Genomic DNA, 62098 nt, shown 5'->3' with positions numbered 1-62098 from the left:
TGTCTGCTTTCTGTGTGACAAAGCTTACAGCCTCTCCAGAGCTGTGCAGGCAGTCACATGACATTATCAAGCCCCTTTGTTGTTTAATGAGGTCTTTCTGGAATCTTCTGAGATTCAGGGTGCTATATCTCAAGCTGTCCAGTCACACTTGGAGGGGGTTGGCTCTTTCAAAGTCAAGGAGTGTAGATGGCCCCTGATAACCGTGCTGATAAGGCTATTCCAGGTAACTTAATCACCGAGAGCACCCCATTGTCCTGGTTAGGTTGAGTCAGACGGGTTGTCTCCAGTCTGGTTATTTACTGTTTCAGATGTACATTGCAGTGGGCATCTTGGCTGCCAGTTTACTTTAAAAAAAAGTTACTTGTAAGAATTTCCATAAAAGTCGAATGCAAGGTTTCAACTGATTAAATTAATATTTCCCATATGGGGTTTGCATGACAATATAGGTAACAAAAAACTGCACATGCTGGAAATTCTAAAACAAAAATACATAATTGTTAGAAATATTTGGGTCAGCCAGCTTTTTTCACCACTCATACTCCCTCTCCTTATACCATGTAATAAAAATAGAATTTGATGTATTCAGTCATTGTAATTAAATAACCCTGATTGTATTATAGATTATAAAGGATAAAACAATGTCTCCTCCGAGTAAACATGAGAAACACCAAGGGGATCAACTAAAATGCAAAATATTTCCTAAAAACAGAGGGACATGCCTTATAGTGTGACAGCAGACATAAAGCCCATCTCAGATAAGAAACTGCTTTGGAATACATAGGATATACAATGCAGAAACAGGCCATTCTGCCCAACCAGTCCATTCCGGTGTTTATGCACCACTCGCGCCTCCTCCCATCTTTCCTCGTCTATATACTCCCCAAAGCCTGTCCACCATCTACAAGGCACACGTCAGGAGTGTGATGGAATACTCTCCATTTGCCTGGATGGGTGCAGTTCCAATAACACTTAAGAAGCTCAACACCATTCAGGACAAAGCAGCCCGCTTTCACTCCCTCCACCATTGACGCACAGTGGCAGCAGTGTGTCCCATCTACAAGATGCACTGCAGCAACTCACCAAAGCTCCTTAGACAGCACCTTCCAAACCTGTGACCTCTACCAACTAGAAGGACAAGGGCAGCAGCTGTATGGGAAAATCACCACCTGCAAGTTCCCCTCCAAGTCACACACCATCCTGACTTGGAACTATATCGCTGTTCCTTCAGTCGCTGGGTCAAAATCCTGGAACTCCCTTCCTAACAGCACTGTGGTTGTACCTACCTCACATGGACTGTAGCGGTTCAAGAAAGCATCTCACCACTACCGTCTCATGGGCAATTAGGGATGGGAAATAAATACCAGCCTGGCCAGCGATGCCCACATCCCCATAAACGAATAAAAAAAAACTATCATCATAACTCTCTATTCCCTTCTTCCTCACATGCTTATCTGGCTTCCCCTGAAATGCATCCATACTATTCACTTCACTCATTCCCTGCAGTAGCCAGTTCCACATTCTCACCACTCTCTAGGTAAAGAAGTTCCTTCTTAATTCCCTGTTGGACTTCTTGGTGACTGACTTATATTGATGGCCTCTAGTTATGCTCTTCCCCACAAGAGGAAACATTCTGTAAATCGATTAAAAGAGTCGTCTCTAAACGTGAGGCTTTCTTGCAAAGTGGACAAACAAATAATTTACTGCAACTGAACATGTTTTGGAACAGGAACGTGAAGGCGGCACGCCAGGCATCAACAATCGACAGCCGCTGTGATCGGTCCATGTGCCACTAGTTTCGTCTGGTGATCATGGCGGCGGCAGTGGTGGTCGTGGCCGAGACTGCGAGAGAATTCCAGGAAGTGCTGGAAAGAGCCAAGAAGTAGGTTGGGGAGAAGGTTCGGGTAGTGGGGGGTTGGTGAATGACCCCTTTCCGAAAAGTCCTGACGTGTGCACGCATTTTGGCGGGTTGATAGAGGCGGCAGAGGGGCCGGGGGAAGGCCGCAGTGCGGGACTGATTCAGCAGTGTACCAGGCAGAAACAGCGAGGAGCAATTCCGCTGCCCTCAGCACATCGCTGCTGGGAGGGGGAATTGAAAAGAGCAGCGCTGAAAGAACCGCCTCGGAATATTTAAAGAGAGTTTAATTTTTCAAAAGAGTGAGTCGAAGAGAAACTAGCTGTAACTTTCAATCTAAAATAACGACTCTTCCTCTTGCGCCTTCACCCAAACAGATTGAACCGGCTTAGTCACTTGAATTGTGTATATGGTTATAATTTTGAGTCACTAAAGATAGAAAGGAATATTGTGGTCATTACAGCGAGGAAACAGGCCGTTCGGTCATTCAGTCTGTTTTGGTATTTTATCCTCCGCACAAGTAGCAGTAACCCCCAAATAAAAACAAAAAATTGCTGGAAATACTCAGCGGGTCTGGCAGCATCTGTGGAGAGAGAAGCAGTTAACGTTTCAGGTCAGTGACCCTTCATCAGAACTGCTGATGCTGCCAGACCTGCTGAGTATTTCCAGCATTATTTTGTTTTTATTTCAGAGTTCCAGCATCTGCAGTCTTTTGCTTTTATTATAGCAGTACTCCAATGTCATTTGCTCGTCCTGTTCCCAAGTAGGAAAGGATGTGGGAAATCATGAACTGTAATTAGGTGTTGTTGAGCTTGTATTTAAAAACCTGCAAAATATAGGGGAGGAAAGATTATTAGAGGCAAACAGTGTTACAGTCTTAAGGCCCTGGAAAAGAAAGAGTTCAAACAGTAGATTTGGCATGACAAAATTACTCAAAACATGAGGGCAGTTGTGGGTAATTTGCTAAAATCATGGACACCTATGGGGATATTTTTCTTGTAATCTCTTTGGCTTTAGACTTTAATTTCAGTCACTAGCATGCTTTAGAGAGTTGGTAGATCATATTCTTCCCTTTGCCACCAAACCAAGAATAAAGTTTTTAGCTGTTTACTGTACAGTCAGCATGTTCTCCGCTCACTGGTACTATTCAAAATTAGTTTGATTTACCAAGTTAAATACAGACTATTTGAGCAACCTTTATAATAACCAACTGGAAGCTTTCTTCACTCTTTGGCAGTACTTTAAATACGTTGATGAGTCCAGAATTGACATGGTTGTAGGGTGAAAATCATGGAAATGATTTGTCTTTGTCCTAATTCTTGATGTCAACACAGTGAAGATGCAGAGAGGAGGAAGAACATGTTGGATTGTATGTTTACAATTTAGGAGAGAGTGATTGAAAGTTCTGAGGAGCACTGTCTACAATATTGATGAAATGAAGTGAGCATGATTGAAGACTAAAGGTGAAGGGTTGCCCTTTTCAGCTCTTGTTGTGGAATGAAAGAAATGTTAAAACATTCTCTCCAAATAGGAAGTTGGATGAGCTGCAATTTCCTCCAGTTAAAGGTTGAGAAGACTGAAGTTATTGCCTTCAGACCCTGCCACAAACTCTGTACCTATGCCACCAATTCTCTCCCCTCCCAGTCATTGCCTCAGGCTGAACTAGATTATTTACAACCTCAGCATCCTATTTCTTCCTGAGCTGAGCTGCTGACCCCACATCCTTTCCATTGCAAAGACCACCTACTTCCACCTCTGTAATATCTCACACCCTGCCTCTACCCCAGCCCACCTGCTGCTGAAACCCTTATCAATGCCTTTGTCACCTCCAGGCTCAATTATTCCGAAACTCTTGTCAGTCTCCCATTCTTTACCTGCTAAAATCTAGCTTATCCAAAACTCTTACCTCTTCAATCCAATCCTGCACCAAGTCCTGCTCACCCCAGTCCTTGCTGACATTGGCACCTGAACTCTTCAATACTCTCAATTTAAAATTTTCATCCTTGATTTTATACCTCTTTGCAGTCTTGTCTTTCCCCATCTCTGTAACAATCCTTGCAGATTTCTCCATCCTTCTGACTAGCTTCTTGTGCATCCCCTCTTCCCTTTCCCCTCCATTGGTGGCTGTGCCTTCAACTGTCTAGGCTCCACACACTGCAATTCCCTCCCTAAACTCCCTCTTCTCCTTTCAGACCCTCCTAAAGCCCTATCTTTGTGAATACGCTTTTGGTAATCCCTTGTAATATTCCCTCTGGCTCAGCAGTGGTTTTATTTTCATTATGCCTCTGAGACATTTTTCTATATTGAAGGTACTATGTTTATCTAACTTTTTGGAAGTTACATTCTGAACCTTGCCCCAACATCCTCTATTTATGTAAATAGAGTAACATTATACACAAGTAGACTAAGTGTTCCGTGACCCAAAACATGCACCTTTATCCTAAGTATCCGAAGTCTAATTATTAATCCCAAATTATGGTCGTTGATCACTGCTGGTGACCATTATGTTCTCCTATTACCCTAGATGATGGAAAATACAATATGGCTAGACAAATGTACAAGTTGCAACTACTGTTGAGATTTATTTCCAAGTAAAATAATGCATTGAATTAAAAGGACTTTGGCAAGGATCAATGTATAATGTGTTACACACAGACTGAATTAATTGCTTAAAGAGTCCAGTTCATCCAGCTTCTCTTGGTAAGTGCTTACAAAGACACAGTATTTGGTCATGACAGTAGAATTCTGTTTTATGGTGGAAAGACCTCTACATTTCTGAGGCTAAACTCCAACTATACTATACCTCCTATTTGGTATCATATACAAGTTTCAACACCATTCCCTCTAGGTCTGTAACCAAATCACTGATATACACAGTGAACAGAAGTGGCCTCAGAACTGAACCTGTGCCCACCCACTTTCAACTTGGATTCTATTTTTATCCTTCTAACAAATTTTTAATTCTGTTTGCTATCCTCCCCCATTTGATACCCCTTAATCTTCACTATTAATGTGGTACCTAGTTAAGGCTTTCCTAAAGTTCATGTATATTACATCCACTGCAATTCCCCAGCAACCATGTCTGTTAACTTCAAAGAATTTTGAAGTTTGGCGAGCACAATTGTTGGGCCTCTTTCCTCAGCTAAGGACACACATTCACCCTGGTAAGCAGTACTCTTGATCGAGTCCATCTCATTTCCCTTGCTGCTGTCTTCACCCCTTACCCTGAACCATGATAAGTTCCCCCTTGTCCTCACCCTCCCCCCACCAGCCTCCATGTTCGACAGATCATCTTCCACCATTTTGTTAACTCCAGTATCATTCCGTCACTAAACACATCTTCTCTTGCCTCTCAACTTTCCAAAGGGCCATTCCCTTTGTGACACCTTGATTCACTCTTTCACCGTGCTTAACACCTCTGCTGTCCTCTTCCATCTTCCCACACAAGCGCAGGGGATGCAACACCTGCCCATTCCTCTACTTTCACGCCACTGTCCAGGTTTCCAAACAATTCTTGCAGACAAGCACAAGTTACTTGTTCTTCCTCCAGCCTAGTGTACTGCATTGGCCTCTCGTTGTATGGTCTCCTGTATGTTGGGGAGCCGAATGCAGGTTAGGTGCTCACTATGCCGAGCACTATTGTTCCCTCCCTAAATGTGATCCCATAACTCTCTCTCGCTTATCAGTTCAGCTCTATGGCCTACTACCATTCTGTCTTTGGTCTCTTGCAGTGTTCTAATGAAGCTCAACATTTTTCTACTTGGCATTTTATAGTCCTCTGGCTTCAATATTGACTTTAACAACTTGACCTTAACGAGAGCTTCCATTTTTTCTGGCAGAAGGTGTTTGTTTCCCCTTCTGTTCTAAGTTAATCCCTCTCCCAATACCTCTTCCTTATCCTCCTACAGCCCTGTGTGCAATTATCCACTGTCTAGCCCACTGACTTGAATACTACACAGGAATCACTAAAAACTAGCGGACAGGTAGGAAGCATTGCTGCATACAAAGAGTAATGGCAGTCTGGAACTCTCTTCTCCCAAAAGAATGAGAGTGATAGATTTTTGTTAGGCAAGATAATTCAGAGATATGTAACCAATGTGGATAAATGTAGTTAAGGTACAGATCAACCATAATCTAGATGAAGAGTGGAATAGGCTCAAGGGGCTGAATGGCCTACTTTTGCTCCTATGGTCTTTGGTTCCTGTTTGCATCGACACAGCAGGTCAACTGGTATAAAATAAATGGTTGGGAATGCAATACAAAAATTCTGTAGTCCTGAGGGTAAACTTAGAAAAACACAACCATCAATAGACTGCACATGACTTGGGTATTAATCTTGATCATCTATTACATAATTTTAACTGCTTGTTATATTGAGATTTAATGTAACATTGGATTTTCATGAGTTAGATGGCCAAGGTAAATTAGTGACAATAAAGTTTGTCATTAAAGGTCAGCTAAAATGTTTAGTATTGTTCTGTAGAGAGTTGTAACAAAGCTTGGTTTATTCGCTAAAGTCAGACTTCAACCTCTGCACACATTTATGTGGCCTAGTTGTGAATTTCAGAATATCAAAAGATGAACAAATCTTCAAGATCTGACTTTCTAATATCAAGACATTAAGTTTATAAAAATATATTTTTTTTCTCCCTCTTTAGGTCACTGGTGGTGGTCCATTTTTGGGCACCATGGGCTCCACAGTGTTTGCAAATGAACGACGTCATGACTGAACTGTCCAAAGAATATCCACATGTTATATTTGTAAAGGTAATTTTCCTAATCTGCCTAGTTGTCTGCAATGTATATATCAAGATGCATACAGTGAGTGACTAACAGGTGGAAAAATAATTGTTTTTATCCTTTTCTACTATAGAGTTCTCCCTAGGAAAATGGAGTCTTTTGGTATAAAACATTCATCTCTCTAGTTTCTATAGACAGTAAAGAAAGCAGCATACAACTGCTTCAACAATGAAGCCTTTAGAATTCTGAATGTGGTATGCTTACATAATCAAAGAAATTTATGGCACAGAAAGTAGCCATTTGGTCCAGCGTGTCTGTGTGAGCTGAAAAACAGCTATCCGGCCTAATCCCAATTTCCAAGTCCCGATCTCTAGACCTGTAGGCTACGGCACTTTGAAAAGTGCATATCCAAGCGCTTTTTAAATGGGATGAGGGTTTCTTTCCCTACCATTCTTTCAGGCAGTGAGTTCCAGATCTCCATTTCCCTCCTCATCTCCCCTCTAATTCTTCTCTCAATTACTTTAAATCTATGCCCCCTGGTTATTGACCTCTCTGCTAAGGGAAATAGGTCCTTCCTATCCACTCTGAGAATTTTGTAAACGTCAATTAAATCTCCACACAGCCTCTACTGTTCCAAAGAAAACAACTCTAGCCTATTCTGTCTTACATTATAGCTAAAATTCTCCAGTCCTAGCAACATCCTTGTAAATCACTCTGTACTTTCTCTTGCTCCCCTTTTTTTCCCTCTCTTTTTTTGTAATGTACAATGTGGACCATAGCCACGGGAATCCAGAATGGTATGTTTCCTTCCTAGGACTAGGGCGATGGACATCAATGATCTTTGAGAAGGTTGCATGAGCAACCAGTGTTTGTAGTCCATTTTAAAAAAAGAATGACATTGATAGGATTGAGGAAGGGGTGCATGAAAGGAATTTGAAGAGGTACTTAGAAAGTTGAAACAGAAAGATGTCGAGTCTGCTGTTTTCAGAAATACGAGCTGTCATGAACTAAATCTGTCAGTCGGCAAAAGAAAGTAAGCTGAGCCCGTGGCTAGAAGAGTTTTGTAGAGCTTGAAGTTTTTGGGACATAGGGAACAGTTTTGGAACAGCAAGTGATTGTACAGAAGGAATGAAGGCTACTTGAACTGGTCCCTATATCCTGGCATGAAGAAATTACATCTGTGGTTGTGAATTTAAAATAAACTCAAAGCATTGGGATGGAGAGACTTAAATGATGTGGGAAAGTGGTTAAGAATAATACATTAGAAACTCAAATGAGTGAGGAGACAACACTTTGGGCAGACATAACCAATGTGAGAGAGATAGTGAAGGACAGAATAGCAGTGTGAATGGGTTAGAGTTGGAATGTTTATATGCAAATGTGCAAAGCTTTAAAAAAAATAAAGTCAGGGAACTAGTGACACACTAATTAGAATGAAGAGATATCATGTTGTAGCCTTGACTGAAACAATGCTTTAGTTGGGGAAAGAATGGGAATTCATATTTCTGAACTATAATATTTTCAGGAGCTAGAGGAAAAAAAGGGAGGAGCAATTGCCTTGGTAATTAAGACTCTGATTGCAATCATAGGATAGTTTTTATGGATGGTGATGGAGTCTGTGTGGGTTCAGTTGATGATGTGTAATAGTGGATGGAACTATGTTGAGAGTGCACGGTAGACCACCGAATAATGGGAAGAAAATCATAGCTGGGATTTGTTGGGAATGTAGAGAAATTTGCAGTACTGACAGCAGATGACTTTAATCCTGCGATATCACATGGTCACATTCAAATCCTCCTTTCAACGTTCTCTATCACTATATCTAACTAGAACCTTGGTGGTTCCACCTGTTTTGCTCTCTTGGATCTGCTGCTCTGCATACCTTATTTATGTCAGATTCAGATGGGGTTGTGGTGGAGTGCTGAGTGTGCTTCTTCATCACTTTCTGCTTTCATTTCCTCCTTAGTGATGTGAGAGTACTGTCCTTAGCAGATGTACCCCTCAGCATCTGGACACTAACAAATCTCTGTTTGGCTTTACAACAAACAAGAGTTTACTGTATGCACACTGAATTTAGCTACATCGTGTGTAATAACAACTGCAACAGGAGCAGCCTTAACATCATTTACCAACTTCACCAAATTTCAAACTATTTCCATCAATGTAACCAGTTGCTGTACTTCTTGCAAATAAATTCCTTGTAGTGTCTCCTTTGGACTCCATGCTTCCTCAGGATCACCTAAAATGTGTACCTCCCACAGTTGTTCAGAGGTATGACCATGCCTGATTGTTGGAAGGACTAGTAACCATATTATGTAACCATAGAACCATACATGTCCCAAATCTCTCTCGTGTCCTCTCTCGTATCCTTCTCTATTTTATTCAATGAAAATTGCATTGTTGTCTTTCATACTGTGGTCTGGGTACTTCGTGGTTATGGAACTGCACTAACAATGCAGAGGTTAAAGGGAAAAAAAAAACTTGCATTTATATAATGCTTTTCATGACCTCAGGATGTCCCAAAGTGCTTTACAGCCAATGAGGTATTGTTGAAGTGTAGCCACTGTTATAATATAGGAAGCTCAGTAGCCAATTTGCACTTAGCAAGCTCCCACAAACAGCAATATGATAATGAATAGGTAATCTATTTTTGTGATGTTGATTAATTTTTTAAATTTTAATTTAGAGATACAGCACTGAAACAGGCCCTTCGGCCCACCGAGTCTGTGCCGACCAACAACCACCCATTTATACTAACCCTACAGTAATCCTATATGCCCTACCACCTACCTACACTAGGGGCAATTTATAACAGCCAATTTACCTATCACCTGCAAGTCTTTTGGCGGTGGGAGGAAACCGGAGCACCCGGAGGAAACCCACGCAGACACAGGGAGAACTTGCGAACTCCACACAGGCAGTGCCCAGAATTGAACCCTGGTCCCTGGAGCTGTGAGACTGCGGTGCTAACCACTGTGCCGCCCCGAGGTATAAACATTGGCTAGAACATTGTGGATAACTCCCCTGTTCTTCAAAATAGTACCATGGGATCTTCTACGTCCACCTGAAAGGGTTTAATGTCTAATCTGAAAGATGACAGTGCAGTACTCCCTTGGTACTACACTGGAGTGTCAGCCTTGATCTCTGTGCGCAAGTCCTGGAGTGGAACTAGAACCCACAACCTTTTGACTTAGAGGGAAGAGTACACACAGAGAGTTCAAATCCACCGCGACAAATTGTGAAACTAAATTCAATAAATCTGGCAACTTGTGGGCTGGCGTAAGATTGTTGCAGAAACATAACTGTTTCACTGACATCCTTCGGTGAAGAGAATCTGCCACCTCTGTCTGGTCAGGGCTACATTTGACACCAGTCCCACTTGTGTTTGATTTTTAATGCATTTAAGAATGCGCAATAAATATTACCTTGCCAGTGTCATCCACATCCCAAGAACAAAAGAAATATATATTAAAAAAAATCAATCCCTTAATCAAGCGAGTCTTTTTCTCGTTGTGAAAGCCTCACTCTGCCCTAAGGGCCAGCAGAGCATGAAATGTATAACTACAAATAACTATTGAGGCAGACACTTATAAAATTTGAAAGGGAATTGGAGAAAATTTTGAAAAAGAACCATGTGAAAGGATACAGAAAAAAGGCAGGGGAATTTGATTAGAGCAGATAGTGCAAGTTGAAGAGCAGCACAGACACATGGAATGATCAACTGTAGTCAATGCTTCTGTGAAACCTACTATTGCCCATCCTCTGGAATTGTAGTTAATGTTCTAGATACAATTTTTTATATCCATATTTCACATGCACAAGAGGTTAGGCAAAAGGGAGAGTTGTTCCTGAAATCTTTTTGTTCTCCATTTGAGTGTTATTCCCTTATAAAATAAAACATTATATAACTAGAGTGTAGTACCTTAGTAAGATAACACTGGAACTTGATACTGGAATAATTAATTAGGCTAATACTGTCTCAGTTGTCACAAGTATCTGTAAGCCTTTACAGCTCCTATTATTAAAGAAGTAAAGGAAATGATAAAAGTAGTAAAACAAAGAATTTTAAGTCTGATTTTATTACTACATTTTTAATTTTATGAAATAAGTAAGTATTGATTACTTGACTAGATCAAGAAACAAAGTAGTGTTTAAATCTGCAAATAAACTGATAGAATTTATCTAAAAGTTGCAGGTGAGTGATCTGTGCACCTAAAAGTAATGTTTTGAGACTTTTAAGAAAAAACGTCTGCAATGAATAACTATAAGTGAGTTAAAAGTTAGACAAATAAAATTTGAATGTTTAAGCTTGATTTTTCCAATTTCTCTTGGCCATTCTCCCATCCTGCGCCCTCCATAAACTCTTAACTATTTACAAAATGGTTCATAATGCCATAACTGCTTAGTGTGCAGATTTGTTTCCAACTCAGAAGTATGTTTTCAGAATGATTTTGCTATATAACAAAAGATGTTAGGTTCCAAAAATGCTGATTAAAATAGATATTTGCTTATTAAAAGAATTGTAGTTTCATTTAACACATTATCTTGCCAATACTTCTGACAGAGAGGAGAACCAATCATACCTGTATAATTGATCAGGCAGTTTATCTTTAAAATGTTGAGCTCACTGACTAAACTACAATTTATTATGCTGCTTGTTTCCATTATGGTGTAGGCTATGGAATTTGGAATTTTGGAATTTTGAAATCCCTTTGGAATTTTTCAGGAGAACAAAACTTATTGATAAAGGCAAAAAAGTAGTCTGCCGCATCCAGTAGTCAAGAATTTATAAGTCTTCAAGTGCTGTACCAGAGTGACAATTAATAGAATTGAAAGTGTTTTTCACCCGAATTTCCATTAGTGGCCTGAAGATACTTCTTGAAATGTATAAGAAAGTGAAACACCCTGGCCTGTTCCAGCATCATATAAAATTTGTCTAAATCTTGGAGCTTCTAGGAGTTTTGTGACCATCATCTACTTTCTGTTTGAGTAAATATTCTGTTTTGAAGTTTTTTTTTGAAGATATTGTAATTTTTTTTGTCTGGAAAAATATTTAGCTTTTGCAGATATAATATTGCCATTGATATATGAAGACCATTAGTTGTTTTAAGTCCAAATTTGAAATAAACCTTTAGTTATTGATTTTTTTTTTTATAGCTTGAAGCCGAATCTGTTCCGGAGGTATCAGAAAAATACGAGATTAGTTCTGTGCCTATTTTCTTATTTTTTAAGGTAAGATTTTATTGTGGTATGCAATGTAAAACGTCAGACCCTTACGAAGAAGCAGAACACTAGTTGGATTGTTTCTATTTTTAAGATTGCCATAGAAACCAGATTGCAAGCTGTCTGAATTTTACAGTGACAAGAACTTTGACAGGGCTGAAAGTGCCTGTATAAATAATTTATTGTGCTTTCTGTCTTTGGAAATTTTTCTTGAAATCTAGTTTTACGACTTAACCCATTATAGTGGAGAGATATTTCTATGCTAACTTTAAATTGTTACAGATTACATTTAGACAAATAAAATTTGAATGTTTATGCTTGATTTCTCCAATTTTTCCTGGCCATTCTCTCATCCTGCACCCTCCATATACTCTTAACTATTTACAAAATGTATCACAATGCCTTAAACTGCTTAGTGTGCAGATTTGTTTCCAACTCAGAAATATTTTTTCAGAAAGATTCTGCTGTATAACAAAAGATGTTAGGTTTCAAAAATGCTGTTTGAAATAGATGTTTACTTATTGAAGGAATTGCAGTTTCATGTAACACATTACCGTGCCAATATTTCTGACAGAGAGGAGAATCAATCATACCTGTATAATTGATCAGGCAGTTTATCTTTAAAATGTTGAGCTCACTAGCTAAACTACAATTTACTATGCATTACTATGCTGCATGTTTCCATTATAGTGTATGGCCCCTTTGGAATCTTTCAGGAGAACAAAACATATTGCTAAAGGCAAAAAAGTTTTATGTAAGAATGCAATGAATTGAGCAATTTCTATCCTAAACATTTGGTTTTTTTTATAGCATTCATTTTAAAAAGCTGCAGAATTTACTGATGCGATGGTATCTTGTATGTTTTTGAAATGAGCAACCAAGTTGTGAGTTTGATTAGTTTGTGCCTGTTGCTAACACAAGGATTTCTGTGTGTTGTAGGATTCATAAATGCTGGGAATTTAAAAAAAGATTTCATTGTCAATCGACATATAAATCATACTGTTACAGACAGATGGTAAGGGGTGTGGGTGGATCCCACTGTTGCCTCACAACTGACCGCAATCATGTTCTGTTTAAAATGATGAGTTAGCCCCTGAGTGTTTTACTTACCCAGTAAACAGACAGTGGCAGGTTTTCTTGTAGGTTTAAAATGGAAGATTAACTATTTATTAAACATTATTTATTTCCCGAAATATTCACAACACCACTCACTCACACACTCATTCACTTTCACATGCACTCTCAAGAGAAAATAGATAGAAGGTAAAGGGTAAGAGTTCAAGGTGTGGAACGTGTTCATGGTTTACCGTAAGCCTGTTGAATCTTCTAAGTAGGACAGTATCTTTAAAGATGCAGGCCTGAGTGTTTGTAGTTTTGAACTTGTTGAGGTGTTGTATATTTCTGGTGGTTAAGATTTCAGACAGGAGGTGACAGTCGCTTCCATTTCTCTGATGTACTAAGTTGAACTGTAGAATTATCAGCAGGGTTTCTTCTCCTTGTTTAGGTTAGGTCTTTTCCACAGCCCCTGGCTGGACTACTTCTGTGATGTTGCTGTGATCTTTTTTTTCTTGCCAGAGGGTTACCTTTTAAGGTCACAGTTCTTCATAGTAGCATTTCTGGTACATGACACATGGTCTTTTCCCCTGATGTGACCACACAGTGGACCAGGATATGGAATCCATGGTCATCCATTAATGTCTGGATGATTATCACTCTGTTATGATGTGTCTACTTCACACCTTCTTTGTCTCAGAAGAAATCCGTTCAATTTAGGAATGTCTCTTGATGGTTTCAGGATGGATATAGTCGACATCTCTTAGTCTGGAATGTATCCTTTTGTCCTTTCGAGACAGTGAGGCAATTTTTGAAAACATAGGCCAGGACATCTGACCGTCAGCGGCTATTTTGCAGCGCATTGCCCACTTCTTAAAAGGAAAAGTCAACTTTAAAAATTCCATATTGAATGAAGTTTGTATCTTAAAAGTAAGAATATGATATGTCTTTACTGGGCATGACAATACATTCCGTAAGATGTTTTCAGTAGATTAAAAGGATAATTCTAAGGTTTTCCGATTTCCACTTTTTTTTCTTCCACACGCAATCATGATTGCTTGATCTGATTTAAGATGATAGTTACAGCTTTGTTATTAATGGAGAATTCATTTAAAAGAGATATTCTTTTTCCTACTACTGCATGGCTAGCCTTTGATCTGGCTCCTAAAGATGTAATGGAAAGTGGAGACATTACATATGAGTGTACGAAAATGACGAACAGCAAAAGACCTACTGGTCCATTTAGCCAGTCCCATACAGACATGGTGCAATTGAGCATCATGATCCTCTATGCTCCTCATATGGTAGAAGCCATGGAATTGCTGCATGCAATACCGATTTAATTTGGAGGTTTGATACTACCAGGTTTTCAAGTCTTGAGAAAATTAAATAGCAAATTAATATTTGAGATAAAAATGCTCAGGTCTGATGATGAGTCTACTATCGGTGCCTCAAACTTGATTTCTCTTGGGTGTTGATGGATCGACAGTAAATTTCCATCTTTTTATGTACAGAATTTTCATATCAATGACCAGAACCAGATTGTAGCAATTACATTTTTATTACTATTCTACTTTTCCTTATAGACTCATAGAGTTTTACAGCACAGAAACAGGCCCTTCGGCCCAACTTGCCTGTGCCGATCATCAAGCACCCGTCCTAACTAATCCCATTTCCCTCCACTTGGCCAATTGCCTTGGATGTTATGGTGTTTCAAGTGCTCATCTAAATACTTCTTGAATGTCGTGAGTGTTCTTGCCTCTACCACCCCTTCAGACAGTGTGTTCCAGATTCCAACCACCCTCTGGGTGAAAAAGTCTTCCTCAACTCCCCTCTAAACCTCCTGCCCCTTACCTTAAATCTATGCCCCCTATTTATTGACCTCTCCGCTAAGGGAAAAAATTTCTTCTTATCTATCCTATCAATGCCCCTCATAATTTTGTATACCTCAATGAGGTATCCCCTCAGCCTTCTCCGCTCCAAGGAAAACAACCCCAGCCTATCCAGTCTCTGTTCATAACTGAAATGCTCCAGCCCAGGCAATATCCTGGTGAATCTCCTCTGCACCCTCTCCATTGCAATCACATCCTTCCTATAGTGTGGTGACCAGAACTGTACACAGTACTCCAGCTGTGGCCTAACCAGCGTTTTATACAGCTCCATCATAACCTCCCTGCTCTTATATTCTATGCCTCAGCTAATAAAGGCAAGTATCCCGTATACCTCCCTAACCACCTTATCTACCTGTGCTGCTGCCTTTAGTGATCTATGGACAAGCACCCCAAGGTCCCTCTGATCCTCTGTACTTCCTAGGGTCCTACCATCCATTATATATTCCATTGCCTTGTTAGACCTCCCAAAGTGCATCACCTCACAGTTCTCAGGATTAAACTCCATTTGCCACTGCTCCGCCCATCTTACCAGCCCATCTATATCGTCCTGTAGTCTAAGGCTTTCCTCCTCACTATTTACAACACCACCAATTTTCGTGTCGTCTGCGAAATTAATGATCATACCTCCTATATTCACATCTAAATCATTAATGTATACTACAAACAGTAAGGGTCCCAGCATCGATCCCTGCGGTACCCCACTGCAAATCATTCAAAATGGTGACCAGAGTCTTTTATATACTGGTGACCAAGTTAACTGTTACAGCTGTGATCATTTTAATATATGCTTGGAATAATTTCTTTTGCTTGAAGTATTGTTCTAACTATTCATGTTTCAGTGTCACTGATATTGCCTTACTCCATTTGTGTTTTTGATTTAATCAAAATGCTTATGTTTACTTCAGAGCTGTCAGCAGATTGACCGTCTAGATGGAGCCAATGCTCCTGAATTATCTAAGAAAGTTCAGCAGCATGGTGAGACTGCCAAACAAAACCTGAGTGACCAGTTGAAAAAACTTCTAAATTCGGCACCATGCATGTTATTTATGAAGGGAACTCCTCAAGAACCTCGATGTGGTAAGGGTCATTCTGTTTCAAAATTGTAGCTGAGATGTTGCATTTTTTTTTGCTACTTCGAATGCCAGGGATACCTTCTTACTCATAATAGGATTAAAAGCTGACTATCTATGTATTGGTTATACTACATGTAAAATTGTTAAATTCTAATTAAAATAAGCCCTTGGACAGTGTACTTCACATGTCTGCAAAATAATTTATTTATTTAGAGATACAGCACTGAAACAAACCCTTCAGCCCACCGAGTCTGTGCCGACCAACAGCCACCCATTTATACTAACCCTACAGTAATCCCATATGCCCTACCACCTACCTACACTAGGGGCAATTTACAATAGCCAATTTACCTACCACCTGCAAGTCTTCGGCTATGGGAGGAAACCGGAGCACCCGGCGAAAACCCACGCAGTCGCAGGGAGAACTTGCAAAGTCCGCACAGGCAGTACCCAGAATTGAACCTGGGTCCCTGGAGCTGTGAGGCAGCGGTGCTAACCACTGCGCCACTGATTTCTTATAGGCAGCACTGATGTACTTCTAAAGTATAATTTGAAAGTAGAAAGCAGTCATTGGATATACTCAGGGAGAATTTATGATCAAAAGTGTAATGTAGATTAATTTGTTGGAGAATTTTAAAATTAGTTTTAAAGCTGTAGTACCATTCCATTTTGATCATTTGAAATAGCATTTCATCATTGTATACATAAAGACTTGCACTTGTATAGCGCCTTGCACAACCACCGGACGTCTCAAAATGCTTTACAACTATTTAAGTTCTTTTGAAGTGTAGTCACTGTTGTAATGTTGGAATGTGGCAGCCAGTTGCACACTGCAAGCTCCCACAAACAGCAATGTGTTAATGACCAGATAATTGTGATTGTGATTGAGAGATTGATATTGGCCAGAATACCAGAGAGAACTCCCCTCCTCCTCTTTGAAATAGTGTTACGGAATCTTTTACGTCCAGTGAGAGAGAAGACAGGGCCTCGGGTTAATTTCTTATTCTGAAAGATGGCCCTCCAACAGTACAGCATTCCCTCAATACTGCACCGGAGTGTCTGCCTAGATTTTTGAGCTCAAGTCCTGGATTGGAACTTGAAACCAGAACCTTCTGACTGAGAGGCAAGAGTGCTACCAATTAAGCCATGGCTGACACTAAACATTAAATGTAAAGTATTCTACTGAAATTTGCTTTGCCAATTCTCATTGGCTATTTCCATTTGCTAATCTGGAATACATAATCAAATTTTGTGCATGGACTAATGAAGTTACCATTGGTATTGCAGAGTTTATTGTTCTGAAACTCTGAATTTGTGCACTGTTTGGAAAAACAAATAATGCTGACTGTGTTTTAGCTCCTTATTTCAAATTCAGTTTGTCAATAAAATAGTGTACGCTTATTCACATTTTGCCAGTGATTGTAATCTTTATAAGCAAATTTGAGGTATTTGAACAGAACGTGAATTTGTGTAAGCTGACAGTGTAAATTCAGTTCTGTGGCCAGCTGTCAACACAATGTAACAACCAGATTGTTGATCCCTCCTAGTGCTTGAAGTGAAATTTAGCATCTGGAATGTTTCTTCCTTAAAAAAAAAGTGGTTAAAAAAAAAAGTATTACCAGCAGAATAACCATTAGCATTAAGCCTCTAGGGATTTTCTATTGAATTCCCTAATGGAAAATTAGGCAAAACTAATATTTTACTGCAGGCTGAACATGGCAGACAAATTTCACCTATTGGAAATACTCTACTCAGATTACTCTGCTAAACTGTGCCCCATTAGGAAAAACTGAGATTTGTGAGGGATGTTATGACAAGTCTTGAACATGATAGTTAAGTCCAAAGCCAGAGTAAAATGTGCTTCCTGGGACCGTAATATTTTGTTGCATTCTGTTCCATATCAAATTATAGGGCTGAATTTTACCAGCTCCTCAGCGCCGTGGGTCGCAGCAGGGGGCCAGTAAAATTCAGCGGGGAGAGGCCCACCTGGACCCCTGATGTTGAGAAGGGCCCACCACATATTACCGGCGGCAGGAGGACCTCGGTGCGGCCCCCCGCCACTTGGCGGCAGGGCCTTCATCTAAATAGTTAAATGAACAATAATGAGATTTAAATTAACTTAGCTGCAGGCGGTGGCTGTGCCATTCCAATTTTACGGCCACCGAACGCCCCACGCGTGCCTTTGGAATTCTGTCCAGAGTTCCGAGACGAGAACCTGGTGGGGAGGGCGGAGGAATAAAATTTTCAGGGTGGGAGAGCAGGGTAAACAATTTTTATTGGCTGTGGGAATGCTGGGAAGGGGTTGAGGGTCAAAGGGAACTAATTTTGGGGGGCAAGTTCAGGATACTAATAAAAGTTTATTACGGGGGGTGAGGGCAATTAATATATAAATTACCCATTGGGGGTGGACAACAGGATTTATAGTTGAAAATTACATTTATTTTCATTTCCCGGAGATCGGGACCTTTAAATTTTAAAATGTTACTGAAGGGCTTGAAGCCCTTTAAGAATGGCGCATGCGCAGTGGCATCGGGGCGGTGGCTCTGTCCCCATTATTTAAAATCAGCCTCCGTGCGTTATATCGTGGGGGCTGTGTGGCGGCACTTCCATGTCGGAAGCCCGCCGAGTTCAAAGCGCGCTGCCGCAGAGCACGGCGCGCGAATAGATTCCAGCCCATGGTTTAACAGGGGTGCTCTATATCTAGTTGATAAAGATTGCAGTTTTGCTGCTGTACAGCTTAGACTGGTTGAAGGTTTATGTTCCAAACATGTCTCATTTCACCCTTTAATTCAAAATATTAATTAAATTCTGCTTAATAAAAATGAGGCTGTGTTTTCCCTTTGGCTACCAAAACGTTGGTCGTAAAACAATTCCTAACCATCTCAATGGAGTTTGCATAAGCTTATAGTGTAGCTCAAAGTTGGATAGTTTCAGGAAAGAAAGCGAGATGAATGAAACTCCATCAGAATTGTACTTTACATGGCATTTTTTGTGTTTATCTATAGAATACAACCTTTCCTATAGGAAAGTTATTATAATAACATTTCTTCATTTCCTGAAACATGATGCAAGCAGTCTTCCTTTTCTAAATGATATACGTGTAAATTTCAGTATTTTAAGTGTGCAGAATTTCAGTCCATCTTGTTAATGATTCACAACAAAAATCAATTTCTTTTAATGATTGTTGTGTTAATCAGATTAGTTGCAAAGTGAGAATGGACATTGTTGGACCTACTCATTGGTTGCAGGATGTGTCTAGAGTCTGTTAGAAATAATGAGGTTCATTTCAAGATGAGTTGATGCCTTCTCAAAGTTAGTTGTTTAGTTATTTATGTATGGGTTCGCTCTGAAAGAAGCAGATATATATGGAGATACTAAAATACCACTTTTAAACATTCTAATTTTCCTCAAAAAAATTATTGATCCCTTTTATATGTGAGGTGCAAGAACTGAGCCCGTTCTAATTAGGTGCCTGCCTTGATCCCATGTTATATCGCTGGGTCAGCCCTGGTGAATGTGCTCCCAGTACAAACACCAGGGTCATATCCCCAAATAACTTTGGGTCAACTGTCTTTATGTATGACAACACTGTAAATGTTAATGCAGCAGAAATGGGTCTGAAAAGTTTTCTTATGACTGATCCTTATCTGTTATATCCTGTTTTATTTGGCAGGCTTCAGCAGACAAATTGTGGAAATCCTCAATGAACATAATATTCGTTTTTGCACCTTTGATATTCTTTCTGATGAAGATGTGCGTCAGGGACTAAAGGTTTACTCTAACTGGCCTACATATCCTCAACTGTACGTGAATGGAGAACTGGTGGGAGGGCTTGATATTGTAAAGGTTGGTACAGTAGTATTTAGGTGCTGTTGAAGAAAATAAATATGGTTTTGCAGCTTTTTACTGAAACCAAGGCAGAACAGCTGATGCAAGAATTATGGGTAGGATAAAGCGTAGCAATATGGGTAAAGGATAATTAACCCAGGAATGAAACGTATGCTTCTGCACTTGGCCTTTCTGAAACCCTTAACTCGGAATACAACATCTTGTGCATACCATACAGGAAGTATAACATTTCAGTTAGCTCACTTTACCAGTTGAACAGGATGGTAATTCGGCAGAGACAGGTGTAATAAAATATCATTGTCTAAAAAGATCATAATTTTAAACAATGGGCAGGGTATGATGAGATGCTGCCCACTGGTTGTGCAATCTGTCCAATGGCCCTAAGGGTCGTAAGGTACCCAATGAAGTTCAACTTGATGGCCTGAGAGTCACAAACTAAAGCTTGATGCCATAAGTGAACTGTAACAGTCACAAGGGTGACCATATATGGACAATTAAAATACTACAAAAGGGAAAAAAGCTTTGGCTATCTGTCACTAGGAAACGGCATCTAAACTGTTCCAAGAGTGAGTATGCAGTTAACTGCTTAATTACAGCTTGTATTAAAGTAGGTATGAGTAAACACTTACCTGTATTAAGGTAGTGTCGAATTGGGTCTGTGTGGTCTTTTAACTAATAAAGCAATATGTTGAACAGATCTCACAAGTTAGTTAGAAATTAACGGGTACAATTTATTTTTCATTTTTTAAACATCAGTATTAATCCCTTAACACTCTTCCAGGAGCTAGCTGAAACTGGAGAACTGAACAAAACTTGTCATAAGGAAATGGGACTGGAACAAAGGTAAAAAAAATAATGTTTGTTACTGCAATAGATTTGATGTACCTTATTTATACATCAAGGAATACAGTGAACACAGATAATATCTTTGAATCTGATGAGATTAAAATATTCAGCGTTGAATATGATAAAGCTTTCATAGCTGCATTCTGCCACAACACTTGGTGTTTAGCATCTTTGTATTTGTAGGTTAAAAGCACTGATTAATAAATCAAGAGTGGTTCTGTTTATGAAAGGCAACAAAGCGGTAAGTACTTATTTTATTAATAAATAGCATACATTCATATAGTGGATTATATACTTAAATATTTTGTATAAATATGTATACTCTCTCAACTGAAAGCTTATTTAGAAGCAAATGTCAGTGGCAGCATATGTGGAACCCATATAAAAACCATGCCAGAAGAAAATGTAAATACATATGTAATTCAGCCAGTGGGTCACGCAATCCTCGATGCTGCTGTGCAGCTTGTTGCCATGAAGTAATCAAAAGGAATCTTGAATCAATGCTTCTTGATTTGTACTTTTTCCCTAAAAGGAACTTTTTGGCCCAATATTCCTTGATGTGGGCTCTACCTGACTTGACCTGAATACACCCATATTTGCCAATTCAGTCCATTTACATGGGCTTGACAATGCAACCTTGGTTGGAGTTCCCAACCTGAAGAGGGGACAGAGATACAGCTGTTGCTACGTCTGAGCGATGTGCAACAGCAGCCAGAAGGCTTCTAACATAGGTTGCACTGGATGCCTTTTGTGGGGTGGTAAGCTGCTAATTGTTAGGCCACCATTGTCTTGCTGCCTACACCTCTACGATCCTCTCCAATCAAAAGGGAACCAATAATGAGGCCTACCACCAGCTTCTTTGGATGCCAAACAAGCATGTCAGAAGAAATTTTAAGAACATAACCCTATTCACAGTTGTAATTGTTTATAATTTTGTTCTTAGCTGGCAAACTGTGGATTCAGTCATACTATGGTGGGAATACTGAATGAAACTGGGTATGTATCAGCATTTGGACTGATAAAACATATTTTGTATGAATTTAATTTTTTTGTTTTGTTTCAATTGGAGTTTAACATTGTGTTTTTTTAATACAGTGTTGAGTATGAAATATTCGACATATTGGAAGATGAAGAAGTAAGTTCTATTTAAGTTCTAAGCTACTGTGTATAAAGTGAAAATTGGTGTCGATTTTTGTATTAGTCATAGAGCCATATATAGCACAGAAGGAGGCCATTCAGCCCATCAAGTCCATGTTGGCTCTCCATGGAGCTACGCAGTCAGTCCCACTCCCTGGCTCGATCCCCATAGCCCAGCAAGTCTATTTCTCTCAGATGGTCATCCAACTTCCTCTTGAAGTCATTGATCACTTGCACTGTTCTGTGTATAACTGCATCAACGTTACCGCTCTGATTGTAATGTTTCCTCTTTGTGGAAGCACAAAGCACCTAATTGGCAATTATAGCCGAACCCGCTCCCCCACTGGCACATGGAACAAGAATGTCCTATTCAGTGATGTAAAGCAACAGTTTCATCACAATAGTACGTAATGCTCCAGACTATACATAAAGATTCCCTGCTTCTCTATTCATTAACATTCCAAATTATCATTGTTATGATGCTGTGTGACCTCTAAGCTGAATCTCATTACAATGAGTGGATTGCAGCATTCTATCTCAATTAATTAAAAACTTATACCAGGCATTGCCAATAGGAAAACCCATTTTATCAATGTCAACACTTACTTGCAGTACCTATTAAACTTTTAGGCAGTGCTGTGATTGGCATTTACAATGTTTAAATATGCCTGTTCCAATTACGTTGGTTGCAAAACTCATCAGGTACTGTGTTTTGGCCGCGAGTCAGCTTGCAGTTTTTCTGCAAAGCCAATGGGTCTCAGCAAAGAAATGTCATAATCATTATCACATCATCAATGTGTGGCAGAAAACAAATAATTTCATGCTATAAATGACACTGAAATCTAAATATGTGTTACTAATATGTGTACTCAATTTTACCAGAATTATAAAATAAATCTAGCTACTGATCAGTTAGCTTAGCAAAATTTCAACATCATCTTCCACAATTATCATGTTTGTTACATATTGCCTGGCTATAATCCTGATCTAGTTGATAAATTTTCTAAGGGCAGGTGGTTAGATTAGGTGTGGCCACCATAAATTAAAGTTCTGTGCCTTTTTAAAAATTCATTCATGGGATTTGGGCGTTGCTGGCTATGCCAGCATTTATTGCCCATCCCTAATTGCCCCTGAGAAGGTGGTGGTGCTGCCTCCTTGAACCTCTGAACTCCATGGGCTTTAGGTGCATCAACAATGCTGTTAGAGAGGGAGTTCCAGATTTTGACCCAGTGACAGTGAAGGCAATATAGTTCCAAGTCAGGATGGAGTGTGGCTTGGAGGGGAATTTGCAGGTGGTAGTGTTCCCATGCATCTGCTGCCCTCGTCCTTCTAGGTGGTAGAGTTTGCGGGTTTGGAAGGTGCTGTCGAAGGAGCCTTGGTGAGTTGCTGCAGTACATCTTGTAGATGGTACAGCTGCCACTGTGCGTCGGTGGTGAAGGGAGTGAATGTTGAAGGTGGTTGATGGGTTACCAGTCAAGTGGGTTGCTTCGTCCTGGATGGTGTCGAGCTTCTTGTGTGTTGGAGCTGCATCCATCCAGGCAAGTAGAGAGCATTCCATCACCCTCCTGATTTGTGCCTTGTAGATGGTGGACAGGCATTGTCCAGGAGGTGAGTTACTCACTGCAGAATTCCTAGCCTCTGACCTGCTTTAGTAGCTGCAGCATTTATGTGGCTGATCCCAAGAAGTTTGGACTATTTGCTGTAGAATTTTGGGGCTCCCCCCATAAAATATGTATGGCTTGGGCTCCTTGGTACTTATATTTTCTCCTGCCAGAGACCCCGGTAGAATGCAAAATGGAGAAGTGGATGTCTTTGATCTGCTCCACCATCTTCCCCCTCCTTGGTCCAATTATTCCTGCCCTCTAACCCTGTTTGACCTGAATACTGCAGGTGGTCTTGACTCTTCATGTGTAACATCACAGGTCATTGACTATTAAATTAAAAAGTTTCGTTGAGATAATACTTGACAGACCAAAACGTTACATATACTGGACAGGAGAAAGCGGGATTTTGTTTTTGTACAGGATGCTGACTTTCTGTGTGGCATCTATACCAAGCGTTCTGTGTGAGGGCCATGCCAACTGTTAATGTAAGTAATGAGTAAGTAATGTTTAGTATTGCTGAAAATAGAGACATGTTGTCGAAGCTTTTCGTTTTGTACTCATCAAGACGATGGCAAGAATAACCAATGTAAGGGAAAACAACAACTTATACTGCATGAGAAGAGAGTGCTGATTGGTTGGCAAGTGAACTCTGGTAGAGGCTTTGCCATGGCGAATGCACCAGGTTACAGTGACTGACAATTAACTGCCAAGCTTTGTTTAAAATTTAAACCAGGCAGCTTGACTCTGGTCAAGACACTGCCCTGAGGAATGAACCAGTGAATGGCTGTCACTTATTTTGTTTAGCTGAAACAGGTGCAATGTTTGTACATATTCTTTCTGTCTGCAAAGAACAGGGCCCCGTGTATTAATATATGTAGCTTCCAGTACGCGCGAATGCGCCACACTGAGCGCCCTACTGACAATTTTAAATTGGTTGTCAGTGTAATTCTTAGTACACTGTCGATTATTTAGCAAATGTTGTCCAATCGCAGAATCACATCAAATGTTGGGCACTGTTTTGAGTTTTGCAAGCACGGGCTGGTTGGGTACAGCTCGTACCTTGCCAGTTGTGAACAGCAGAGGAGACGTGTTGTTTGATACCATCCGCCAGTCTTTGGGACATACGGCCGATATACCTAGCATCACACTGGCATTGAAATTCATATATCACATTACTCATGTATGTGATAGGCAAACGTCTTTTTGGCTTGACGGCAGCATCCTGTTAGTGGCGAACGCCACACGTGTTGCTACTGCATAGTAGCAGCGTGAAACAGCTAGCTTCACCTGTTGCTCAAATTTTTGGGATACATTACCCTTCCAGGGTAATCTGAGGTAGACTGGGCACTTTTCAGGACCGAAAAAGACTGCCTTAGGCCCATTCATAATGTTATGACCAGGTAAGAAAGAGGTCTAGGGTTCCCTTTCAGCCCTCTCATGGTCTTACTGTAATAGGGTTTAAATTTAAACACACCGTGTTTTTAGCTTCCCCTCGGTTCACCGCTTTCCAATTATAAGGCAAAGAAACCAGCACAAACAGGTCTTCTTAGGTTCAAAGAAGAAAAGTTGAAATTTATTAAATTTAAACTTAAAACTCTAATTCGGTTAATGCCTACGGATACACGCCGCGCCCCATGCTATCATGCATATGCGATATATACATGTAAATAGAGCCAGAAAAGAGCAGAAGAAAAATAAAGTGGAAAGGTTTGAGGCAATAGCTGAAGAGTTGTTGTTATGGTTCTTCAAGCTCACTGTAGAGTCCTTGATTGTAGGTAGATCTTGCTTTTCATTGGGGCCCAGTATTATTCTTAAACCTTGTTCGCTGTAGGAGACTTTTCTCTCTTGTGGTTTGTGTCTTCAGTGAATTCAGAGGCTTGTGAGAAAGAAATGGGAGCAGACAGGAGAGAGATCTTCTCAGTCCAGGAGCAAACAGCTTTCTGCCCAAAACTGTACAAATTCAAAAAACTCAGGTTGCCCAGCAGGTTAGTCATGTGACTAGCTGGTTGCACCATGTCCATTTGTGTATTCGGCTATCTTAGCAGTCAATCTGGAATGCGAGCTCCCCCACCTTCAATGTCTGGTGATCAAAAGTCTATTGTGGGTTGAATGTCAGAGAATGGCTGCTTGTCCTTCCAAACACTATCTGTTAATATGCAAATGTCTTTTCCAGCCATGGCTGATCTGTTCAACAAGTCTTTTCTTAACTCCAGTAACAGTTTAAAATCAATGTTCACGACAAAATTAATGTGCCTTGTTCTTGGCAGGTAGGGGCCTAGCATAACAATAAGTTTGCATGATATACAGCGAGAAATGATCTGAACAGATCTGAACATTGTCACATAGAATGTCTTTGATTCGCCCCATTTCAGCATCAAGTTTGCATGGTGAGCAAATGGCTCGGGTCCGATTTATGATGTTGCCGATAAAGCCAATCTTATAGCACTTGGAACTGTAAGAATCCCAACGCATGTATTGACCAGTGAAGGTAGGTTTGCAGTGGACCGTGGTAGAGAACCCCTTAACAGACTTCTCCACTAGTACGTCAAGGAGAGGAAGCTCATTTGACTGCTCCATTTCAAAGGTGAATTTGAGCGCAGGATGGTGCCCATTAAGACGTTTAAGGAAATTATTACATGCAGCTGCAGATTCAAATATAGCAAACATATCTACATATCGGAAATATGCAAGAGGTAGTTAAGTGTCATTCCATCAAAGTTATGCTTCTCATGGAACCCAACAAAGATGTTTAATGAGAGCTGGGCCTAGAGGGGATCCCATGGCAACACCATCTATTTGGTGTCGTTAAAATTGAACTCAACTGCATGAATTGCCGAGTTCATAAATTCAATGAGTACTGCTTCATGCATGGTGGTGGGTCTGGATCGTATGATATAGTGCTGCAGCGCAAATATCTATGGCTTCCTTAAGTGGCACATTGGTGAATAGGCTAGCAATGTCAAATGAGTACATGGACACAACATTGCTATTGAAATGCAAGTCCTTTGACAACATGTCTCTCTTTTCAGCAATACTCAAGTTCTGTACTAATGAACGACTATAAGTAATATTTAAATAAAAAACTACTTCTGTGATGATTCGACCATAATGAAATCAGTAAATTCTACTGATTCAACAAAGACATCATCGATATAAGTAACTTCTAACTCAAGTTTTTGTACAATTTTATGTGCTTTTATAATACATAGGTTATTAAAAATAAGTAAAAGCAAAACCAAATCTAATTCAATTTCCACACCCTACTGCTGAAGTCAAGCTCCAGGGAGGTGAGGCTCAGTCCTCGGAGAGAAACACCAAAGCTGTCTGACTCCCATAATAAATCACATGATACAACAGTGCACATTATAGGCCAATATAAATTCTCTGTCCCTCTCCAGTATGCGTCTCCCTGCCTCCCAACCACCCCCCCAACCCAGTTTGCATCTCCCTCCCTCTCTCCCCCCACCCCCAATTCGCGTCTCCCTCCCCCCACCCCCAATTCGCGTCTCCCTCCCCCCACCCCCAATTCGCGTCTCCCTCCCCCCACCCCTAATTCGTGTATCTCTTTTTTTACCCCCCCTCCCCCCCCCCCAGTTCGTGTCTCCCTCCCCCCCCCTGCAGTTCGTGTCTACCTCCCTTCCTCCCCTCCAGTTCATGGCTCCCTCCTCCCGAGTTTGCGCCGCCCCCTTCCCTCCCTCCCCCAGTTTGCATCTCCCCCTTCCCTCCCTCCCCCAGTTTGTGTCGCCCCCTTCCCTCCCTCCCTCCCCAGTTTGCGCCTGCCTCCCTCCCTGCCCCCCCCAGTTTTCACCTCCCTCCCTGCCCCCCCCAGTTTTCACCTCCCTCCCTCCCCCCTCAGTTTGCCCCTCCCTGCCCCCCCAGTTTGCACCTCCCTCCCTCCCTCCCCAGTTTGCACTTCCCTCTCTCCCTTCCCAGTTTGTGTTTTTTTTCCCTCTCCCCCCACCTTTTCCAGTTACACTCTCAGGACTCAAGAGTTTCCAGACGATTTTCTTTGGTCCTGATGTTCGCATTGAAGAGATCTGTTCCAAATAGTGGGGTGACCAGCAGGGCTCGGACTGCGCAGATTGGTTGTATGTCACAACAGCCAGTGTTCTGGGCATGAGCGAACTACGCATACAAGGACCATTTTTCACAAGTTGCTGCAGCAGGACATGGGAGACCAATCACCCATTCTGGTAGACTGCTGCTAAAAGTGGGAGTGTTGGGTACCATTACTGTTTAATTGTTGAAAAGCAACACTTTAAGCTGGTTATTGGTAACATGATCGATAGAATGAGCCCACAATATGAACTCCAGTAGACTGGGAAACAGTTCTTCCATTTCCGGCCCTTCGGGCACAATAGAATTTTAGACTTCAAAAGGGACTTTGAAGCAAATGACATAAAAATGTTTCTTTAGAGACAGGATTGAGGAATATGCTAAGTGTTTATTTGCCACTTTTTATATGTTCTCAAGGCGTAGATACTTGTTTCTCTGTATAATCCTTCAAATTGCAAGTTTTAAAATATATGCTGTGACAAAATTTGTCCCTAAGGTGCAACATTTCATTATTGTGAAGCACTCATCCAAACAGTCTAGTTGAAAAATCAGGGAAAGTCCTTTGCATGTCAAAGTTTTGACCACTAATCTCAACTGCTGAATGATACAGCAAAGTGATTTACTTCTTTGCTATTGGACTGCTATTTAATTTTTGGTTGTAACATTAAGTGATTCATCCATACATGTTTTTTCCACAGGTAAGGCAGGGATTAAAAACATTTTCCAACTGGCCAACGTACCCACAACTGTATGTGAAGGGTGAACTTATTGGTGGGCTTGATATTGTGAAGGTAATTTAACATTATTATTAAATGTAAACTGGTAAGAGCTGCCCAGAATTATCTCTTACTTTATTGTTTCTGAGAAGAATATTATAAATGTTTTCCTCCAAGTGAGAAAGGAAGAACTTGCATTTATATAGCACTTTTCACAACCTCAAAATGTTCCAAAGTGCATTACAGCCAATTGTTGTAATGTAGAGACAAGGTAGGCAATTTGCACACATTGTGTCCCACAAACAGCAGTGAAATAAATGACCAGATAATTTGTTTTTAATGATGTTGGTTGAGGGATAAATGTTGGTTAGGGGATCTTTTACGTCAGCTTAAGAGGACAGATGGATCCTCAGTTTAATATCTTTTCTAAAAGATGGCAGCTATGACATTGCAGCACTCCCTTGGTACAGAGAATAAAATACTAAACCTATTTACCATTAGAAATTAGTTATCAAATGTTACAGACTTAACTTACTCTTTATTCAGGTTCTTTGAGGTTTAGTTGCTCTGTTAGCAAAATATATATATTTTCTTACTGAGAGAAGACCCCCATAATGCAGGAGATCATTAATCTGAGGTATGAAATTCCACCGTATTGAGTCCTGAGAGAGAGTAAATTTGAACTGGCACACTGGAACTAGCTGTTGCAATTTTGGAAATCTGAAACGTAGCAGGAGGATGCAGGCTAGCATTTTCGCAGGTTGGAACAAATGAGAGAAAAGTTCATTAGTCATAGTAGTAAAGATGAAGAAGAGAAATTAAAGAATTTGGAAGCTAGTGATTGATTAAATTTAAAATGATAAGAGCTGTTGAAGGGAAAAAAAGTTCACTCAAAAGGATACCAAGGTCTTGAAAATCATTTTAGCAATGGAGATGTAGGAATTCCATTTGAAGTCAAAGGAGGTAGTGAGGCCAAGAAAGTTGAGAAGAATGAAGAACTTAAAGCAGAATCATTAGGTATATGACATCATAGTTGTAGACGAGACTGCAAAGAGACGTGAAGAATCTTTCTCCTGAATAACCAAAAGGATCAAAATTATTGTTGTGCCATTGAAGGGCATGGATAAGTTGAGGCTGCAGTGTTTGAATGATTAAACTGCCAAGAGGACACGAGGTTGTGACTGCTAGAGGATGTTGAGTGGGAAAAATCAGCAAAAGAGTGATGGGATAGGGTGATGAGCAGAGAAGATTGCTATTGAACAGGAAGAGCAGTGAGAAAGAGAACACTGAAAGGGACTCCTGAGTTAATGGAAAAAAATCAAAGACTGCAGTAACCAGATAACTTACTCAGAAGTATATGGTACCTTGCTCTCAAAGACTCAAATGTTCAGGAGCAGATTTCCTGAGGTACTTTAAGGATGTAAGTTTTGTACCTTTTTTATGATGGCTTGAACTGGTTTCTCAATTTTGTTTTGCAGTAGAGTTAAAATCTTATGTGCAGATTAAAAATGTGCTTAGCCAGGGAATGGGCAGAACAGTAAGCGAGCGTTGACCTTGGGACAAAGAACCAAAATGACATACAGTGGTGCCTCACCATTCTGATGAAACGTTTATGGAAGACCTTGTACTCCAATTAACACAAACCTTCTACACAAATACTAATACCATGCTGTATTGTTTGAGGTTCTATTGCATATGAAATGGAATTAGTGGGATCAGTTTGAAGAAACTTTTCATCAAACATTAATATTGTATCCTTAGAGGTGAAATTACTATCAGAATAATGGAAATGATTTCCATACTTTTGCTGTTTTTTCCTGGATCCTAATAATGGTTGCTGGAGGATGCACAGAAAGCAAGGTGCATTTCTATTGGTGCAGTAGAGCTGGACAGCATGCTGAAGAAGAAAAATTGGGAGAATGGAGCTCGGAGACCACAGATCTCCACCTGAGTGCTATTTTCCTGGTACTTCATCAATATTAAAGTGACTTTGATGGATATAATAGTTAATGTGTGCTTTTATTGAGGTAATGCAACAAACATATACAACTTTTTTTTTACAGGAATTGAAAAACAGTGGAGAGCTTCTTTCAATCTTAAAAGGAGAAAATACCAGTTAGAATTTTGCAGACAAGAACAACTGCCATCATCTTATAATATTTGTCTACTTTAAAAATTGTTCATTGGCAATAATGTGGTCTAAAGTCAGGTAACACAATAGTGGATATAAATCATCTTTGATGTTTTAATGCTTCTGTAATAATTCATAAGTAACATTGTAGCACAAAGGGAGCAAAAGGCAAGTAGATTAGAGCAATGATATGGTGTTATACCTCTTTTATTACAACAAAATAAAACATTACTGTTGCATGTGATGTGACTTTTTATTGCATAGCAAATGTATGAAATTCTTACCTTTTTAAGCACGATTTGGTGGAATAATTGTAGAGTGCCTAAATTAATATTTTGTATGGTGCAGGTAGTTTAGCTTGCCGTCACATATCTTTGTGTGCAAATTAAGTACATGCTTTGGTCGTTTATCCATAAATGGTTGATTTATTTTATAAATAACACACAGGCTATATCTTAGTAGAAGCCCAATGAGCCAGCTCTTGGCATAGGCATAAAAGTCAGTATAATATTTGTTAAAATGTACTCCAAGTATCTCATCATAAAACCTTAATGAGCATTTGGCATAGCTATTTGGCATCATGCATGACATGCTAAATTATGCTGCCATATGGTTATAAATATCTTGCATACCACTCTTCATTAAAGAAAACAATGACTATTCTATTTAAAGCATGAATACAGTACATTTTAATTAAACTTCTAAATCAAATCTAGATTTGAATATTAATTATACCTGTCAAATGTCTGTATTCTAGACCTTCAATTTAAAGGCATAAAAAGTTGCTATGATTTGAAAGTATGTGCAACTATCTAACTGACTTATCATTTGTGTAGAAGCAGTTTCATTTTCATGAGTACACTCTTTCGATTAAATATGTGCATGCATTATTTGAGTTGCATATATGCTAGTTGTCCCAAATATTTGCATAAAAAGGAGTTTGCCTTATAATATAAAGCTGTTGATAATTATAAAGTCTAAGTTAGATTAAACCAAAAGGATCAAATGAGAGGGGGGCTCATAAGCTGCAAGTGAAATAAGATTTTAAAACATCTTTGTGTCACTGTTAGCATTATAAATAGGGTTAGAAATACAGTTATATGCAGTTGTGGAAGAATTGGATGGCGGTGTCTCTGTGACATGTTCTATTTTGAATCTGGGCCAATACAGTGCCACCAGGACAGAGAGCACTTCAAGTGCCTCCTCAGGAGGACGATATCAAGTAGCACATTCAATCTAAAAATATGTGCATAGTGTATTAGATGCGAATAATGGACCTCAATTAAAGTTGAAAGGTTATAAAAGATTCTGAAAGAATAGGACAAAAAGCAGGGGTGTAGCTTACTTCAGGAGGAGTTAATTAGATAGAGGATATTGGTCTGCAGGGTGCAACTGAAATAGTTTGGGTGTAGGTGGATCAAACAGTTGATCCTGATTCGATCATTGATATCTGCTACTAATCTCCAAATCAAAGAGCTCTTCAGCACAAGTCCTTTTGAACACAAATTGGAATTGGTAGGGCTGCAGAATGAGTGTTTGTTTTTGAGGATTTTAATTACCCAACTTTTCAGGTTAGTCAAGTATTGAGTCGGGTGGTTGGTCATACTTGTGGTTGTAATGATTTTCAAACAGATGTTGGAGAATGATACAGCACAGGAGAGAGGCCATTTGGCCCATTGTTCCAGTGTTCCGGTGCCAATGTTTTGAAAAAACTATCCAATTAGTCCTAATTCTGTGTTTTTCCCCATAGCCCTGCAAAACTTTCCATTTCAAATATTTATCTACTTCCCTTTTGAAAGTTATTATTGAATCTGCTTCCACCAGATTGTGAATTCCTGATCATCCTAATTGTTATGAACGTTGGACCTTGTAACATGATTGTGTCTTAAAAATTGTGATTTTTAAAAGTTCAAGGAGTCCAGAAGGTCGGGTGACCTCACCTCCACTCTGCGAATGGTTACCAGGGCAACAGAGAACACTGTCTTCAGAAAAACAGTGACTACAGCCACTAACACCTGAAGAACAATGGTTTTGTCTTCCCAAACTTTTGGGCCGTAAAGTCAGTAATTGTAAAAATGCAAATGTACTAGGCAAGTATTAATACCTGGGGACAGTGGAACACAAATGGCTTTGTGAACCCAAACTCTGGTCTCTCCATTTTGGAGCAAAACAATAAGCTATTGACTTCTGAGTCCAGATAAATTTAACAGACTTTCTGAAGGCAAATGGGCTGTAAGAAGGGAACCCGTCAGGGTGTGTCTTCAAGGCAAGCTGTAAGAGAAGACATCCAGCAGTGGTAGCTGCAGAGAGAGAGAATGCCTGCTCTCTGAAGATATACTGCGAAAGGCAGTGAAGACTTGAACCTGTTTTAAGAGTCAAAGTTTGCAGAGGAGTAATGGGCCATAGGATCACTAGAAATCACATTGTTCATGGGTGTCCAGTTCAGAAGTGCTTGGAGAATATTTTTGAAAAGTCTGGGAGATCCAACCTGTTGCAACTGGGAGGAACTTGGTATTTTTAGCAGCAAAGGATTTCATCATCAAAAAGTATGAAATTTATAAGTGTGGTGTGAGGTTTCCAAATGTTTGAATAAGTAAAAATATCTTTATTTGTAATTCAGCTACTTACAAAGTACTATTTTGTTAATTGGGGATTTCTTTTTGTTATAATACTTTTAAAAAGTGAAATCTTGTGTAATTCGTTAAATTGGTCTGGGGGTTCATATCTCGTATTTTTCAGGGTAACGATCACTGAGGTCGTAACATAGTTCACTGCAAGAGAAAAGAAATATGCCTCTGGTTCTGTTACCGATTACTTTAAATCTATGTCTTCTGGTTATTGACCCTTCTGCCACTGAAGTTTCTCCTTATTTACTCTATCAAAACGTTTCCTAACTTTGAACACCTCCATTAAGTTTCCCCTTAACCTTCGCTGCTATAAAGAAAACAAACCCAGCTTCACTGGTCTCTCCAAGTAATTGAAGTCCTGCACCTCTGGTATCTAGTAAATTCTTTCAAATATTTAGACATTTAAAATATTTATATAGCACCTTTGATGTAGTAAAACATCCAAAGATAATTCACAGGAGCATTATCAAACAAAATTTGACCCCAGCCCATAAGGAGTTATAAGAACAGATGACCAAAAGTTTGGTCAAGGAGGTAGGTTTTAGGGAGTATCTTGCAGGAGGAGAAAGGATTCTGGAGAAGTTTAGGGCCTAGGCAGCTGGCAATGATGGAGCTACAAAGATGTGTGTACATACTCCCCCCAGGTTTCTCTGTTTCTGCACCCCCATTTAAAATTGATCTACATTTAAATTGCCTTTCCTCATTCTGCCTACCAAAATGCATCACTTCATATTTCTCTGTGTTAGATTTCATCTGCCATGTTTCTGCTCATTTCATCAGTTTGTCTATGTGCTCCTGAAGTCTGTTACTATCCTCAGTGTTTACAATATTTCCAAGTTTCATGTCACTGGCAAGCTTTGCAATTATGCTTTGTCTACCCAAGTCCAGGTCATTAATATATATTAAAAATAGCTGTGATCCTATTATCGATCTACTTTCTAACCCATAGAAAATTTTGTATCCAAGCTGCTCCCTTAATCCCGTGGGCTTCAATTTTGCTCATAAGTATATTATGTGATACTTTATCAAATGCCTTTTGAAAGTCCATACACAAATATGAACCACACTATCTTCATCAACCCTCTCCATTACTTCATCAAGTAATTCAATTTGTCAATGCAGTTTGACTTTAATAAATCTGTGCTGATTGTCATTTATAAATCCTTATTTTTCCAATTGATTTTGTCTCTGATTATTGTCTCTAATATTTTTTTCCTACCACTGATGCTAGGCAGACTGGCCTGTAGTTGCCGGGCTTATCCCTCTCCCCTTTTTTGAACAGGGATATAGCATTTTCATGCTTCTTAGATCTAAGGAGGATTGGAAAATAAAAACAGAAAATGCTGGAAATGCTCAGCAGGTCTGGCAGCATCTGTGGAGAGAGAAATAGAGTTAACATTTCAGGTCAATGACCTTTTATCAGAACTGGGAATGTTAGAGACTTGACAGGTTTAAAGCAAGTGTAGAGCCACCGAGTAAGTGTCAACAGACATTTCAACCTGCTAGAGAAACTGTATTATGTGAAAGTGTTTGGATTCCATATTGTATTGAGGATACCATTTTGTGATTAAAGACAGTTTTTAAGAAATTTCCTGAAACAGGCAGTATCTGGAGAACATCAACAAGGGCTCCTGCAAGGGTGGTACTGTCATTGTATAAGACAATTTTTTGATTCCTCGTGCAGTTCCAACCTTCTGATAGATAAACCAATCTAACAACTATATGTTTACTTTTTCTGTATACATATGGAAATAAGGCAGCTTATGTTATGTCCTGACGCCCATTGTGGAGTTTTCACCCTCAATACCACAAGGCAGGAAGTCTCTGAAATGCTGAGCTAAGGGCAGCTAATGTAAATGGTGGGTAAAGATCATGGAAGAGCTATAACTTAATGACCTATAGCTAAGGGATGAAAGCCATACCATGTAATACAAAGACAGCAAGATTGAGACTTGGCCAGCTGACAACTGATCTCAACAAATGTAACACGAGGTCCCCTGCAGCCTTTGCATTGCCACGTATGTCTCTGTGAGTGTGATTTCCTCTAATAAATCTACAAGCCCAAGATTGCATCTAGAACTCTCATACAGAGGACAACAGCTCCAAGTTTGTTTCTCTGTAGTATTTACCAACACAACCACTGGGGTATTGTAGCTGAGCCTGATCATTTCCTCACCTGAAGTTCATAAATGCATATTTGCAGCAGGAATACTGGATAGCAATTCAAACCAGGTTGATTTTTCCAAAGCTTAACCCAGGAGTGCTAAGGGTTATTAGAGCATTTCAGCATAAACAGGGCATTGAAGCTGGGGCACAACTACTTTGTATAGCTCAATTACTCACTAAGTAAATTAAGACATTGCCTTGGAATCCTTTATCTAATTAATATGTTATCCTTATCATGTCAAGGGGGCCTGTAGCAGGTCTTATGCCGTTCTTGTTCTTAACTGAATTTACAAGTTGAGTTTGCTCATAACTGAGATTTAGGCTCTTAAATGCTTGAAATAAAGTTAACCTTTTAATGGTTTCTTTTGTTTAAAAACTATCTAATATCGAATTATATTCAGAATATATTTGTAACAAGTCACTTTTTTGCCAAGATCATTAGGCTGGGACTTTAATTTGTAAATAGGGTATGCATCTTTCTGGTTGCAATAATTTATAATTAACAAATTATACTCTTCTATTCGCAAAAATAATAAAAGATGACTGATGATCATGATGTCAACACTAAATATAAATTACGTAGCTAGCTAGCAAAATGTTTGCATCCTTTGGAATAGTAACTATGCCAAAAAGTACATTGCCGTTGACCCAGTCAACCTATGTTAAATTCAAGCTGAATACGTTTTGTGTTAATAACTAGTTGTAGCCACTTTAGAAAACCTTGCAAGAAATTACAACTATACCAAACTTTGGCTTAACATGAACTGATTAAATACTGAAGCCTTTTTTGGCTTTATTCCAACTTTAAACTCTTGTCCCAAGAAAATGGTGTTATTGCAACAATGCAGTATTTATCAGTTAGCTTTATGATATGTATTAAATGCATGGATAATTTGCCCTATTTTTCATATTAAAAATAAAATACCTCATTTGTGCCACAAAATATTGGGTACTTTCAGGTCCTGTGTTGAATTATGAATTGCCTTCCAAACATTTATGGGATAAACTGTAAAGGCTTGCCTTCCATTACAGCGGCCATCTGAAAGCACTTTTGAAGTGTAATCACTGTTGTAATGTAGGAAACATGGCAACCAATTTGCGCACAACAAGCTCCCACAAGCAGCAATGTAATAATGACCAGACAATTTTTTTGGTGTTGGTTGAGGGTGTTACAACCGACTGCTGCTGTCAATGCCCCCAATCAAAATATACAATTCTGATTGTGGTGGGACCAACGCACTGTTAATTCAATCCCGTTGCTCCACAGATCAGCTAACATATCATTTAAAAACTTTCCAAATTAAAGAAAGACCCACCAAATTGTACCATCTATTAACCCCTGAATGAGGCTAACCAAGCCAGGTGTCTTTAAATCAATAAATTAACTCTTTAATTAGAAGAACTAAATTCTTAAACACTATGAAGATATAAACAACATTTAAAATAGAAAAAATTAGAGTCCTTGCAAATTTACAGTCCAATGTTGTTCGAAGTCCTCACAGCCGTCTGATGGGGAAAAAGTTCTTCCACGTAGAACAGTCCGTAGTCTAACTTCAGCAGTAGGTGATGCTTCCTTCTTTGGTGATGAATTTGTGAACACTTTCGATAGAATCAATCTGACTTGAGTTTTTGAGGGATAAAAAATTGTCACAGTCTAACTTCCCTTTCTTCAATTTAAATTACCAGAGATCTCTGTCTTTGCTTGATGTTTTTAGAATTTTGAGAGATAATAATCAGACTAAAATCCTCTTTCTTCAGTTTAAATGGTAGGGAGCTCTTTCTTCAGGTGTGATCATCACAGCTGTGTCCTCTGTGTCTTCTGTCTGTGTTCAGTTAGGACAAACTGTCTTCAACTCAAGCCAGTTCAAAACTGATTTGTAACAAATGTGTTGCATCAAGTTCACTTCCAGTGGTTATCGCTATGGTTACAAGAATGCACCCTTTGAATCGCAGTCTCCAAATGGCTGTTTCTAAGGCAACGAAAATGCACCTTTCTATAACTCCTAAGGCTTGCTGGCTCTTAAAGCAATACTGATCCCATGCAAGCCTTAAAGGAAAACCACATATTCTGAATAAAACTACAGGACCATGACAAGGGATAAATATAGGCCATAACACCAGGGGTATGTCCCCTGCTCTTTGAAATAGTGCTATGGGATCTTTCATATCCACCTGAGTGAGCAGGCAGGGCCTTAGTTTAATATCTCAAGAGAGAGATAGCACCTCTGACAGTATAGCACTCCCTCAGTACTGCACTGGAGTGTCAGCCTTGATTTTTGTGCTCAGGGCCAGGTGTGGGACTTGAACCCAGAACCTTGTGACTTGAGACAAGTGTTACCAGCTGACCCACAGCTGACATAGCACCCAATGATTTCATCACATTTAAAAGTTATTTATTTGAGATTATTGATAGTGTAACCATTATCTTAGCCTAGAACATTTTTGATGTGTGCATTCTTAGTCATATTTAAATGTCAACAAAGCAGTGGATTATATACCATTTAGTATTCAAAACCTTTCACTCATAATTTCCACAAAAGGCTACTTATAAGTCCCAGACTACAGCCAGATGTGAATATAGCAATGAAAGAAACCATATATAAAATCTAGCATTCATTCTAATGACATTATGCATAGCTAATTATTGGTTGATTAGCCAAACAGCATCTTTCACAACACGTGCTGTAACATAAACAGAGATGAATGATTGCCTAGCCCTGGACTAAGTTAAAAGCAAAATACTACAGATGTCGGAAATCTGAAATGAAAACAAAGTGCTGGAAATACTCAGCCGGTCAAAGAGAATCTGTGGAGAGAGAAGCAGAGTTAACGTTTCAGATCTGTGATCTTTCATCAGAAAACTAAGTTAGCTGTTTTAACATTTAAAATAGTTGTTTACAACAATCCCACGCCTTCCTGAAAATTTGTAGATGGCTTGCAGTTCATTTATGTATTTTCCTATATTGCTGTATTTCCAAAGAATCATCACCTCCAATAATTACAGGTAAGTACTTGCGAGGATTTACCATACCAATGAATGACCTACCAATAAGAAATATTCATTCCCAGCCCATGGTCTACTGTAAATGAGTCCCAGTCCATCACAGATAATATCAACATTGTTATGTCATTTTCCCTTTGGTGATTGAGTTGGATGCCAGTGTGTTTCTTGTTACCAAATCATCTTTATCAGTCAGCATAGTTATCTGACTGACAACTTGCCAAACCAGCTGTCAGTCATCATTAATCATGTCCACCAAATTTCAACAAATGAATTGGAAGTTAGCCTATCCTGATATGCATGAATGCTGAGTTCCTCTTGTGTTGTTATCCTTGACTGCCTTTGATTTTTTTTTTTCAATTTTGCTATCTGATCGATTTACATAATAAATTTCTCACCCATTCATGGGTAGAAAACTTAGCACTACATAAATGTGTGTGAGCTATTCGAGTTATTTTATGCATGCTGCATCGAGACAGATGATGATGTTGAGATTAAGCACTTCCTTTATGTATACAAAATGCCTTTGTCTAGTTAAAAAGGCATTAAATTTTCTATTTTGACGTGGTAAACAGGGTATCAACATCTGCTATTGTGCAAATATCACCACCTGTCTCCTTGGCAGTAACCCAGTACAGTCTGCTTTTATTAGCCCATCCACATGGCAATTGCTGCTTAAATGGGCAAAGAGCATAACAGCATATAAAAAGCTTTTTTTAACCTAAAATTCATTTGTGTAGGAGGATTGTATGGAATATCAGGGAAGTTTGAGAGCTATTATGGTTTAATGACATTCACCATAATAGAATTTATTGGTTAAATCTATGCAGAGTAGCTAAAGGTTCTGCTTTTGATGCACCTCACCTCCATTCTCTTCCTTCCCTCCAATTGCTTCCCACTCCTCCTTTGTTTTCCTCTCTCTCCTCCTTGACTTCTAACTCTACCTTTTACCTCAGCCTCTTCCCCCAGGCCATCAACATTCCTCTGACATGTCTCCATCTTTCCACTGTCTCCCTCACCAACTTGCAATCTTACTCTACATTTCCTCTTCTCCCCGCTATTTAACCCTCCTCTACTTTCTCCCATTTCCCTTCCCCCTGTTGTGTGATTGCCTTTAAGATCAATGTACGTTTAAGATCTTAGTATGCTAATGAGGCAAGTATCAGTATGTGGTCATGTGACTACATGCCAGTCTCACTCTGTACTGTAACACCAAGAGGCAAGACCTGCAAATAGTTAGCTCTGTGCTGTATATAGTTGTTAGCTGTTTAATAAACCTGTTCGAGATCATCAAACAACCTGAACTCCACACATCTTATTTATGTTGCATCAGACAACATAAAGAAGCTTCTCATTGCACCCCCCAATCTCAAATCCTACTCTACCTCCCCTCTAGCCTCCAACCACTAAATGTGCTCTATCTTCCACATTCCTCCGATAACCCTGTTCCCTCAATTTAAAGAGACATAAGGAAGGAAATACTTGAAGTACATTTTTATAATGTTTCTACTATTTTTGCTGCGATTTCTAGCTTAGCCGCTGGAGAAACTATTTATGTACTGAAACAAGTTGTTGAACTGTAGTTACTGAATGGAGTTTTGCAGAAGATCTAAATATAAAAAGAATCTGTAAAGTGTCTTTCACAATATTCCGTTAAAGGTGGGCCACTGCACCTAACTGGAAAATACCCTAATTTATTGTGTGCAATTCTGGTCACCACACTACCAGAAGGACGTGGAGGCTTTGGAGAGGGTGCAGAGGAGGTTTATCAGGATGTTGCCTGGTCTGGAGGGCATTAGCTATGAGGAGAGGTTGGAAAAACTCGGATTGTTTTCACTGGAACGACGGAGGTGGAGGGGCGACATGATAGAGGTTTACAAAGTTATGAGCGGCATAGACAGAGTGGATAGTCAGAAGCTTTTTCCCAGGGTGGAAGAGTCAGTTACTAGGGGACATAGGTTTAAGGTGCGAGGGGCAAAGTTTAGAGGGGATGTGCGAGGCAAGTTTTTTACACAGAGGGTGGTGAGTGCCTGGAACTTGCTGCCAGGGGAGGTGGTGGAAGCAGATACGATAGCGATGTTTAAGAGGCATCTTGACAAATATATGAATAGGAAGGGAATAGAGGGATATGGGCCCCGGAAGTGCAGAAGGTGTTAGTTTCGGCAGGCATCAAGATCGGCGCAGGCTTGGAGGGCCGAATGGCCTGTTCCTGTGCTGTACTGTTCTTTGTTCTTTGTAGTGTCTTTTGGCAAGACACATTTACACTATTGCTGGAAAGGGCTCAGAAAGCACCCCAAACACATGGCTTTGATTTTTAACTTTCCCTGCCTGGTAAAAAACCAAGTTAAAATTGAGTGGGAACTTACCCACTCCTGCCCCGCTCGGGCTGACTACATTTTTAAATTGCATGTGGCAAAAGCACCTGTTGTATCCATGAAGTCCTATTTAAATATGCAGATTGAGCTCTGCTGACATCATTGGAAGTCAATTTGCTTTTTTAATCCAAGGTTTGAGCAGGAGATCAATGATTGCTTCCCCTCCAGGCAAAACATTTCTGGCCCGGGGTCCCACCCATCAGCCCAACCCCTCCAACCACTCCCCCAGGTTTAGCCTCACAGAATATTTACCTTGTGCCAGGTACTATTCCCCTAGGTCTTTGTCAAGGGCATCCTACTACCCAATTTTAAAAGCTGAGCAGTCATTTCCCATTGACATTCTGTCCACTAAAAATGGTCAAGCCTGCCTGCTACCACTGGCTGTAAGCTTTGCTGTCCAGGAGTTAAAATTGAGGCTAGTATTTCATGTTTTAAGTGGTACAAAATGAAAGAAGGTATGATGGGCACAACTGGCCATAATATCAATCGTACCAGCAGGCCCTGACACAAAGACCTGGAAATCACCTAGGAGAGCTGACTCCACAGATGTGGCTGGATGATCTGCTAAGTTACCTGCAGCCAATCGTTACCTAAGCATTGACACTGTCAGCAGCAGGCAAGGTTACCCATGCCCCTGACTCCACCTCATTCCATTCAGGCGCTGTCTGTAAGTAGTAGCCTCGCTGCCGGATTTCCTGCCCTCCCAATCAGCAAGCTACATGGGGCGCAAGTAGTGCTGTCAGCACCCTGATTAATTTCCAAGGTGTTCTTCTAATCTCCCACCATATCTTAGGCAAACGGTTGGAGAAACTCCAGAGCAAGTGGCTAAAAATGTCTGCGCTGTTTCTGTGGAGGTTCCACTGATCTGTCAACGTTATGACAGGAATTATGGTGAAATTAATAGGAATTTCACATTGGCCTGGAGTTTGTGATAAAAATAGTGGTGAGGCTACTATCATTCACCATTATTAAAGAGTAAATTGGGTAGCAACTTCCAGTGACCAGACCTGCACAGTTAAATATGGAAATCAGGAAGGTGTTGCCCAGCTCCTCCAGGAGTTTCGCTACAGTAGTATTTTGTCATGCGACTCAGTATTGAAATAGATGGAAAGGTGTGAAGTTGCTTACTTATGTGATATATACCCACCAAGCTCACCAGAAAAATTTAGGACTTGTTCATTCCAGTGTAAGTAATATTTTACTGATGTGACAAGTCTTAATTAGTGCCAAACAGCCACTCTGGCACTGAAAAATAACTTTTACAAGTGTGGAGTCACATTCCTTCAGATTTTAAATATTGTTGGTGATTTAAAGAAGTAAAATATAAATAATTAAATAAACTTTCTCTTAATATCTCTTTTATATCTCACAATTCCATCTTTCTATCTTCTTATTTTGCTTTCTGTACATGATTTGGCATTGAATTAACTATTCTAATTTACATTTCCTGTTTCAGGCTCTGCATGCCTCAGTAAGAATTCTACATCTGATTGGTTAAGGAGATACACGGTTGTTTGTTTTGTTCACATAGGTCACAGATGCCCTGTAGTAGGCACCCCATTAAAATGGATTTGTAATAATCTATAGAAAGTCTGTGGCCAAGTGTAACTGTGGTGAATAGCTGGTGTCGTTGGTTTGCTGCTGACCACAAAATCTGGCCATTATGTCCTGGAATATGGAGAAAATGGAACATGGAGGTGGACCAGCTGGGGACTTGGAGCTGATTGCTACACTGCCTCAATATTTGTGCAGCCAACGGTTGTGACAAATTGTGTAACTAGGTGTTATGCCCTCAGTGTGCCAGTTTTCAGTTAGTGCTGCCATGTAGGTTAAAGTTTTGGGTGGGAGGGTGAATATATTAACAAGTGGGTATTCTGTATGGTATTAGAAGGGGTGCATAGCCTGGGGCTTGCTGAAGTGGGGATTGATGGGTGCGTGGAAAGATTTACTGGGGCTATTGTAGAGAGCAGGAGAAGTGGGTGAGCAGGAGTTTGGGCAAATTTGATTAAATTTTGAGTCTTAACTATCCACAGTTCTTTTTATGATACAGTTTCACCATTCATATGACAATATGATTGGTGACAGTTACTATATTACAACTTACAAGGTTATTAACTATATACTTTCACAGTTCTACAGAATAGCAGAATACTGAGATCAGATTTTAAAAACATATTGAGTATATATTTGATAAGGTAACAGCTGCTGCTTCAGAAGTTGGGGAATGTAATTTAATATTACTATTGTGCCATGTTTATAAAACCTCAAACTTCTGTGTCTCTGTTTACAATATCATTTGGACCTGTAAATTGGATTTACTACTTGATGAAGGACTGGTTTGGGTCAGCTATTGAAGCAGCGATGAAAATGACAATAGCACATTCAAGATAAAATAATTATTTTATTAAAGATACAGCCAGAAGGCTAACGTCCCTTATCACAAAAAATAGTTCCACCATAGCTCTTCAGCCCAGAGTCAACTTAATATTTTGTACCTTCTCAAATGAAAGAAGAGGAAGAGGTTTGGAGACTGGCTGTCTATATAATCAGGCTGATTACCATCATCTATGGTTTGCTGATCATCAAAAATTACAACATTTCTATTTAGTGACAGCTGTGAGAGAGACAGACAAGAGATAGAGACAAGAGATAGAGACAAGAGATAGAGGAGTTCTGAAGAAGGGTCACTGACCCGAAACGTTAACTCAGCTTCTCTTTTCACAGCTGCTGCCAGACCTGCTGAGTGGTTCCAGCATTTCTTGTTTTTATTAAAGAGATAGAGACATACAGCGAGTCGCCCGCACCCAAGGACCAATCACAAAATATTGAATTTACTGTTTAACATTAAATAGTTACTGCATATCTGAAAGTTTCAAACTCCACTGTCCAGCCTGTGAAGTTATTTTAGACTAGGAGTCTGCCATCTCCACCACACACACACAACCATGACATTGCTTACACTGAGTCAGAGTTTTCTAAGTAATCTCTATAAACATTAAATTCAAAATTTTGTGATTGGTCCTTGGTGTGGGTGATTTGCTGTATGTCTATATCTCTTGTCTGTCTCTCTGACAGCTGTGACTAAATAGAAATGTTGTAATTTTTGGTGATCAGCAAACCACAAATAATGGTATTTAGCTTGCTTATATAGACAGCCGATCCCCAAACCTCTTCCTCTCCCTACTTGGAGAGAATTCTAATTGCAAGCAGCAGCATGAGTGGGTAGACTTGTGAAGGAACTGGCAGCAATGTAAGACTTCAATAAAGCCCAAGGCTCAAAATCCAGATCAAGCTTGCTGGTAGCAGCAGTGGAGCAAATGCGCTGCTTTCAAATCAAGAGTTTGAAAATAACAGTAAAGAAGATCAAAGCATGATGTCAAAGGAAAGTAGGCAAGTGATTGGTCAGTGAGTATTTCTCTTTTTTTTCTATCTAAGCTAGGGCATTGGTTTAAACTAAGAGCTAGGATATTAAAAATCTCAATCAGCGTAAGTAAAACAGTAAGTTAATAAGTGTATTGGTGCAGAACAGCTTCACCTGAGTGCAGATTTCACCAGAGTGCAAAGGAATTTAGCAAGTGTGGGAATTCATGAACTGGGGGCAGGAGGTGCTGCTTGATATAAAAAATAACTATAGGCAAATAAGATTAAATTAGAAATGTGGGCTAAGTTACAGTAAAGACTATATAACAAAATTTAATAAATTAAATGAGCTCAAAACTTGAAAATCTAATTAATTGAATAAAATACAATAGAGATGACATGTGGAAGCTGGTGGATACCAGTGTGACCAACAACAGCCACATCTATGTAAGGGGTGAATTTTATTAGTGAGATGCCAGTCCTGCAGTTGGGACTGGAACCAGGTGAAAGGCACATAGGGTGGGGGGGGCACAAATGACCATCACCAAACGATTCAGCGGCGGCTGACCAATTAAACCTAATTAGCTGTGACACCCGACCAATTGCTTGGTTGGAGTAAGGCCCGGAGATAGGGAGCACAACATCAGGTAATGCCTTGGCAGGTGCTGGCGTCATTTTTAAAGGGCTGCCAGCCCTGCATTGAACTCTGCATTCTGAAGGCCTGGAAGAGGAGGAGGTCATAGTGGATATTTAGAGATGGCTGAGAGGAGGCCCCATGCAGCCCCATGCTTCTCTGATGCCTCCCTCCAGCTGCTCCTGCAGGCTGTCAGGAGAGGAGGGACATCTTACTCCCAAAAGACGGGAGGAGGAGATCTGGAAGTAAAACAAAGTGGGCATGGTTGCAGATCGCAGAGGAGGTCAGCAGCCATGCCGTGCAAATAGATTCAGTGCTGCAAGAAGCTCAACGACTTCATCAGGATCGCCAACGGAGAGGCAAGAGCACCTTCCCAAGAGAGTGAGTAAGGTCTCCATGGGGCACAAGGCTGCATCTGCAGCAATGGAGCCATGATGCTCATCAGGCATCCGGTGCCCACAGAGGTCTGCATCGTAGGGGTGTGTGTTATGGTGGGAAGACAGGCCCTTGACCCTTACACGTCTTTATTCTCTCTTGCAGATCAAGTGGTGCCAAATCAGTGAGCCTCCGAATCTGTGGCATAGCCTGCCCCATCTGAATGGGAGAAAGAAGCCTCAAAGAGTTCATCTGTACCTCATAATCCTGCACCCTCCACCAGCGCAGATACTTGCACCTTGATGGGTTTGCGCTTAAGTTTAGATCTGGGCACATAAGCTGGTGAGCACAGCATACACATGCCCGAGCTGCTGACGAAGGCTATGACATCCAAGGCAGTGGTCGCGATGGTGGTCCCACGGGCCATTGATCTGGTCAGGGATTGCTGTTCCTCCGGCCTGGGTATTCTGCTGCGGGAAGGTAACTTCACCATCTCCGAAGTTAAGGAGGTGGTGGGCGGTCGCCTCCTTGTAGCAGATGTAATGTACAACAACGCTCCGCTCCGTTTGATCAACGTGTACGCCCTGGTGCAACGCAGCGAGCGGCTGACCATCTTCCGGCAGCTCCCACTGCTGCTGGCGACGTCCAGGCCGGTCATCCTAGTCGGGGACTTCAGCTGCATCATCGACGCGGCTGGACGATCCGGCAGAGACGACAGCAAACTGGACGCTACGTCCAGATTCCTAATAGAAACAATTAAAGATGCCAAACTGCACGACGTCGTCAGCAAACCTGCAGACGGAGCGCAGCGCAGATACACATGGTCAAGATCGGACAGGTCTGTCTGTTCCAGGATTGACTTCCTGTTTGTGTCCCGTGCCGTCACGGTCGGATCCACCAACGTCAAGCCGGTGTTCTTCTCTGACCACTGCCTTTTACTGGCCGACTGTCACTTACAGGACGACCAGCAGGTTGGCAGGGGGACGTGGAAGCTCAATGCTACACTGCTGACCCCAGAGAACGTTGAGGAACTCAAAAGGGATTACAAAGGTGAAACCCCTCTTTGAGTCTCCAGTTCACTGGTGGGAAGCGATCAAGGAGAACATCAAGAGGTTCTTTATCCACAAAGGTGTTCAGAGAGCGAGAGAGAGACAAAGGGAAATGTCCCAACTCCAGAAAAGTATGCAAAATCTGCTCTGGATGCAGTCGATGGGGGTCGAGGTCAAGGAGGAACTCCAAGAGGTGAAGAGCCAGCAGGCCTCGCTCTTTGTCATGGAGGCCTCCAAGATCATCTTCCGGTCCAGAGACCGCTCCATTGAGCAGGATGAGACGTGCTCACTTTACTTCCAAAAGGTACACAGAGATAGCTCTGTTATCAGCAGCCTGAAGGAAGAGGATGGCTCGGTGACATCTTCGCAGTCCGACATACTAAGGATCAGCAAATCCTTTTGTGCTGGGCTGTATGAGGCGAAGCCTACAGACAGCAGAGCCTCCCAGTCATCCTGTCATCTATCACAGAGGTCCTAGATGACAGCACGAGGGAGAGACTGGACAAGCCGCTAACTCTGGACGAGCTGACAAAGGCCGTTGAGTCCTTTGAGACAAGTAAAACTCCCTGAAGCGACGGCTTACCGGGCGAGTTGTACTCAGCCCTGTGGGACTGGGTCGGCCCGGACCTGCTGGAAGTATACGAGAGTATGCTCCTGGCCGGCAACATGTCAGAATCTATGAGGAAAGGCATCATCATCCTCATCTACAAGCGGAAGGGGGAGAGGGCAGAAATCAGAAATTGGCAGCCCATCTCACTGCTTAATGTTGACTACAAGGTTCTGTCCAAAGTCATAGCCAGTCGAGTCAAGTCTGCTCTGGAGTCGGTGATCCACCCTGATCAGACCTGCACTGTACCCGGCAGGAAGATCTCTGATAGTCTTGCGCTACTCAGGGATACGATCGCCTATGTACGGGACAGGAGGGTGGACACCTGCCTCATCAGCCTGGACCAGGAGAAGGCTTTTGACAGGATATCGCACACCTACATGACAGACGTGCTTTCCAAAATGGGGTTTGGGGAGGTAATCTGCAATTGGATCAAACTGCTCTACACAAACATCAGTAGCGCAGTCTCAATCAATCGGTGGGAATCGGAAAGTTTCCCGATCCAATCTGGAGTCAGACAGGGCTGTCCTCTCTCCCCGGTCTTGTTTGTTTGCTGTATTGAACCCTTTGCTGAGTCTATTAGGAAGGATGCGAGCATAAGAGGGGTGACAATCCCAGGCAGTGGAGGCACAGGTTAAACCCTCCCTGTACATGGATGACGTCGTCGTCTTCTGCTCGGATCCGCTGTCCATGCGCAGACTGATGAGCATCTGCGACCAGTTCGAACTGGCCTCGGGAGCCAAAGTTAACCAGGGCAAGAGCGAGGCCATGTTCTTTGGGAACTGGGCTGACCGATCCTTTGTCCCCTTCACCGTCAGGTCAGACTATCTGAAGGTGCTGGGGATATGGTTCGGAAGGGCCGGGGCGTGCACCAAAACCTGGAAGGAGCGAGTAGCCAAGGTACAACACAAGTTGAACATGTGGGGGCAGCGATCTCTCTCCATTGTGGGTAAGAACCTGGTCATCAGGTGCGAGGTGCTCACGTTGTTGCTGTACGTGGCACAGGTCTGGCCGACCCGAGCCATTTTCCGCTTCATCTGGGGATCTAAAATGGACCGGGTCCGGAGGGACACGATGTTCAAACCTCTGGATAAGGGCGGGAAGAACGTACCCCATGTCGCCCTCATCCTGATGACCACCTTCGTGTGCGGCTGCATCAAGCTGTGTGTAGATCTCCAGTACACAAACTCCAAGTGTCACTATGTGCTGAGGTTCTATCTGTCCCCGGTGTTGCGAAGGATGGGCCTGGTCACATTGCCGAGGAATGCTCCATGCAGTTGGACCATGCCGTACTACCTATCCTTCGTGGAGCAGTTTCTGCGGGAAAACACCTTTGACCACCGATCCATCAGGCAGTGGTCTGCACGGAATGTCCTCAAGGCCCTACGGGGAAAGGAGACGGTGGATCCTGTCGGATGGTTCCCCGAGCAGACCGCCAAAGTCATTTGGAGGAATGCCTCATCACCAGAACTTTCAAACAAGCACCAAGATGTAGCTTGGCTGGTGGTGAGAAGAGCCCTCCCTGTCAGATCCTTCCTGCACGCCCGAAGTCTCGCCCCCTCCGCACAATGCCCCCACGGTGGCTGTGGTGGGGAAGAGACGGTCGCCCACCTCCTCCTGGAATGTGTCTTTGCAAAGCAGGTGTGGAAAGAGATACAGCGGTTTTTGTCGAGGTTCATCCCAAGCAGCTCGGTAACACAGGAGTCTGTGCTCTACGGGCTGTTCCCAAGGACACACACCGAGACAAAAATCAACTGCTGCTGGAGGACTATCAATTCAGTGAAAGACGCCCTTTGGTCTGCCCGAAACTTGCTGGTCTTCCAGCGCAAAGAGTTGTCCACGAACGAATGTTGCAGACTGGCACATTCCAAGGTCCAGGACTACGTGCTGAGGGACGCACTAAAGCTTGCGGCAGCCGCAGCAAAGGCTCAATGGGGAAAAACCACTGTGTAAGATCCCCCCACCAAGCTGAACTGAGGGGCTGGATCCATGGGAAACCCCTTGAACTGTATTGGGAAATTTTTTGTTTGCTGTAAAATATAAAAATGAATCTGGCACGACTAATGAAATGGAAGGGTTGTGAGGCAACTCATGATTGTATTGAAGGAAACTGATCTCCCTTGCAATGTTTGTAATTTTTGACATGGTGCTGCTAGAAACTGTTTGGTAATGTATTTTTTACAGATTTTTATGAATAAAGTATATTTTGGAAATAAAAAATAAAATCCCAGGCCTCTGACGAGTCGGAGGACTGTGGGAGGCCAGGCCTATGCTGAGCTCCAGGCTCATGAGATGCTTCTGGTTTCGGTTGCAGAGATGCCAGAGGCTATGCATGCCCAAGCGCGGTCAATGAAGGAGTCCATCCAAGCCTTGAGCTCAACATTGTGCCTGACTGGTGCACGAGTGGCCTCCTCCATTGAGAGATCGGTGGCTCTGATGGAGAGTCAAATCCAGCAGAGCACTCAGTATCTGCAGGACATTCATGCAGACCTCTATACCCTCGTCCTGACCATGGGCACAAGACAACAGTGGCAAGGCGAGAGGGGGACAGGGGACCTTGAGTCACCACCAGGTTCTCTGTCCTCTCATGTCAGCAAGAAGGTAGAAGTGTGTCTTGATAGGGAGGAGGAGTGCCTGCCTCCTGCAGTTGGCTGCTTCTCTCAGGGTGCTCCTGGTGCAGGCAGCTGCCAAGGTTGCCAGTTCCTCTCCAACATCCCTTTTGAAAGAGGGTGGTACTGCTTCTGTGCAGGAGGCCCTCAGCATGCCGGGGATCTGCAGACTCAAGGCATCCAGAGGACGACCACCAAGGTCATCCATAGGCGTGGGGCAGCAAGTTGAGCATCCAGCCTCCACCTCAGCTGACAGTGCAAGGGCAGCACCGCATTGGAGTTCACAAAAGAGAATTAAGAAGTACACGTAGAATCATGGGGTTAGCACGGGTGAGTGTATGTTTCAGATGAAAATGGCTGTGATGCTAGGCCCCCACCTGCTGAGAATGAGGAACGCCAATTTTGTCATGAATATTGATTTTTAACTGTTGTTGGAGCGAGGAAATGACTTGTTAAACAGAACAGCCGTGGCTGGAAAAAAACATTTACATACTAACAGGCATCGAAGGTAAGGAAGCACATTCCAGGGCATGCTAAGGATGATACAATCCACAAGGGCCAGGACTGGTTAGACCAGCTAGTCACATGACTACCTGGCTGTTCCAGGGTTTTCTTTTGAACTAGCCACAGAGAGTTTGAAGGCAGTGTGTCTGTTTGCTCCTGGACTGAGAAGATCTCTCTCCTGTCTGCTCCCATCTCTTTCTTCCAAGCCTCTGAATCCACTGAAGACACATGAACCCCAAGAGAGAAAAATCTCCTACAGTGAACAAGGTTTAAGAAGAATACTAGGCCCCAACGAAAAGCAAGATCTACCTACAGTTAAGGTCTCTACAGTGAACTCGAAGAACTGTAACAAAAACTCTTCAGATATTGCCTCAAACTTTTCCACTTTATTTTTCTTCTGCTCTTTTCTGTCTGTATTTGCATGTGTGTATGGCATATGCATGCTAGCGTAGGCACCTTGTGTATCCGTAGGCGTTAACCGAATTAGAGTTTAAGGTTAATAAATGTCAACTTTTCTTCTTTGAACTTAAGAAAGCCTGTTTGTGCTGGTTTCTTTGCCTTATAATTGGAAAGTGGTAAACAAGGATTCACCAAGGGGGATCTAAAAACACGGTGTGTTTAAAAATTAAACCCTGTTACAGTAAGACTAGAGAAGGCTGAGAGGGACCAATAGACACCTTTCTCACCTGGTCGTAACAGAAATTTGGGTGCTAGCGTCTGGAATTGACCCACAGATAAATGAGAGAAATTGGAAGTGGGAAGCCAAATTGTTCCTAATCAAAAAAGAGCATGATTTCAATACAGGTTTTCTTGTGGTTGTGTGTGATTAAATACTAACATGTCTGCAAATGCTGCTATTAGCTCCCCAAGCCAGGGTGAAGTGACTTGGAATAATTTAAAAGCACTGTCTATGGAGGAGTTGAGGAAAATGGCTGAGCAGTGTGGGATCACTGTACATGGCAAGGCGAGGAAGTCTGAACTCCTAACACTAGTGGCCAACCATTTTTCCCTTGAATCTGAAGAAGCAGAAACAGGGTTAGAAGCAGACTCCGACGGGGTATTGTTAGCAAAGATACGATTGGAACAGAAGAAACTTGAATTTGAGGAAAGAGAAAGCGAGAGAGAGAGGCAGGAGAGGGAGAAAGAAAGAGCCTTCCAGAAGAAATGTGAGGAGAGAAAAGACAGGAGAAGGAACAGTAGAGGAAGGAGAGAGAGAGAGAGAAAGAACATTCCGGAAAGAATGCGGAGAAACAGAGCTGAAGCAGCTTGAGTTAACTAGGGGGCGACAGAGTAACCCCATGACCAATATGGAGGAGTGTAATTCAGGGTTGGGTACAAAATTGTTAAAACTAGCTCAATTAATTCTAATATTCAATGAGGCAGATGTAGAAGTATTTTTGTGTCTTTTGAGAAACTGACAAGGCAGCTAAAATGGCCAGCTGAGTCCTGGCCTCTTTTATTACAAAGCAAGCTAACTGGAAAAGCCCATGAAGTTTATTCCCTGTTGCCAGAGGAGAGTTCATCAAATTATGAACTGAAACTGACCAAAAATGCTATCCTCGGGGCATATGAATTAGTACCCGAAGCCTATCGCCAAATGTTTAGAACCCTCAAGGAGCAAGCTAGTCAAACTTATCTGGAGTTTAAAAGAAGTAAGCAGCTGGCTTTTGACGAGTGGCTGAGGGCTCTTAAAGTACAGCTCAGCTATGAGAATCTCACAGAAGTAATTCTGTTGGAGGAACTTAAATACTCTCTCCCACTCTCCATAAAGACTCATGTAGAGGAGCAACAAGTTCAGAGAGCCCAGCCATCGGCCATTCTGGCCAATGAGTTTGCTTTAATTTATAAGTTGGTCTCCCAGGGAGAACCTTTCCTAGTCACCCCCACAAACCCGAAAAGGACAAAGGGTGGGAAGGTGATAGGAGCCCAAGCAGTCCTGGGAGAGAAAGAAAAGCAGGAGACACAGGGGGCCCCTCCTCTAGCCAAAAAGGAAGATGCTGTGAACAAGAGTGAGACCCGGAGACCTGTGTGCTTCCATTATAATAAAGCAGGGCATTTAAAAGCTAACTACTGGAAACTAAAGGGAAAGTCTGTAAGGTTAATCAGGGCACACCCACTCAGTGAAGAAGTTAACCTGATGGAAAACACAGCAGAACAAGCTATGCCTTTAACTGCAGTAAGAGTGAGACCCAGGAAGTTTATGGCTGCAAGTGCAGGAAAATTTAATAGGAATCCTGAAGGTTATCAGGGTTTTGTGTCCGAAGGGAAAATAACCCCATACCCCTCGAGCGGGGCAAACAAGCCCATAGTAATTCTCAGGGATACAGGGGCCACTAGATCCCTTTTACTAGGCAAAGGCCTGACCTTTCCCCCAGAGTGTGCAGTGAACACCAGAATGGTGGTGAATGGTATTGGAGGGCAGTGTATGCCTGTACCTGTACACTGGGTGCACCTGGAGTGCAATCTAGTTTCGGTACTGGTGACCGTAGGGATTGTCCCTAGTTTGACCTGCTTCTAGGTAATGATCTGGCAGGGGTGCCCAATAGTGAAAGTAAGACTGCAGGAGGTCAGAGAGACAGGGCTGTGAATTTTGAATTCCTCATTGAATTTTAGAATTAATTGAGCTTGCAGTTTCTCTGAATGTGTAGTGGATCAGGCCATGATTAAGCCAGCTCCCCCAAAGGAGACTGCATTGGCACTGCAGGCAGATGACCATGAGATCTGCCTGTCTGAGACTTTCTTTGGAAAGTCAGGAGACCCAGGGAATGAATTAAATGGATTTTCCCTAGCTGAGGCTTAGCAAGCCAACCCAGCATTGCAAGAGTTAGCACAGCCTGCACAGTCTGAAAGTGAAGCAGAGGGAGTCCCTGATTGCTACTATTTAAAGAATGAGGTACTGATGAGGAAATTGAGTTTTCCTCACAGACCTGAGGGCAAGGAGTGGACAGTAGTTCACCAGTTAGTGGTGCCACAGAGGTACTGGAGAGAAATATTAAGAAAGGCCCACGAGACTACAGTGAATGTACATGGCAGTATACAAAAGACCAAAGCCCGCATAAGACAGCAGTTTGACTGGCCAAAACGCCATGAAGATGTGGTGGAGTACAGCAGGAGTTGCCACAGGTGCCAGGTGGAGGGGAAACCCCAACCTACAGTGAAACCTGCATCCCTAAGTCCTGTACCGGTGTTAGGAGGACCCTCCAGCAGAGGACTGGTGAACTGTAAGGGACCCCCGCCGAGAACAAAAGGGGATAGGCAGGCACAAGGCTGGAAAAAGTTTAGAAAGAGGAGGGGAAAAGTGACAAAGAGGGCAGGTTTAAAGGAAGCCTGGGAGGAATCCCGGATGAAAACCCCTACTGTCTGGTCAGCCAAACCCGAAATATGTGAAAGGTTAGACCCCACATTCTCCTACGTAAATACAAACACTAGAAGCACCCCACCAGAGTTGCTAACAACATTTACAGAAACCTGCAGAGACAAAGAAAGACCTCTAGGGGGCAGAGAAACCATGAGGGTGATGCCTCACCTCGTTGAAATGCCACACGGGAGTGCAGTATAGTCTGTACAAATACCTGCAGGCAGGAGTGTCCCAGAGGACAAATGGGAGATTAGCAATGAATCATCCCCTATAGTCAAAACCAAAGAGAAACCACCCATCCCCCTTTTCAGACCTCAACAGGAGAAATGACCCTAGGCAGCCATGGAAATGGGCAAACAGAGAAACTTTAAAAAAACCACATATTTATTGGGATGCCAAAATGGGGACAATTAAAGCAGATCTGGCACCAAGAGATACAGGCTGTATTAGGTTTTAGGATTTATCAATAAATAGGAATCAATGAGAGAAATGCATGTTTTTTTTCTCTATCTTATATTTTCTCATGACCCTTTTAATGAAATACACTTTTCTCAAATGGCATTTCATTCCGCTGTGTCGAGATGTAATGCTAGACCCCCACCTGCCAATTTTGTCATGAACATTGATTTTTAAGTGTTGTTGGAGCGAGGAAATGACTTGTTAAACAGAACAGCCGTGGCTGGGAAAAAACATTCACATACTAACAGACATCGAAGGTGAGAAAGTGCATTCCAGGGCCTGCTAAGGAGGATACAATCCACAAGGGCCAGGAACAGTTAGACCAGTCTAACTGTCTACCTGGCTGTTTCAGGGTTTTTTTTAACTGGTCACGGAGAGTTTGAAGGCAGAGTGCCTGTTTGCGCCTGGACTGAGAAGATCTCTTCTATCTGCTCCCATCTCTTTCTCACATGTCTCTGAATCCACTGAAGACACATGAACCCCAAGTGAGAAGTCTCCTGCAGTGTACAAGGTTTAAGAAGAATACTAGGCCCCAACGAAAAGTAAGATCTACCTACAATCAAGAACTCTACAGTGAGCTCGAAGAACTGTAACAAAAACTCTTCAGAAATTGCCTCAGACTTTTCGACTTTATTTTTCTTCTGCTCTTTTCTGTCTGTATTTGCATGTATCGCGTATGCTTGCTAGCGTGGAGTGTACCGTGTATCCGTAGGAGTTAACCCGAATTAGAGTTTAAGTTTAATAAAATTTCAACCTTTCTCCTTTAAACTTAAGAAAGCCTGTTTGTGCTGGTTTCTTTGCCTTATAATTGGAAAGCGGTGAACAAGGATTCACCAAAGGGGAGCTAAAAACACGGTGTGTTTAAAATTAAACCCTGTTACAGTAAGACCAGGTGAAGGCTGAGAGGGACCCCTGATCACCTTTCTCACCTGGTCGTAACAATTACAGTCTGCAGTCTGAATGTAAATAAATCTTTTCTGTTAAGCATGGACTCCCTCCCTTTCTCTTCTGTCAAGAACTTGGCCCTTCGCTGAAAAGCAGCCTCTATGAAGACGCAGCGAGGGGTTAAATCTGGAGCCTCACCAGATCTGCTCTGCGCGTATGTTCAATAAGCCGGTGCGCCCTTAAGGAAGGCGACAACATTGATCAAAATACGATTGGACTGAAGTTTGAAACTTGGAGACGATAGGTTTCAGGCATATCACCCTCAATACCAGAAATTTGTCTCCTGTTTTGGATTCATGGGAGGATCTGTGTTCAGCATTGCCTTCAACTTCTTAGAATTTGGAGATAGACCTTTTTCATAAAATATATGCCCATAGAACTTCACTTCTGTATTATTTAGTCGTAAATTGTGCACTTGGAGTCGATCCAACATTGCTTGTCAGTGCTTGTTATGTTCTGCTTGTGTTCTCCAGTATACAATAATGTCATCTGAGACATTCTTGACTTAATTCAGGCTTGTAGGTGGTTCTGCTACTGCTGATTGAAAAATGCCAGAGGCTGCGTTTACTTCAAACATTAAGCGCTTATACCTTCTTAATCTAAAGGGGTACGGAAGGTAGTTACGTATCGACTGGATTCGTCTAACTCAAAAGGTGATATCTAGCAGTCAAGTCTAGCGTACTAAAGGCTGTTGACTCATTCATGTCTTCAATTATTGCTTTGTTGCCTGTCTCAAATTTGTACTTGTCCTGCAAGTTTGGGGACTACAACAATTGGGCTTATCCACGGTGTTGGCTCTTCTGTCTTTTCAATGATGTCCAACTCTCCAGTTTGTCCAATTCTTTCTCTGCATCTTTTCTGGTATGGAATGGAATATTCCTGTGTTTCTGTTGTTTGGGTTGGACTGACTCATTTATGTGGAGCTTGATTTTCTTGTTTTTCACTTTACCGATGCCTTTGAATAATTGTGGATATTTCTTTAGGATGTCATCTTTCATCAAGGAGTTCTGTCCTCTGACGGTGTTGATTGTGATCAGCTTCAATTTGCTGGCAGTTTCAAAACTTAGCAGATTTCCCTTGCTCGGGTCTACAACATGGAACTGAACTTGACATGTTGACCCAAGGGACGATTTGACAGTAACTTGGATCATCCCTAGGACTGGTAGAGGGGTATCTGATCCGTAGGAGAAGAGTTTAGATATCAGCTTGTTCAATTGAGATTCTGTTTACTCTGTAACTTGTGGAATGTTGGTATATCCATTATATTGACTGTTGCTCCTGAGTAAATTACTGCAGAGATTGTTGAATTGCCTATGAACACATCACGCATGATGTCAGTACTTGTGGTTGCGAGCAACAAAAATCTCTTGTGCTGCAAATATGTAATCTTCCTTCTCACATTTAACTCTATTAATGTCTTGTGCAGGCTTCGATTGGCATACTCTTGTGAAATGTCCCAGGCATTACACATCTTTCCTCTCACAGGACAAATTTAGTAGCGAGGATATGCACCACTGCAATGATTGCATGTTCAACTGTGAGGTGATTGTGACCTCTGTCTTGGTCTTCCTTGACGTGCCTCAGACATTTCTCTGGGTTTCCTCTGCACTCTTGTATTTGGTGTGTTTCTCTGGTGAAACCTTCTTCCTCTTGTGGCATTCACGGATTCTGTCAATGATCTTGACCTGGCCTCAGGAGATTCTCGTCTTGTGTTTTTTGCCTCTTTCCCTTCTAAGACTTCGGTTTGTTTTGCTGGCTTCCAGTGTTCTGCCAATATCGAGTAACTTTTGTAAGTTTAACGATTCACCCTCTCTAAGAGCTTGACTTCTTAGTCTTGGTGATTGGCAGGTCATAATGATCTGGGAAGTGATTTCTTTGTCCACGTTTGTGAAGTTGCAATTCTGGCTCAGACCTCTGAGTCTTGTCACGTAGTGGTAAAGGGTCTCAAACTTGTTTTGCTTTGCTTGCCTGAAGACATAAATTTCCTTGTGAGGATTTGACCTCGGTTGAAAATATCTTGTTAGAGCATTCTTTGCTGCGTCATAATCATCGTTGGTTCCGGTGCCAGTGAGTGTATCGAAGATGTCATTGATTTTTGGTCTCCAATTGTGTAGGAATAATGCTGTTTTTCTTTGGTGTGTATTGATTTTGAGTGCCACCATTATGTCTTTGAATTTTGCTAGCTATTTGCTCCATTGTGATCCTGGGTTAGTGTCCATCTCTGTAAAGGCTGGAAAGACTGGCAATTGTTGCACACACATGATAATTGCTTTTACTTAAATTTGGAATCGTCGTTGCAAGTCTTCTGTGCGTTCCTGGGTTGTCTGTGTGGTTTGCCTTCTCATAAACCCTTTTTTTTTTGTTAAAAATGGCTAGTGAGTTCAGGTTTGCACACATTTTAATAATTAATTTATGGCTGCATCATGTTTATTTTCCTAATTTCTGCATACCTGCGAAACGTTTTTACTGTTCCAGCCCAAATTTCCTCTCTGTTCCAGCCCAGATTTTTTCTGTGATCCAGTCCTGGTTTTCTCTTGACTTTTTTTTCTGTGTTTGCTTTCTTAATCTTGGAACCTTCTGTGCTTCATCTTTTCTTTTCTTCCCTCTCTTTTTCTCCTCATCGCCAGAAATTGTAGTGTTGTGCTGTGTTCTTAAGTCTTTAAATGACAACTTCAGGCTTTCAATTCAAATTCTTACTTATCTATATTACATGATTTCTGGTACAGGTCCTTTCCTCACTGGGGGATGGGCAGGGAGGTGTGTGTGCTCTCTGTAAAGCCATGTGCTGTCTCTCAAACTGCTGTCTCCTTATATATGTCTGATGATGTCATCAGTTACATTGGTGGCCTGATCTCTTAAAAGTGTGGTTTCTTAAAGGTGACGTCACCACTGCACTACATTACAGGCCTCAATTGCCCTATGGGTGGGTGGGCTGCCTGCCACCTCCTCTGCCACTGGTAAAATAGCAGTGGGGGCGGGTAGACAGCGACATGGCACCCCCGTCATCCCATCCGATTTTATGTGCCCACCCTCGCTCCCCCAGCCTGCTCCCGAGAAGGATGGGCCGTAGAATTCCGGCCACTGTGTCCAAATAGTGGAAAAGAAATGCACAAGAATAAAGTGATCTGCCCATTGATTTTTCATCGTTGTATTCTACTGAGCAACTCTCCATGTCTCTCAAAAATCAGAAATTAGTTTAATTAGGAGACACAAACACTCACCTAAATTCAATCACTCCCTTTCAATTAAAATAAGTTAAATAAACCATGAAGTTATACAAAATATCCCAGCGAAACAGTGCCACAGTTTGCAATAAATCCTTTTCTCTTTGCGTTAAACACCAACATAAACTTTAAAAAAAATCAGAATCCTATCTTTTTTTAATTGCATCAATTAACTGGAGATCATGGCAAAGTACTCAAAGGCTCAACATTCAGTAGCCAAAGAATTATTCTGCTATACCATTATCGATGTTATTTTTGAGTAGCATTGTGGTCAATTATTTCCTGATATTGTACTGAATTTGTATTTTTGTTCTTTATTCATCAGCAATACAAAATGTATAAAATGTTGTTTTCAATTATATTTGCATATCCCCAGATACAATGGTGTTTTTATAAAACCTCAATCCAATTTTATATATCTCCTAGTCAATGTTTTAAAACTATTAAACAGCAGAACTGCATGTTAATGTATTTCAATTATGCATCTTCTAAATATTATTTTAAGTACCTTAAAGTATTTATAGACTGAGAGGAAAAAGCTTGCCATGCTGCTAGTAGTCATCATGTTATTACCAAGCTCTTTCATTCAATTACACTTAAAATGTCCTGACCTTTATAAGAGGGATTAGATGTACAAAATAGCATGCATTTTAGATTTGTTTTTGATATTGAAACATCTGACCTGAGGGAGAAAAAGGATAACGCACATGCCTACAATACCTGTGTAAACCAGCAAAGGACAGTGTGTACCACAGAAACCAACCTTGATGGGCATTTTTGAATTCTCAGTCTGACCTCGGAGGGGCAGAGTATTAGTAACAGGTGGGTCTGTTTTACTTCTGGTAAGGAATAACTAGCTTGTTTTCTAACACAAAAGTGACTTCAGAGAAAAGATATTTGATGCAGCTGATCATTTAAAATTTGATTGCTATGTAAGATATAATTTTAGAAAAAATGTGAACATTCAGATTATCTACCTAGAAAGCAATGGGAATTTCCTCATATGTCTCTGCTTGTGCATGATATATTTTTTCATGTTGTAGAAATATACTATTAATGAATACTTTTATTTCCTAGGCTCTAAACATATTGCTTCATTCTGTTTCCTGTTTTTAACCCATTTATTTTTGTATCTCATTTGTAACTACCAGCTCAAGCATGTCTGGAAATGAAATACTGACAAAGAGCAGAATGGACAATAAGGGGCCAATAAAAGGTATGTAAGTGGATAAAATATATTTTATGAACTTTATTCAAGACTATTGTTTTTATTGTAAACACATCAGTAAAAAGTTCTGAATTAGCTTATTCATCCTTTCATTTCATGCTTTTCAATTCATCCTTATTCATTCTTTGACATAAATGGAATAGAAACTACGATAGATGCTGCATTGGACACACACATAGGGCAGCATTTTACTGGCCCTTGTGCTGCGACCCATGGTGTCGAGGGGCCAGTAAAATGCTGCGGGGAGAGGCCCGCCTTGACCCGCGACACAGCATATTATAGGCGGCGGCGGGACCTTGGTGCGCCCCCCCAACCCCCCCCCACCCTGCCCCCCCGCCACATGGCAGGAGCACCACAATTAGCATATGATAAATGTTACTTACCTTTGCTGATGATGCAGCCTGCCGCCACTCCACTGACACTTCCGGATTTTTCGATGAACGGGTGACTGCCACGTGCCGTCCCATTCACGATTGGAAAAGCTGGCGGGTCCACAGAGGCAGAAGGTTTTGCGGCAGAAGTTTCTTTTTAGGGGTTTCACTCTGCATACCTAAAGGGAGGAGGGAAGGGGGGCATTACAGGGGTCTCACTCTGCATACTGGAAGGGAAGGGGTCTGGGATTACTGGTGGGAAAACTCTGCTGGCATGAAGGGAGGTACTGTGTACCATCCCTCTGTTAACAGTGTACGCTCTGTGTTTGTGAGGGAGCAATGGCACACTAGGCACCGTGTGTGTGGGGAGGGTGCCAGAAAGGAGGGGAGCATTAAGGTTGTATGGTTCGTGGGGGCAATCGATTCAGCTGATAGGATCTTGATGTGGTCATGCTGTGCCACTCTGAATGTTGGTCAAGATGGGCAATGCCATGGCATGCCACATAGTTGATCAAGGAAAGCAGCTGATGTACCCATCAATACCAATCCATGCCCTGTTAGGAACCTTTGAATAAATGAAGGGTTCATTATTTATCACATGGAAATAGGTATGGGTCATCCTACATTGTGTGATCCTCTGCTCGTGAGGATCTGTATGCGCCAGAGGTAATATCAACAGGCAGGTGCAATCCACGCAGAGGCCCTCAGTCATGAGCAGCAGCCCACAAGGGGAGCTCGCCATTACGTTTGCCGTGCATCTACAGGCACCACGTGACATGCCACCAGATGTCAGAGCACTAGTGTCAGAGGCAATTGTGCATTTAGAGAGGGTGATGACACATCTCTGTGCCCTGCTCAAGGATGACCTGCAGCCCATGGGCACGGGTGGACATCCCATGCCTTAGTTCCTCATAGTTGCAGTGGTTTTCAAGCCTGACGCCTCTGCCACTTTTTAGGGGCCCATCAGAGACCTTTGTGGGGTCACACAGTCAACAGTGCACCACTGTATCAGTGCCCTGCACCGGATGGCCAGTGAGTATGTCCGCTTCATTCCATCTCACAGCCAGGCCCAGAGGGCATTGGTTCTGGCACCATTGCCGGAGAACCATAGGTTTTAATGTTCATAGACTGCACTCATGTGGCCTCCCGCCAGGCTACCACCTGCAGACATCACATTAAAGAAGCCCTCTCAATCTAGGCGAAGCTGGTATGTGATCACCACAGATGCTTGCTGCAAATGTATGACCACTTCTCAGGCAGTTGCCATGACACCTAGTCCCGGCTGCCACCACTGTGCACTGAACTGGCTCAGATGGAGGGGTGGCTTCTTGGAGATAAGGGCTATCCTTTGCAGACATGGCTCCTGACACCAGTGAGAGACCCCACCACTGCTGCAGAGGAGAGATACAAAGCCAGCCACTGAGCTACATGAGTCACCATTGAGCAGGAGATCGGCATGCTGAAATAGCGCCTCCAATGCCTGGATGGATAGGGTGATGTCCTGTACTATGGGCCAAAAAGGCCAGCTCCTTTCTTTGCTGCTCTGTACAACTATGCACCCAATAGGGGCCAGGCCTGGCATGATGAAGAGAGACATCAACAGGATTCCTCCTTGTACTATGAGGACGCTGAGGACCTACAACAGAAAAAATGTATGGGAGGGCAGATGGCACCCAGGCTCTGCATGCTGGGCTAGCAGTGAGGTAGGGATATATAGCAGTGGCTTATCAAACAAAGGCTGTCTGCTCCATGGGAACCAACATAGCTCTGCAAGCCACACATCACCCTCGCTCACCTACTGTGCGCCTGTCCACATCTGCAGCATCCCTGTGTAAACCATTAGAGGCAGCAGCTGACTGAGCCAATGTCCATGTCACTGCATCTGTGGAGACGCTCATGAGTAATGGTGGCATGGCAATGATGTTATTGCATATGTTGGCTCTCCTGAAGGGCCAACAGTGCAGAGGGATGTGACATTGGCGCTACATGCTGGCACACATCATTCACACAGAGAAAAGGACACACATGTTAGTGAGGAACATTTAGTGAAAGATGTATTTACATTGCTGTGACACCTGTGCATTCCCATTTGTGTCAGTGTGTTCTCTGTAAACCTCTGTCATACCTTTTATAGTCTATCTAAGTCTCACGTCATGGAATGTGCAAATGTACGATTATTCACCCATGTGCGGCACGCCTATAAGAAGGAACGTTACACTTGAATGGGAGAAGAGGATCACAACTTCACAGGACACTGGGACACAGCAGGGTAAGTATGTGACGGCAAAGTGGAAAGTGCTGGGGTCACTCAGCAGGTCAGGCAGCATCTATGGAGAGAGAAGTAGAGTTAATTTTCAGGTCTGTAAACTTGGACAAGTTAACTCTGCTTCTCTCTCCACAGATGCTGCCTGATCTGCTGGATTTCTGCAGGACTTTCTGCTTTGCTGCCAGATTGACAGCAGCCCCACTCTTCAGCAGTCAGGTAAGTATTCTTAAACAGCTGTCAGGAAGCAGGTGCTTGGGCGCTTAAAATAGGGCCCCAGCACCTGCTGCACAACTGTCAAAATTCTCACTGTGCCGGATGTCTCATCTCTCCCCATGTAATATGTTGGGGGGTGGTGGGGGAGGGGGCGGCGCGCGGCCTCTATGAAGAACTTCTTCAGTTCTGAAGAAAGGTCACTGACCCGAAACGTTAACTCTGCTTCTCTTTTCACAGATGCTGCCAGACCTGCTGAGTGGTTCCAGCATTTCTTGTTTTTATTTCAGATTTCCAGCATCCGCAGTATTTTGCTTTTATTCAAGCGTGATCACCGGTTTGCCAATACTTACATCTACTACTAAATTACATGGTGCGATTTATTGTCTGGTGTTCAGTTTGGATTGAGAGTGCAACCTAAGAAACGAGTGCAAGAATGAATTGTATGCTAATTCTCACTAATTAACAGTAGACCAGTTTGACCAAAAGTGGCAGAATATCTCAGGTAGAGTTATATCATGGGGGGATTTTTATGCTCTCCCCATGGCAGGTTTGGAG

The 62098-nt window shown here is 41.7% G+C and overlaps 1 protein-coding gene across 1 annotated transcript; it reads left to right on the top strand.

The window, feature by feature from the left end:
* The first annotated feature begins 1592 nt into the window (after positions 1-1592).
* On the top strand, positions 1593-30411 carry glrx3 (glutaredoxin 3). Its single transcript, XM_068052717.1, has 11 exons — positions 1593-1879; positions 6511-6619; positions 11750-11824; positions 15666-15837; positions 19507-19679; positions 20464-20525; positions 20712-20769; positions 21472-21524; positions 21624-21663; positions 28024-28116; positions 30105-30411. Exons 1-11 carry the CDS (start codon positions 1809-1811, stop codon positions 30159-30161), a joined length of 963 nt encoding a protein of 320 aa, XP_067908818.1. The 5' UTR covers positions 1593-1808; the 3' UTR covers positions 30162-30411.
* The last annotated feature ends 31687 nt before the right edge of the window (positions 30412-62098 follow it).

Source organism: Heterodontus francisci, chromosome 20 (assembly GCF_036365525.1).
Source record: "Heterodontus francisci isolate sHetFra1 chromosome 20, sHetFra1.hap1, whole genome shotgun sequence".
Classification (NCBI taxonomy): domain Eukaryota; kingdom Metazoa; phylum Chordata; class Chondrichthyes; order Heterodontiformes; family Heterodontidae; genus Heterodontus; species Heterodontus francisci.
The sequence above is the reverse complement of the archived record's forward strand: the minus strand, read 5'-3'. Positions and strand labels throughout refer to the sequence as shown.

Coding starts and splice junctions, on each gene's coding strand:
- glrx3 (XM_068052717.1), top strand. CDS start 1,809: ATGGCGGCGGCAGTGGTGGTCGTGGCCGAGACTGCGAGAGAATTCCAG. Junction 1,880..6,510: donor GTGCTGGAAAGAGCCAAGAA/GTAGGTTGGGGA, acceptor CTCCCTCTTTAG/GTCACTGGTGGTGGTCCATT. Junction 20,526..20,711: donor GAAATGGGACTGGAACAAAG/GTAAAAAAAATA, acceptor TTGTATTTGTAG/GTTAAAAGCACTGATTAATA.